Source organism: Triticum aestivum, chromosome 3B, assembly GCF_018294505.1.
Source record: "Triticum aestivum cultivar Chinese Spring chromosome 3B, IWGSC CS RefSeq v2.1, whole genome shotgun sequence".
Classification (NCBI taxonomy): Eukaryota; Viridiplantae; Streptophyta; class Magnoliopsida; order Poales; family Poaceae; genus Triticum; species Triticum aestivum.
In genome coordinates, this window is record NC_057801.1 from 832,800,274 (window position 1) to 832,872,362 (window position 72,089).

Here is a 72,089-nt window from a genome sequence, read left to right on the forward strand (position 1 = left end):
GTTGATTTAGACAGAGCTAGGGAAATGTTGCTGCCAATGAAAGCATGGATCAATTTGAATTTAACACCTTCTCACAACTTTGTCTTCAGTTGTGACGTAAATATTAGCACTGATCTGCTAATCATTGAGATGCATCAACAAGGAAGTTAGTTTTTTATTTTTTCCGAAAGAGCATGGAAGGCAAGACAGACGAAACAAAAGCTGAAAGCTCAGAGCATTGTACAATTTCATGTCGCTGGAAAATTATTTGTATAGTATGTCAATTATGTTGTTGGAAGCTTGATAGCATTACCAAACACCTCTTCAGCAATCGGGTCCATGTGCCATGCACAAAACTACAGTCCCTCCGTTCCTAAAAATCTATCTTTTTAGAAATTTCAAATGGACATATTTTAGAGTGTAGATTCACTCATTTGCTTCGTATGTAGTCACTCGTTGAAATCTCTACAAAGACAAATATTTAAGAACGGAGGGAGTAGTGCACAACCACATGGGAGACTCAGCCTAGTCGTTGTGCCGCACCTAATAGTGAGTAATGAGCAGTCAAATCATAAGCCCCACCTTTCCCACTGTAAGTTTGCTCGGAAGAAGCAGCCATCAATACGCTCTTCTTTAAATCCGCTCATACTACTTCCTCCATCACTGTTACTAGAGGAAATATGCGTACACACATGCATGCAGTGCTTCCACCCTGTGTACACATATGCATGCACTTACTCCACTATGCGTACAGACCTACATCAAGAGAAAATTATGGACTTGATTGTGATTATCACGCCCTTACTAATTGAGCATTAAACCAAACGCGTCTAAAATCTCTCCGGTGGTGGAAATGCATGGAGAGAAATGCATGAGAATGAAGCGCGCCCTGCAAACTGTGACGGAGGGAGGAGTAGTATGAAGGTCCAAAACCAAGTACGCTTATGGCCAGTCGGTCAACGCACTTCCTCTTGGCATATCACTGACATGTGGGACCGGAGTATGACAAACCGATCTCAATTGACGGCTAAATAGCCAACCCGCCATTCCTTGAGAGAGACGAGGAGCGAGAACACACATACGGGCTCACGTGGAGGCCAAGATATATTCGAGCATGGTTGATCGATATCATCATTGCATGTTCGATGTTTTTTAATAGTACTATTGGGCTGCCGTTTTCCGCACTTCTCCTGAATAAAAAATGTGCACTTTATCAGAGATTAAAATAAAATAACACTACAGACGCTCCACCACGCGGTTCGTAGTACTTGTATAGTAGTAGTAGTACTACTCGTATTACTAAACCTTGCGCTTGGCTCTTCGCCTCTTCGTGAAGTCGAACAATGATGTTACTACAGTGTATACCTCTGGCAATCTGACACCGAATGAACTGATGCACGTCCTGTTGGGGAACGTTGCATAAAAGAAAAAATTTCATACGTTCACCAAGATCCATCTATGAGTTCATCTAGCAACGAGTGATAGGAGTGCATCTACATACCTTTGTAGATCGCGAGCGGAAGCGTTCATGTGAACGGGGTTGAGGGAGTCGTACTCGTCGTGATCCAAATCACCGATGACCAAGTGCCGAACAGACAGCACCTCCGCGTTCAACACACGTACGGAGCGGATGACGTCTCCCGCACCTTGATCCAGCAAGGAGGAGGGAGAGGTTGATGAAGATCCAGCAGCACGACGGCGTGGTGGTGGATGCAGCAGGATTCCGGCAGAGCTTCGCCGAGCTTCTGCGAGAGGGAGAGGTGTAGCAGGGAGGGGAGGGAGGCGCCAGGTGTTGGGTGCGGCTGCCCTCCCACCCTCCCTCTTTATATAGGGAGCCCAGGGGGGGCGCCGGCCCTAGGAGATGGGATCTCCTAGGGGGGCGGCCGCCAAGGGGTGGAGTGCCCCCCAAGGCAAGTGGGGCGCCCCCTCCCCTAGGGTTCCCAACCCTAGGCGCATGAGGGGGGCCCAGGGCGGGCGCACCAGCCCACCAGGGGCTAGTTCCCTCCCCACTTCAGCCCATGGGCATCTCCGGGATAGGTGGCCCCACCCGGTGGACCCCCGGGACCCTTCCGGTGGTCCCGGTACAATACCGGTGACCCCCGAGACTCTCCCGATGGCCGAAACAGCACTTTCTATATATAATTCTTTACCTCCGGACCATTCCGGAACTCCTCGTGACGTCCGGGATCTCATCCGGGACTCCGAAAAACTTTCGGTTTGCTGCATACTCATATTCATACAACCCTAGCGTCACCGAACCTTAAGTGTGTAGACCCTACGGGTTCGGGAGACATGCAGACATGACCGGGACGGCTCTAGGTCAATAACCAACAGCGGGATTTGGATACCGATGTTGGCTCCCACATGCTCCTTGATGATCTCATCTGATGAACCACGATGTCGAGGATTTAAGCAACCCCGTATACAATTCCCTTTGTCAATCGGTATGTTACTTGCCCGAGATTCGATCGTTGGTATCCCAATACCTCGTTTAATCTCGTTACCGGCAAGTCACTTTACTCGTACCGTAATGCATGATCCCGTGACCAGACACTTGGTCACTTTGAGCTCATTATGATGATGCATTACCGAGTGGGCCCAGAGATACCTCTTCGTAATGCGGAGTGACAAATCCCAGTCTTGATCCGTGTCAACCCAACAGACACTTTTGGAGATACCTGCAATGCACCTTTATAGTCACCCAGTTACGTTGTGACGTTTGGTACACCCACTAGTAGAAAACAGGGCTTTCGTCCAGGCCAGTTTAGCCCATTAGTCCCGGTTCAATTCAGAACCGGGACTAATGTGAGCATTTATCCCGGTTCGTGCGGCTAAGGCATTAGTCCCGGTTCACCTGTGCCCTTTAGTCCCGGTTTGTGCCTCAAACCGGGACTAAAGGGTGCGATGCCCATTAATCCCGGTTCGTGCCTCAAACCGGGACTAAAGAGTAGACCTTTAGTCCCGGTTTGAGGCACGAACCAGGACTAATGGGGTTGAGACCTTTAGTCCCGGTTCGTGCCACGAACCGGTACTAAAGGTCCCATTTTCAAACTCTACCCCCCCCCCCCGTGGATCGCCTTTTCAAATTTAAAATAAAATAAAAGAAAATGATGGAAATGTCAAAAAAATAAAAGAAAATAAGTTTCCCATGTGATATGTGGTCTAGTTGTTGGGAAAATTTGCAAATGTGAATTTCGACTTTATTTGCAAAATCTCTTGAGAATTTGTGAAAATGGGCATAACTTTTGCATACTAACTCGGATGAAAAAGTTTTTTATATGAAAAATCATCTACTCGAAAAGTTACATCCAAATTTAACCGGGGGAACCCCGTTAAACATTTTCAAAATCCTCAAAAACCTAATAGAAAAAAGTTACGGGGCTTTTAATATCTAGAGTGGAAAAAATCAAAAAAAATTCAAACTGTGGTCAAAAAATGGTCAAACCATGGTCAAACTAATTATTCTAGAATATTAGTGTTACTAAATAATTTGTTCAGTTATTTTGAATTTTGGTCAAATCTGGTCAACCTGTGGTCAAACAATGGTCAAACAATGGTCAAACTATGGTCAAAACATGGTCAAACCATGGTCAAACTAATTATTCTAGAATATTAGTGTTACTAAATAATTTGTTCAGTTATTTTGAATTTTGGTCAAATGTGGTCAAACTGTGGTCAAACTGTGGTCAAACTATGGTCAAACCATGGTCAAACTAATTATTCAAAATAACTATTGTTTTCTAAATAATTCTTGTTTTTGAAAACAATAGTTTGAAATTCAAACAGTGAAATGTGTCAATTCATGCTCAAGCAAAATTCCTGAGGGTTAATAGGATTGACATCTTACTATTATCAGGAAAACAATAAGTGCAGACTTGGAAACGAGGGAGAATAGAACCCGGAAGTTAAGCGTGATCAGGCTGGGGGAGTGGGAGGATGGGTGACCATTCGGGAAGTTAGGTGATTTGGAATGATGAGGGTGATTAGAGAAGAGGATAAATTGAGCAGTGATGAGGGGTGCTGATTAGAGATTAGGGGTTAAAATAATTCAGAAATTTGAAAATAAAAAATTATTCAAAAAAAATTTCAAAAAAAAATCATAAAATTTCCATTAGTCCCGGTTGGTGTTACCAACCGGGACTAAAGGTGGAGCCCCACGTGGCCGCGGCCCTTAGTCCCGGTTCTGGATTGAACCGGGACTAAAGGGGGGAGGCATTAGTACCGACCCTTTAGTCCCGGTTCACCAACCGGGACTAAAGGCCCTTACCAACCGGGACAATAGGCCCTTATTCTACTAGTGACCCAAAGCACTCCTACGTTATCCAGGAGTTACACGATCTCATGGTCTAAGGAAAAGATACTTGACATTGAAAAAAGCTCTAGCAAACGAACTACACGATCTTGTGCTATGCTTAGAATTGGGTCTTGTCCATCACATCATTCTCATAATGATGTGATCCCGTTATCAAGTGTATTACGATTTCCGGATAATACAATTATAGCATGAATAAAAGACAATTATCATGAACAAGGAAATATAATAATAATCCCTTTTATTATTGCCTCTAGGGCATATTTCCAACAGTCTCCCACTTGCACTAGAGTCAATAATCTAGTTACATTGTGATGAATCGAACACCCATAGAGTTCTGGGGTTGATCATGTTTTGCTCGCGGAAGAGGTTTAGTCAACGGATCTGCGACATTTAGATCCGTATGCACTTTGCAAATTTCTATGTCTCCATCTTGAACATTTTCACGAATGGAGTTGAAGCGACGCTTGATGTGCCTGGTCTTCTTGTGAAACCTGGGCTCCTTGGCAAGTGCAATAGCTCCAGTGTTGTCACAGAAGAGTTTGATCGGCCCCGACGCATTGGGTATGACTCCTAGGTCAGTGATGAACTCCTTCACCCAAATTGCTTCATGCGCTACCTCCGAGGCTGCCATGTACTCCGCTTCACATGTAGACCCCGCCATGATGCTCTGCTTGCAGCTGCACCAGCTCACTGCTCCACCATTCAACATATACACGTATCCGGTTTGTGACTTAGAGTCATCCAGATCTGTGTCGAAGCTAGCGTTGACGTAACCCTTTACGACGAGCTCCTCGTCACCTCCATAAACAAGAAACATGTCCTTAGTCCTTTTTCAGGTACTTCAGGATATTCTTGACCGCTGTCCAGTGTTCCTTGCCGAGATTACTTTGGTACCTTCCTACGAAACTTATGGCAAGGTTTACATCAGGTCTGGTACACAGCATGACATACATAATAGACCCTATGGCTGAGGCATAGGGGATGACACTCATCTCTTCTATATCTTCTGCCGTGGTCGGACATTGAGCCGAGCTCAATTTCACACCTTGTAATACAGGCAAGAACCCTTTCTTGGACTGATCCATTTTGAACTTCTTCAATATCTTATCAAGGTATGTGCTTTGTGAAAGACCTATGAGGCGTCTCGATCTATCTCTATAGATCTTGATGCCTAATATATAAGCAGCTTCTCCAAGGTCCTTCATTGAAAAAACTCTTATTCAAGTAGGCCTTAATGCTGTCCAAAAGTTCTATATCATTTCCCATCAAAAGTATGTCATCTACATATAATATGAGAAATGCTACAGAGCTCCCACTCACTTTCTTGTAAATGCAGGCTTCTCCATAAGTCTGCATAAACCCAAACGCTTTGATCATCTCATCAAAGCGAATGTTCCAACTCCGAGATGCTTGCACCAGCCCATAAATGGATCGCTGGAGCTTGCATACTTTGTTAGCATTCTTAGGGTCGACAAAACCTTCTGGCTGCATCGTATACAGTTCTTCCTTAAGATAGCCGTTAAGGAATGCCGTTTTGACGTCCATTTGCCATATCTCATAATCATAGTATGCGGCAATTGCTAACATGATTCGGACGGACTTCAGCTTCGCTACGGGAGAGAAAGTCTCATCATAGTCAACCCCTTGAACTTGCCGATAACCCTTAGCGACAAGTCGAGCCTTATAGATGGTAACATTACCATCCGCGTCCGTCTTCTTCTTAAAGATCCATTTGTTTTCTATCGCTCGTCGATCATCGGGCAAGTCTGTCAAAGTCCATACTTTGTTTTCATACATGGATCCTATCTCGGATTGCATGGCTTCAAGCCATTTGTTGGAATCTGGGCCCACCATCACTTCTTCATAGTTCGAAGGTTCACCGTTGTCCAACAACATGATTTCCAGGACAGGGTTGCCATACCACTCTGGTGTGGAACGTGTCCTTGTGGACCTACGAAGTTCAGTAGCAACTTGATCCGAAGTACCTTGATCATCATCATTAATTTCCTCTCCAGTCGGTGTAGGCACCACAGGAACATTTTCCTGAGCTGCACTACTTTCCGGTTCAAGAGGTATTACTTCATCGAGTTCTACTTTCCTCCCACTTACTCCTTTCGAGAGAAACTCTTTTTCCAGAAAGGATCCGTTCTTGGCAACAAAGATCTTGCCTTCAGATCTAAGGTAGAAGGTATACCCAATGGTTTCCTTAGGGTATCCTATGAAGACGCATTTTTCCGACTTGGTTTCGAGCTTTTCAGGTTGAAGTTTCTTGACATAAGCATCACATCCCCAAACTTTTAGAAACAACAGCTTAGGTTTCTTCCCAAACCATAATTCGTACGGTGTCGTCTCAATGGATTTAGACGGTGCCCTATTTAAAGTGAATGTAGCTGTCTCTAGAGCGTATCCCCAAAATGATAGCGGTAAATCAGTAAGAGACATCATAGATCGCACCATATCCAATAGAGTGCGATTACGATGTTCGGACACACCATTACGCTGAGGTGTTCCAGGCGGCGTGAGTTGTGAAACGATTCCACATTTCCTTAAGTGTGTACCAAATTCGTGACTTAAATATTCTCCTCCACGAACTGATCGTAAGAACTTTATTTTTCGGTCACGTTGATTCTCTACCTCATTCTGAAATTCCTTGAACTTTTCAAAGGTCTCAGACTTGTGTTTCATCAAGTAGACATACCCATATCTACTTAAGTCGTCTGTGAGAGTGAGAACATAACGATATCCTCCGCGAGCCTCAACGCTCATTGGACCGCACACATCGGTATGTATGATTTCCAATAAGTTGGTTGCTCGCTCCATTGTTCCGGAGAACGGAGTCTTGGTCATTTTGCCCATGAGGCATGGTTCGCAAGTGTCAAATGATTCATAATCGAGAGACTCTAAAAGTCCATCAGCATGGAGCTTCTTCATGCGCTTGACACCAATGTGACCAAGGCGGCAGTGCCACAAGTATGTGGGACTATCGTTATCAACTTTACATCTTTTGGTATTCACACTATGAATATGTGTAACATCACGTTCGAGATTCATTAAGAATAAACCATTCACCATCGGAGCATGACCATAAAACATATCTCTCATATAAATAGAATAACCATTATTCTCGGATTTAAATGAGTAGCCATCTCGTATTAAACGAGATCCTGATACAATGTTCATGCTCAAACTTGGCACTAAATAACAATTATTGAGGTTTAAAACTAATCCCGTAGGTAAATGTAGAGGTAGCATGCCGACGGTGATCACATCGACCTTGGAACCATTCCCGACGCGCATCGTCACCTCGTCCTTCGCCAGTCTCCGCTTATTCCGCAGCTCCTGCTGTGAGTTACATATATGAGCAACGGCACCGGTATCAAATACCCAGGAGTTACTACAAGTACTGGTAAGGTACACATCAATTACATGTATATCAAACATACCTTTAGTGTTGCCGGCCTTCTTGTCCGCTAAGTATTTGGGGCAGTTCCGCTTCCAGTGACATTTCCCTTTGCAATAAAAGCACTCAGTCTCAGGCTTGGGTCCATTCTTTGACTTCTTCCCGGCAACTGGCTTACCGGGTGCGGCAACATCCTTGCAGTCCTTCTTGAAGTTCTTCTTACCCTTGCCCTTCTTGAACTGAGTGGTTTTATTGACCATCAACACTTAATGCTCCTTCTTGATTTCTACCTCTGCTGACTTCAGCATTGAAAATACTTCAGGAATAGTTTTCACCATCCCCTGCATATTGTAGTTCATCACAAAGCTCTTGTAGCTCGGTGGGAGCGACTGAAGGATTCTGTCAATTACCGTCTCGTCCGGGAGGTTGATGTCCAGCTGGGACAGGCGGTTGTGCAACCCAGACATTTTGAGTATGTGCTCATTGACAGAACTATTTTCCTCCATCTTACAACTGTAGAACTTGTCGGAGACTTCATATCTCTCGACCCGGGCATGAGCTTGGAAAACTAGTTTTAGCTCTTCGAACATCTCATATGCTCCGTGTTGCTCAAAACGCTTTTGGAGCCCCGGTTCTAAGCTGTAAAGCATGCCGCACTGAACGAGGGAGTAATCATCAGCACGAGACTGCCAAGCGTTCATAACGTCTTGGTTCTCTGGGATTGGTGCATCACCTAGCGGTGCTTCTAGGACATATTGTTTCTTGACAGCTATGAGGATGATCCTCAGGTTCCGGACCAAGTCCGAATAGTTGCTGCCATCATCTTTCAGCTTGGTTTTCTCTAGGAACGCGTTGAAGTTCATGGTGACATGAGCGTTGGCCATTTGATCTAAAAGACATTTTTGCAATGATTTTAGACTATTGTTCATGATAATAAAGTTCATCTAATCAAATTATTTAATGAACTCCCACTCAGATTTGACATCCCTCTAGTCATCTAAGTGTTACATGATCCGAGTCGACTAGGCCGTGTCCGATCATCACGTGAGACGGACTAGTCATCGTCGGTGAACATCTCCATGTTGATCGTATCTTTCATACGACTCATGTTCGACCTTTCGGTCTCTTGTGTTCCGAGGCCATGTCTGTACATGCTAGGCTCGTCAAGTTAACCTAAGTGTTTTGCATGTGTAAAACTGTGTTACACCCGTTGTATGTGAACGTAAGGATCTATCACACCCGATCATCACGTGGTGCTTCGAAACGACGAACTTTAGCAACGGTGCACAGTTAGGGAGAACACTTTCTTGAAATTATTATAAGGGATCATCTTATCTACTACCGTCGTTCTAAGTAAACAAGATGCATAAACATAATAAACATCACATGCAATTATATATAGTAGTGACATGATATGGCCAATATCATATAGCTCCTTTGATCTCCATTTTCGGGGCTCCATGATCATCTTGTCACCGGCATGACACCATGATCTCCATCATCGTGTCTCCATGAAGTTGCTCGCCAACTATTACTTCTACTACTATGGCTAACACGTTTAGCAATAAAGTAAAGTAATTTACATGGCGTTTCTCAATGACACGCAGGTCATACAAAAAAATAAAGACAACTCCTATCGCTCCTGCCGGTTGTCATACTCATCGACATGCAAGTCGGGATTCCTATTACAAGAACATGATCTCATACATCACATATATATCATTCATCATTCATCACAACTTTGGCCATATCACATCACAAAACACTTGCTGCAAAAACAAGTTAGACGTCCTCTAATTGTTGTTGCAAATTTTACGTGGCTGCAATAGGGTTCTAGCAAGAACGTTTTCTTACCTACGTGAAAGCCACAACGTGATTTGTCAACTTCTATTTACCCTTCATAAGGACCCTTTTCATTGAATCCGCTCCAACTAAAGTGGGAGAGACAGACACCCGCTAGCCACCTTATGCAACTAGTGCATGTCAGTCGGTGGAACCTGTCTCACGTAAGCACTACGTGTAAGGTCGGTCCAGGCCGCTTCATCCCACAATACCGCTGAAGCAAAATAAGACTAGTAGCGGCAAGAGAGTTGACAACATCTACGCCCACAACAAATTGTGTTCTACTCGTGCAATAGAGAACTACGCATAGACCTGGCTCATGATGCCAATGTTGGGGAATGTTGCATAAAATAAAAAATTTCCTACGTTCACCAAGATCCATCTATGAGTTCATCTAGCAACGAGTGATAGGAGTGCATCTACATACCTTTATAGATCGCGAGCGGAAGCGTTCAAGTGAACGGGGTTGAGGGAGTCGTACTCGTCGTGATCGAAATCACCGATGACCAAGTGCCGAACAGATAGAACCTCCGCGTTCAACACACGTACGGAGCGGATGACGTCTCCTGCGCCTTGATCCAGCAAGGAGGAGGGAGAGGTTGATGAAGATCCAGCAGCACGACAGCGTGGTGGTGGATGCAGCAGGATTCCGGCAGAGCTTCGCCAAGCTTCTGCGAGAGGGAGAGGTGTGGCAGGGAGGGGAGGGAGGCGCCAGGTGTTGGGTGCGGCTGCCCTCCCACCCTCCCTCTTTATATAGGGAGCCCAGGGGGGGCGCCGGCCCTAGGAGATGGGATCTCCTAGGGGGGGGCAGCGGCCAAGGGGTGGAGTGCCCCCCAAGGCGAGTGGGGCGCCCCCTCCCCTAGGGTTCCCAACCCTAGGCGCATGAGGGGGGCCCAGGGGGCGCACAAGCCCACCAGGGGCTGGTTCCCTGCCCACTTCAGCCCATGGGGCCCTCCGGGATAGGTGGCCCCACCCGGTGGACCCCCGGGACCCTTCCGGTGGTCCCGGTACAACACCGGTGACCCCCGAAACTCTCCCGATGGCCGAAACAGCACTTCCTATATATAATTCTTTACCTCCGGACCATTCCGGAACTCCTTGTGACGTCCGGGATCTCATACGGGACTCCGAACAACTTTCTGTTTGCTGCATACTCATATTCATACAACCCTAGCGTCAATGAACCTTAAGTGTGTAGACCCTACGGGTTCGGGAGACATGCAGACATGACCGGGACGGCTCTCGGTCAATAACCAACAGCGGGATCGGGATAACCATGTTGGCTCCCACATGCTCCTCGATGATCTCATCGGATGAACAATGATGTCGAGGATTTAAGCAACCCCGTATACAATTCCCTTTGTCAATCGGTATGTTACTTGCCCGAGATTCGATCGGTTGTATCCCAATACCTCGTTTAATCTCGTTACCGGCAAGTCACTTTACTCGTACCGTAATGCATGATCCCGTGACCAGACACTTGGTCACTTTGAGCTCATTATGATGATGCATTACCGAGTGGGCCCAGAGATACCTCTCCATAATGCGGAGTGACAAATCCCAGTCTCGATCCGTGTCAACCCAACAGACACTTTCGGAGATACCTGTAGTGCACCTTTATAGTCACTCAGTTACGTTGTGACGTTTGGTACACCCAAAGCACTCCTACGGTATCCGGGAGTTACACGATCTCATGGTCTAAGGAAAAGATACTTGACATTGAAAAAAGCTCTAGCAAACGAACTACACGATCTTGTGCTATGCTTAGGATTGGGTCTTGTCCATCACATCATTCTTCTAATGATGTGATCCCGTTATCAATGACATCCAATGTCCATAGTCAGGAAACCATGACTATCTGTTGATCAACGAGCTAGTCAACTAGAGGCTTACTAGGGACATGTTGTGGTCTATGTATTCACACGTGTATTACGATTTCCGGATAATACAATTATAGCATGAATAAAAGACAATTATCATGAACAAGGAAATATAATAATAATCCCTTTTATTATTGCCTCTAGGGCATATTTCCAACACGTCCACCGCATAGGCGGGGTAGGTTGCATTACTCAAAAGTTTCTCGTCGTCCTGCGAGCCACCAGGCTTGAGGTAGACCGAGAGGGCGTAAGCAAGCTTCACCTTGTCCTGTAGGCTTCTCCTCATTCTACGAGTTGACGAGACACACCAAAAAGTAGTGCTAGTCCATACTCCCTCCTTTCCGGTTAACATGGCTTAATCTTTTTTGCGGGTAAATGAGAGAGCTTTATTCATATATAAGCATTCTTAGGACAATCGGCCAAGAGACTGGCCACTAGGCATCAGGTGCCCCCGCAAAAAAAGAAGGAAGCAAGGTGTTTCATCAACCCAGCTCTCGGTCGCATTCAAAGTGCAGCAAGCACGGTTCGCACAAAGATGCGCCGCAAGGTTTGCTCGCCTCTTTAAATGCTGAATAACAAAAAAAATTACCAAGCGCTCCTATTTCTAACAGGATATAGCAGCCAGAATTAAGCGAGAATTGTGGCGAGTGTTCCATGCCATCAACTTCCGTTATCACATGCGAGAACCCTCGAAGAGAACCAAATGTGTTGAAGATTGTTTTATCACAAATTAAAATAAAATAAGAGTGCAGACGCTCTACCATCCAGTTCCTAGTAGTACATACCTGTATAGCCCTCCATTCCGAAATATAAGTCTTTGTGGAGATTACAACAAGTGACTACATACGAAGCAAAATGAGTGAATCTTCACTCTAAAATATGTCTACATACATCCATACGTGGTAGTCCATTTGAAATGTTTAAAAATACTTATATCTAGGAACGGAGAGAGTAGTAGTACTAGTAGTAAACTTTGCGCTTGGTTGATCGCCTCTTCGGGAAGTCGAACAATAATGGCACTAGTACAGTGTATGCTTCTGGCAATCTGACACCGAATTAACTTTTGCACGTCAACCGCATGAGCGAGGGAGCGCTTACATTAGGCTGGTTGTAATGGAGAGTATCATATACTAGTATCATTCATATGATACTAGTGTATGATACTACATCTGTAATGCATGGTATCATATGTTGGTATCATATAGGACTACATTTATTGCCATGCATGACACCAAGTAGCACATCATTTAATATTATACGGTATCATGATATGATACTCAAGCTTCTCTTTCCTAATTTAATTCTATGACACCTCATCAAAATTACTTAGTTGGCATGCAGGATACTACGTATGATACTCCCATTACGACCAGCCTTAGTCAAAAGTTTCTCCTTGTCCCGCGAGCCACCGCGCGCAAGCTCCTCCCGTCCTGCAAGCTACTCCTCCTTCGTCAAGTTGACGGGACACAACAAAGTAATGATAGTCCATACTGCCTCCTTTTCGGTTAATATGGCTTAATTTGGAACGAGATAAATACTGTCTGTAACTGTATATTTGTAAAAATACGGTCAATGGACATAATATGCTCATTGCGCTCAATGTATACATTTTCCAGTGTTTATACCGTCACTAGCTCACCCTGGCTGAGTATGTGTGTGCATGCACGTGTAGGTTGAGCACTTGAGCGTGACCGTATGTGCTTCGTCGTGTGCTCGGAGATGCATGCATTAGGGCGTCACATGTGTGTTTTGCATCCATGTATACGTGTGACTGTTGCATGCATGCACGAGGTTGTAGTCCCTCACATTCACATGTTCATAAGTCAATGCTTTGTCAAAATGTTGCACGCAAGGTTTAATCATCCGTTGTTCACGCATGCTTTACCAATATTAATACCTTGATAAAGACAATTTCTTGAGGAAAACGAGCCCATGAATTGAGTACAAAGGGGACCAATAAGCCAGGACGGAGGGAGTACTAGTAGTGAACCAGAAGAGGGAGTAGGTACCAGTAGTACTACGTAACAACGGACAATAACAAAATTCCTCTATGCGCATCATGTAGTCATGCAAGAAAATAGAGATAAGTACAAGTGGGACTCAGGAACGGTCATACACGTAGGGGGAGTATGTGTAGGGGCCATTCAGGAGCAGCCAGATCACACAGTAAGTTAGTCGGAAGAAGCAACCATCATTTCACTCTTCAATGACACATACACAATATAGAATGGTTGATATAGAGGGAAAAAGAAAACCGCTTCACTATACATACACTAGCAGGAGCCTAAGCTACAAGTCTGCTTGCTTGGGGTGGTCTCTTCACAAGCATAGAACGACGGTGGCTACACCACTGGTCATAGATTCGGCCTGATCCCGCCACTGGGGGAAGGGGACAATGTTCTGCGTAGATGCGATCGACCGCGGCGAGGGAGAAAACCCAGTGTCTGTGTGTCCAAATCGAGGGTCCTCGCGGTATAGGCTGATGCCGCCTCCCAACCGCCCTTCTGGCTACACCCCGACGTCTCATGTACACCTTCCTTTTGGAGTCGGCTTGCTCCACTGCCGCAGCTCCCCACGTAGCTCCATCTCCATGTGGTGAGTTTATGTCACATGAACTAGTGCCAGTACTATTATTCTAATCACACTTCTCCAATATCTTTGCCAACAGGGATACTCAGCTAGATTTTAGTGGAACTGCACAAAAGCATCGTATGATTCGAGGGTGCCAGCCATCTTTACTTTGACAGGTTCTACCTAGCCACGAAATTAAATCCTGTTTAGGGTTTAGGGTTTACATCGTACTGACCCTATCAGTAGTTTTTGTTTGTACACACTCTCACAACTTTTGCCTTTAGTTGTGAAGTAAATATTGGCTCTGATATATGAATCATTGAGATGCATCAGCATGCGTGTTAGTTTTTCTTTGTATTTGATCGAATGTTGTAACGGGGCAACCTTGGAGTAGGAATGAAAATGGAGCGAAAAGTTTCAGTTTTTCCGGAGAAAAATTGAAACGGAGAGAAACCAACGTTTCATTTCGTTGGATCGTGCCATCGAGAAAAACCAACGTTTAAATCACGCCTGTCGCGTTCGTGTCTCACCCTCCTCCACGGCTCCACCACACACGGTCGCTCGGCATGCCACTCACCGCAAACCGACTATACGATAACTTTCCCGCCTGCTTGTCAACGGATCGCGCCATGGATTACTAGCACTACTGGAAGTGATTGACAAGGAGCGGGAGGACTTCATGGCACCTTGATCTAATCTGATCGATCTAGACCATGGAGATTTTTGATCTGATCGATCTAGACGGTCATGGAAGGTCTTCTGCATTGGTATTTTCCCCCCGGCCTTGCCGTGGCAGCTCAGGTGCGTCGACGTTTTGGTTCTACCGTTCATTTCTCTCCTTCCGGTTCGAACAAAGAGTTCTTCTTGGTGGTGCACTTCTCTTCGGCAAGTTTCCCTCTCAATGATGATTCGGTTGCTATTGCACTCCAATGCTGTATTGGGGGCCTCCCTTCTGGACTCAACGTGTCACATATTGATGGACGAAGATTTCGTTTTTCTGTGGCTTCCAATAAAGTTGGGCATTACATCTATGGTCTCAAGGATAGAGTATGGCCGAATTTTGTTTGCCACTTCAGTCTTTTTCGACAGAGAAAAAATGGCATTTTGGCAATGGATTCTTCATGGCACCTTGATTCTCACATTCCAGAGGTGGCTGCTCGTTCTCCTATTGCTATCAAGTCTAAATACAAGTTCTCTACTCAGCAATACATGGTTATGAACACATCAAGTCCGATTTTATCTAAATTTGGTTTCTCTCCTATGGAGGGATTGGTTTCCAGCCTCGATCCGTCGCCAGACGGCTCACCGCCGGCAGTTCAGTCGCCGGAGCAGGTTTTTCCGGGGCCGACAGATAGACAGACAGTTACGCAGAACATTCCTTGTCTTCGGCCATCATCTTTGGGGCATTCAAGTCACCCATTAATACAAGGAATAATGAGGTTAATGGGGTAAGGCCTATTAATTACAAATTTGCAGGTTGTCGGTTTAAGGAGAATGCATGGAGCAGTATTCCGAATTTTATGCTCTTCCATATTTTGGACCAACGTCTCTTTGGTTATTCTGATACACATATTGCCAATACTGGTCTCTATCTTCGGTCCCTACCTCGGTTTACATTTATGGGAGGCTCAATTTGTGCCCCACTTGTAATTCCCTGGGTCACCTGGCTTCTGCATGTCCAGGAGAGATTTGCTCTATCTGTCTTAATGACAGTTGCTGCTATCCCACATCCGCTAGTACAGTGAATTCTGTCCAGCCCACCATCGACAAGGCTGTGGGCTCTGGGCCACAACTGATCTCGCGGGCTTGTACTATTTGTGGATCACAATCTCACCATTTTGTCCAATGCCCGGCCTATCTAAAATGTGAGGTTTGTTCCTTCTTGGGCCACACCAAGCGCAACTGCTATGATCCTAAGGCCATGCACTATTTTCGGAAGCCCAAGAATGCTAAGAAATCTGATCTTCATTTATCTGGAGCAGCAAATCATTTTGACAAGTCATTCAAAGGCAAGAATCCTATTTCTCCTTTTTTTGAGATGGAATCATTACCCTGCTTACCCTCTACTAGCAGCTCTGCCACGGCCAACTTGGGAAACGGGAGGCTAATTGATTTTGGTCCAGTCAAATCGGGGGCTGCACGGATTCCTTCCTCTAGCAAGCATTTACCTCAATTACCTACTCTGCGCCCCACAGCTCAACCCAAGCAATCCTGGGCCGTTCATTGCGATATCTACGGCTGCCTTGGACACGTGCCATCATCCTGTCTCCAGGGGTGGCGCTCCAACAAAGAAAATTGGCTACACAATCAATCCATACCCCCTGCCGATACGCATTCCACCTCGCCGCGCGTGCTCTCCTCTGCGCATGCTCTGCTCCTCCCTTCTCCACCAACAATGGCGAATTTCCCCCATCAACGTCGTCCCCTACCTGCCGCAAGGAATGACGGTGGAGCTTGGCCCGGCTGATCGGAAGGTGAGAGCGGACATGGTGGTCAGTGCGGTGCCTCCCCTGCACCACAACTTCTTGGCCATTGCTGAGGCCAATAGGTTCATCCCGCAGCATCAGAAAGAAGCCCTCAGAGATACCATCCAAGGTTTGCTCCATGAGTTTCATTTCTTCCCCACTGAAGTTGAAGATCACGCTCTAGGGCTTGGTATTTTTGGATTTGATGACTCCCTAGTTAGAGATACTGTCGTCAGAACCACCTTTGAACTAGATGAGATGCAAGCTGATGAGCACACGGTGATTTCTTTTGTTCCACATGACGCTGCGCTTAACATGAGGCTTACCACTTTTGGCCCGGAGATTTGGATCTTGTATGTTGGATTTCCCTATGACTATCAAACCCAGCATTACATACATAAGTCTGTGGATACTTTCGGTACTCTACTTGAATGGCATAATCCCAGGAGTGACAGGCGTTTTGTGCTCCTGAAGGCCAGGGTCATTCATCTTAGATTGGTCCCTAAGAGCACTGTGATGAGGCAGATTGGGGGTGCTAGGCAGTGCTGTGCAGTTGCTGTAACTATGTTACGTAGTAGTGATTGGAATGCACACTTACCTGAAGTTCCACCTGCTGGTGAAGATCCACCTCCTGATGATGGTGTTCCACATCCTCTGTTTGGTGAAGGGCTGACTGCTGAGCAAATTTACCAAGCCTAGCTGCACAACTAGATGGCTCAGAATGTAGCTGCTGATCATGCTATGCATCAGGCTAATCAGGCCAATGACAATGTGCAGGTGGACCAGCAGGTTCAGTTTCAGGCGCAATGGGGTGCCTGGCCAGCTCCTCCACCTCCTGCTGTGTACAATTTTCAGGCATGGTTGGCTGCTGAAGGTCTTCAGGTCTCTGATGGTATTTTACCTGAAAACAATTTGCTAGACAGCCCTGCAATGGCTTGGAATGACTCCATATCTTGGCACAGCAGCTCTGAGTCCTCTGCTAGTTCTGATGGGTTTGTTCTTGTGCCTGTCAATGTTATGAATAATCTCTGGAGAAGTAACTTTGATAGCCCTGCCAGTACCTCCTTGGTTCCTATAATACAGCAGCAAGATTCTCTCACAATTGATATCTCTCTGAATAACTCTGGTCTGCACTTCACCATGTCACACCATGGGAACTTGATGGCTTCTATGCTCTTCCACTCAGCCAGACCGGTGAGACAGATCAATGACTTTCTGTGGACTGCCATTAAGCCCGTTATGGCCACTTTTGGCCTATGGAGCTCGGGGCTGGGTTTTAGGGATTGCTTGAAAGTTCATGTTCAAGTTAGCAGCAACAATGATTCCATCTTGATTTCTGCTGGGCATCAGATCACTAGGGATAATGTGGACTGTATATCTGTGGTGCATTCCTGGTCTATCCCTGCCGTGGCTCCGACTGATCCCTCCATGGCTCTGCTCCAGGGAAACCCTAGCTCTTTGCTGATGCCTCCTTCTGATGCTGTTCTGCCTGATGGAGGCACTTCCTCTCATCGTGGAAAAGTGCAGGCACCTGAATGTGAAGTCTTTCTTCGTCGCAGCGCTAGATGCAATAAATATGATGGATTTTGGGTCCATGCTCTAACTGATACCAAGAAGAAGCAATCAAAGGTCAAACCACGCCACACTCCTACTGCTCCCTCCTCGGTGATCATCAGGGAGCTGGACGCTGAAGCAGCCCAGGAAATACCACCTCCTACTCCCATTTAGGTAATTCAGCAGGTGGGTGTCCAAAGGTGCGCCATCCCGCCAAAAGAACTTACTGAAGCGGCTCTCTTGGAGTCCAAGGAGGCAGGGTCTTCGTCATCGGCTTAATTTGCTGGTTTCATAGCTTTATGGGTCTTTTGGTCAATTGGAATGTGTTATGTTGGAACATTCATGGGTTAAACTCTGGTGATAAACAATTAGCACTTTCTAATGCTATCAATGCTAGTGGTTGCTCGGATATATGTTTGCAAGAAACTAAGAAGCCTATGATCGATAATGCTTTTATCAAATCTTGTTGTCCCCGTCGGTTTGACCAATTTGCTTTTGTCCCTTCACATGGGGCTTCGGGTGGAACTGTTACTATTTGGAACAGTTCGGTTTTCTCTGGTACGGTTATTGCCTCGGAAGATTTTGCTCTGGTCATTAAATTTCAATCAACACAGTCCTCCCAAGCTTGGACGCTTGTGAATATCTACGGCCCGTGTCAAGGCAATCCACGTATTAATTACACTAATTGGTTATTCTCATTAAACATACCTGCTAATGATGATTGGCTCCTACTCGGTGACTTTAACTACATCCGCAGCCCTAACATCCGTAGCATTAGTGACATGATTACGTTCAATGATTTCATACGTACACAATCTCTCGTTGAATTGCCAATCAAAGGCCGCACTCATACTTGGAGTAATATGCAACAGGATCCACTCTTGGAGCAACTTGATTGGTTTTTTACATCGTGTAGCTGGACTGATTCATAACCCAGCACTGTTGTTAAACCTCTAGGCAAGCCTGTGTCTGATCATATACCGTGCGTGGTCTCCATTGAAACTTCTATTCCTAGAAGTAAGCTTTTTCGATTTGAGCCTTTCTGGATTCAACACCCTGGTTTTATGGAGGTTGTATAGTCTGCTTGCATAAGCCCGTCCGATCGACCAATAGTGCAACCATTCTTTGTAGAAAATTCAAGCACTTGCGATACTGCCTCAAAAATTGGAGGAAGCACATTTCCCGATTGTCTATAGCCATTACTAACTCCAACAAGGCTCTTGCTGACCTGGACACGCTGGAGAACAGAAGGCCTTTGACAATTCCTGGGGCTAATTTTAGGATTATCCTAAAAGCCCACATCCTATGATTATTGTCATATCAACAACAATATTGGAAGAAACGGTGCACAATTCGATGGGTTCGTTTTGGGGATGAAAATTCCAAATTCGTCAAAGCTATGGCCTCCGAACGCTACAGGAGGAACAATATCGCCTCATTAACTCTTCATGATGGAACAATAATTGATGATCACGCAAGCAAAGAATCTGTCATTTATCACTCTTTTAAAGAAAGACTTGGAACCTCCTCTAAGCATGAGATGAAATTTGATCTTCCCTCCATTATCAAGAGAATTGAGGGGCTGGATGACCTAACTGTGCCATTTACTAGGCAGGAGATTGATCTAGTCATCAAAGAAATGCCTGTGGATCAGGCTCCGGGCCCTGATAGATTTAATGGGGCATTTCCCAAATCTTGTTGGCACATAGTTAAGGAAGATTTCTATGCACCATGTGATCAATTTTTTGAGGGCGGTCTCAACTTGGAAAGTATCAACGATGGATTCATCACCCTCATCCCAAAAACTTCGGCGCCACAAGGAGTTAATGACTTTGGACCAATCACTCTGCTAAATTGTTGTCTTAAGGTCATCACAAAGCTTCTAGCTAACAGGTTACACAAAATCATTCTCAAGATTATTCACCGCAACCAATACGGTTTCCTGAAAAAGAGGTCTATCTAGGACTGCCTTGCTTGGGCTTTTGAGTACATATACCAATGCCAATCTTCTAAAAAGCCAATAGTACTGCTCAAGCTGGATTTTGCAAAAGCGTTTGACACCATCGATCATGAGGCTATGCTGGAAATTATGAAACACATGGGTTTCAATGATAAATGGCTGGGATGGATCAAAACAATTTTCTCATCTGCGAAGTCTTCTATGCTCCTTAATGGCATCCCGGGCAGACAGTTTAATTGTGTTTGTGGGGTGCGCCAAGGTGATCCCCTGTCCCCCCTAATCTTTGTCCTGGCGGCAGATTTATTGCAGGCTGCAATCAACGACTCCTTCCGAAGAAATGATCTTAAACTGCCCTTTCACCGCCCCAACCAATCGGACTACCCGGTGATTCAATACGCCGATGACACTATCATGTTACTTCCTGCGTGTCCGGGCCAAGCTTCGCTTGTCAAAACAATTCTTACTGATTATGCCACTTCGATTGGTCTAAAGATTAACTTCCACAAGTCCACTCTCGTGCCCATGAACTGTGATGCCTCCATCGCTCAGAATATTGCGCAAATTTTTGGTTGCGTGGTGGGAAAGTTACCTTTTACATACCTTGGGCTGCCAATGGGTACTTGTAAACCTACAGTACAAGATCTCATGCCATTGGTTTGTGGAGTTCAACGGAGACTTTCGGCGACGCTGTCAATGATTTCCTATGGAGGGAAATTATCTCTACTCAATTGGGTAATCACGTCCCTTATAATTTTTTCCCTTTGCACCCTCAAACTGCCACAAAAAATTATTGATCTGTTGGATAAAATTAGAAGACAATGTCTCTGGACCAAGAAAACCGATGATGGGGGAAAATGTAACTCTTTAGCTTCATGGCAAATGGTTTGCAGACCAAAAGAGTGTGGGGTCTCGGGGGTCTTGATTTACAAACCCAAAGTGATGCTTTACTCATGAAATACCTGCACAAATTCTATAATCACTGGGATCTGCCGTGGGTTGACTTGATTTGGTCCACATACTACAATGACAAAAGCCCACACGCTTCAGATCCATGCGGATCGTTCTGGTGGAAAGATGTGCTCAAACTCACATCCATCTATAGAGGAATATCAAAAGTGATCGTTAGCAAAGGAGATACTGTGCCTATGTGGAAAGATCTATGGTTGGATGATGTCCTTGCTAATTCACACCCACGTGCTTTTTCTTATGCCAAACTTGAGGACATCTCTGTTCGAGACTTTCTTGGGTGCACCAATCTCAATGAAACCTTTCATCTACCACTGTCCATGCAAGCACACAATGAGCTACGTCATCTCCAGGAGATCACAACGCATGTTGGCATTGGTGAGGGTGATGACATGGACTCCTGGATCTACGAGTGGGGCTCTGAGATATACACTGCCAAAAGATACTACAATTTCTATTTTCGTGAGGCCACAGCCCATATTAGCTACAAATGGCTCTGGAAATCTTCGGCCACAATGAAAATCAAAGTCTTCGGTTGGCTCCTTCTCTCTGATCGCCTTAACACCAGAAACATGTTGAAGAGAAGGCACTACAACATCGGAAACAATTATGGTTGCATTCTATGTGGCAGCAATGAGGAAGAAACTATTGAACATATGATCTTTACTTGCCACTTCAGTTCAGCCTATTGGGACACTTTGAATATCCACTGGACAGCTAATGGTGATCGCCTCAACTGGATCAAGGAAGCCAAGTCCGTATGGAACAACCAAATGTTTATGGAGATTTTCCTATATTCCTCCTGGAGTTTGTGGAAGGAAAGAAACAACAAGCACTTTAGGAGAATTGACCCCACGGTTGGGTCATGGGCAAGAAGATTTAAAGAGGACTTCTCTTTACTCATACAAAGAGCTAAAGAGAAACACCAACATTTTCTCTCCACTTTTATTCAGTCCTTTGTTGCCCCTTAGTCTAGTACTTACTTAGGCTACCTACATATACCATTAATTTTAACATGGCCATGGATGTAAGGATATGACTTTTTACATGCATGTTGTGGCTGGCCGTGGCAACCTTTGAACGCGGAGCAGTCGCATGCGCCGGAAAGAAGCGTGGGCGGCGCTCTCTCGGCCGGCGCGCGGTCGGAGCAGTCACGTCCGCTCTGGCTGGGTATGAATGCGGCACTGACCGTTCCGGGCGGGAAACACGCGCGGGTGATGAAGAGGATTCGGGTTGGTCAGGAGTGGGCGCGGCAGCCATCCAGACGCCCACAAACAAGAGATGTTGTATGTAAATATTGCTGCGTACATAATTAATAACGTAAATAATGTGCCAGTTGGACAACTATGATTGGTTTTTTACCTCATGTAGCTGGACTGGTTCATACCCCAGCACTGTTGTTAAACCTCTAGGCAAGCCTGTGTCTGATCATATACCGTGCGTAGTCTCCATTGAAACTTCTATTCCTAGAAGTAAGCTTTTTCGATTTGAGCCTTTGTGGATTCAACACCCTGGTTTTATGGAGGTTGTACAGTCTGCTTGGGATAATCCCGTCCGATCGACCAATAGTGCAACCATTCTTTGTAGAAAATTCAAGCACTTGCGATACTGCCTCAAAAATTGGAGGAAGCACATTTCCCGATTGTCTATAGCCATTACTAACTCCAACAAGGCTCTTGCTGACCTGGACACGCTGGAGAACAGAAGGCCTTTGACAATTCCTGAGGCTAATTTTAGGATTATCCTAAAAGCCCACATCCTACGATTATTGTCATATCAACAACAATATTGGAAGAAACGGTGCACAATTCGATGGGTTCGTTTTGGGGATGAAAATTCCAAATTCGTCCAAGCTATGGCCTCCGAACGCTACAGGAGGAACAATATTGCCTCATTAACTCTTCATGATGGAACAATAATTGATGATCACGCAAGCAAAGAATCTGTCATTTGTCACTCTTTTAAAGAAAGACTTGGAACCTCCTCTAAGCATGAGATGAAATTTGATCTTCCCTCCATTATCAAGAGAATTGAGGGGCTGGATGACCTAACTGTGCCATTTACTAGGCAGGAGATTGATCTAGTCATCAAAGAAATGCCTGTGGATCAGGCTCCGGGCCCTGATGGATTTAATGGGGCATTTCTCAAATCTTGTTGGCACATAGTTAAGGAAGATTTCTACGCACTATGTGATCAATTTTTTGAGGGTGGTCTCAACCTGGAGAGTATCAACGATGGATTCATCACCCTCATCCCAAAAACTTTGGCGCCACAAGGAGTTAATGACTTTAGACCGATCACTCTGCTAAATTGTTGTCTTAAGATCATCACAAAGCTTCTAGCTAACAGGTTACAAAAAATCATTCTCAAGATTATTCACCGCAACCAATACGGTTTCCTGAAAAAGAGGTCTATCCAGGACTGCCTTGCTTGGGCTTTTGAGTACATATACCAATGCCAATCTTCTAAAAAGCCAATAGTACTGCTCAAGCTAGATTTTGCAAAAGCGTTTGACACCATCGATCATGAGGCTATGCTGGAAATTATGAAACACATGGGTTTCAATGATAAATGGCTGGGATGGATCAAAACAATTTTCTCATCTGCGAAGTCTTCTGTGCTCCTTAATGGCGTCCCGGGCAGACAGTTTAATTGTGTTTGTGGGGTGCGCCAAGGTGATCCCCTGTCCCCCCTAATCTTTGTCCTGGCGGCAGATTTATTGCAGGCTGCAATCAACGACTCCTTCCGAAGAAATGATCTTAAACTGCCCTTTCACCGCCCCAACCAATCGGACTACCCGGTGATTCAATACGCCGATGACACTATCATGTTACTTCCTGCGTGTCCGGGCCAAGCTTCGCTTGTCAAAACAATTCTTACTGATTATGCCACTTCGATTGGTCTAAAGATTAACTTCCACAAGTCCACTCTCGTGCCCATGAACTGTGATGCCTCCATCGCTCAGAATATTGCGCAAATTTTTGGTTGCGTGGTGGGAAAGTTACCTTTTACATACCTTGGGCTGCCAATGGGTACTTCTAAACCTACAGTACAAGATCTCATGCCATTGGTTTGTGGAGTTCAACGGAGACTTTCGGCGACGCTGTCAATGATTTCCTATGGAGGGAAATTATCTCTACTCAATTGGGTAATCACGTCCCTTATAATTTTTTCCCTTTGCACCCTCAAACTGCCACCAAAAATTATTGATCTGTTGGATAAAATCAGAAGACAATGTCTCTGGACCAAGAAAACCGATGATGGGGGAAAATGTAACTCTTTAGCTTCATGGCAAATGGTTTGCAGACCAAAAGAGTGTGGGGTCTCGGGGTTCTTGATTTACAAACCAAAAGTGATGCTTTACTCATGAAATACCTGCACAAATTCTATAATCACTGAGATCTGCCGTAGGTTGACTTGATTTGGTCCACATACTACAATGACAAAATCCCACACGCTTCAGATCCATGCGGATCGTTCTGGTGGAAAGATGTGCTCAAACTCACACCCATCTATAGAGGAATATCAAAAGTGATCGTTAGCAAGGGAGATACTGTGCTTATGTGGAAAGATCTATGGTTGGATGATGTCCTTGCTAATTCACACCCACATGCTTTTTCTTATGCCAAACTTGAGGACATCTCTGTTCGAGACTTTCTTGGGTGCACCAATCTCAATGAAACCTTTCATCTACCACTGTCCATGCAAGCACACAATGAGCTACGTCATCTCCAGGAGATCACAACGCATGTTGGCATTGGTGAGGGTGATGACATGGACTCCTGGATCTACGAGTGGGGCTCTGAGATATACACTGCCAAAAGATACTACAATTTCTATTTTCGTGAGGCCACAGCCCATATTAGCTACAAATGGCTCTGGAAATCTTCGGCCACAATGAAAATCAAAGTCTTCGGTTGGCTCCTTCTCGCTGATCACCTTAACACCAGAAACATGTTGAAGAGAAGGCACTACAACATCGGAGACAATTATGGTTGCATTCTATGTGGCAGCAATGAGGAAGAAACTATTGAACATATGATCTTTACTTACCACTTCAGTTCAGCCTGTTGGGACACTTTGAATATCCACTGGACAGCTAATGGTGATCGCCTCAACTGGATCAAGGAAGCCAAGTCCGTATGGAACAACCAAATGTTTATGGAGATTTTCCTATATGCCTCCTGGAGTTTGTGGAAGGAAAGAAACAACAAGCACTTTAGGAGAATTGACCCCACGGTTGGGTCATGGGCAAGAAGATTCAAAGAGGACTTCTCTTTACTCATACATAGAGCTAAAGAATAACACCAACATTTTCTCTCCACTTTTATTCAGTCCTTTGTTGCCCCTTAGTCTAGTACTTACTTAGGATACCTACATATACCATTAATTTTAACATGGCCATGGATGTAAGAATATGACTTTGTACTAAACTTTTTGATACTTTAATTCAATATATACAGTAGGAGCCTCTCCTACGGTTTCAGGTGTCAAAAAGGAGCGGGAGGACAGCTAGCTGTAGCACGGACTCCCAAGAACTTTTTACATGCATGTTGTGGCCGGCCGTGACAACCTTTGAACGCGGAGCAGTCGCGTGCGCCGGAAAGCAGCGCGGGCGGCGCTCTTTCGGCCGGCGTGTGGTCGGAGCAGTCACGTCCCCTCTGGCTGGGTATGAATGCGGCACTGACCGTTTCGGGCGGGAAACACGCGCGGGTGATGAAGAGGATTCGGGTTGGTCAGGAGTGGGCGTGGCAGCCGTTCAGACGCCCACAAACAAGAGATGTTGTATGTAAATATTGCTGCGTACATAATTAATAACGTAAATAATGTGCCAGTTGGACAACTATGATTGGAGATGGAGATAGAATTTTACGTAAACACGGATATGCATGTCTATGTCTATGTGTGTGCGCGCGACGACTCTAGCGACTACCCGTACACACCATCAATGTCTCGTTCTCCCAACACACACACAAACTTAGCACCGCTTCATTTTGTTCCTAGGATAGGAATATCTTACGAGTGGGAAACAACTGTATTACAATTACAGAATTGATATACCACAAGATTGAATGAACTAAATCCTAGGTGGCTATGGCGATAATGGTTCTCCCACCTACGGGCTAAACCATATGGTTTACATGGATACTAGGGGTACCTAGGGATACACATGGTTGATCTCCATCAAGGGATAAACATGATGGTTTCGCTACCAGACGTGGAGGATACGCCAAGACTTCGGAAGTTTCCTTCTAGCACCGGGTTGCCTGTAGTCCGGCCTTCCTTTAATGATCCAAGAGCGGCCCACCAGTCCGGCCCATGAGAGATAGGCCAGCAGCCCAATGACCCCTTAGTCCATGACACACTCACCGGTCCACCCACATATCAAATTATTAAAGTAGCGAACACGAATATACTAAACATCATGAAATTGACTTGACCGTAATTCACATGTGTCTTCGAGAACACTTTGCTTCTTATTAGAGAACTTCCCAATTTGTCCTTTATTACAAAAAGGATTGGGTCACCTTACTGCACCTTTGTTACTGGCGCTAATTGTTACTTGTTAAGAATTTTCTTGCTACTAAACTATCTGTGACCTCTATTTCAGTACTTGCAAAGGATGAGCATGATGAAAACATCTTGGATCAAGAGTTTGATTTTCATGGTGAAAATGTTCAGTTGAGTTGAGCATGTCCATTAACGTTTGCAAAGTTCACCCCATTTCATACTGAAATGTGTGATTAAGCAGCTCACTTTCAACTTCAAAATAATTTGATTTAGCATATGTGGACTCATTGTGAACCAACAGATATACCGGCTCTTTTTCCTTCAATGTACTTGCGACAATTAAAATTTATCTATTTGTAAGCAATGAGTTTTTATTTGGTTGTAAACTATTTATTATTACGATGTAAAAAATATGTGATTTATTTTGTTTCAACTATCTGCAATATTCTCTTTTTAATTGGATTTATATGCATGAAAGTCTAAATGGGTTGACCAGTTGGGCGCATTGGCTAGATTTGGGCAGATGCGGCCTGACGGCGTATCTCCAACCATTCCAAACGGATAAATAGCGGGCCAAATCTTTGTCCGTTTAGATCGGCGCATTAGAGTTGGCCTTTGGCACGAATGACAAGATTTACTATGATTTAATGAGCCATGCAAAGCGAGCCGACATTTCTCATCGACTGCGATTTAAAATCCGGCAAAATACCAAAGTAGTGTATTACAACTTCGTAATCTCACTTTATTAAAACAATTCATATATATAGAAAATAAGTACATGTAGTATTCATCGTAGTGTCAAACTCTGTATGCCCGCAATAAAGAAAAGACTCTTTATGCCGGCCGTGGTTTCTTATTTGGCCAGGTCGTGCTTGTTGTCGTCCTCCTTTCCGTAGGCGGAGACGGGGAAGGTCCTTCCCAGTCCGGTGGGCGTCTTGAACGTGATCTTTGAGTGGTCGTTCTTGTCGATGTACATGTCGCAGACGGTGACCCAGATGAGGAGCTCCTTGCTCTTGACCCCCGTGATGCACTTCATCTTGCGGTCCTCGACAAAGGCCGTCACCTCGGTGGCGTACGAGACCAGCCTCCCGATCTGCTTGAAGGTGTGCGTGAGCGCCTTCTTTTGGCGCAGCCACACGAAGCCCGTGGAGCGGTTGTAGCCGACCTCCTCAATGTCCGCCAGCGGCAGCAGGCCCAGCGGCATGTTCGTCTCGGCCAGCAGCTCCACCGCCTTCTCTGCGCACTGCGCCGCGCCGTGGTACACCTCCGCCCCCTCCCTGTTCACCCCGATCACCTGCGACGCCATCTCGATGGATTAAATTTAATCTCTCGAAGCAAACTCTGGCTCTACTCGACGCTCGGGAGATGCAGGGGACTTATTGGTCTTGGGGGCTTGTTGATTGATGCAGGTTGGGAGGGGCGGATTTATAGGCATCGACGCGAACTATATGAGAAATTGTACTACTGTTCATTGGAATGCTTACCTCAGGAGCAAAGAGGGTGAGAAAGCAAATGTCTGAAGTTGATGCATGACACTCCAGCGACCTGTGTCAACGTCGTGTCGAGTATTGGGAGCGATCCGGCGGATGGAATGGCGTTGCTGGTAGTTGAATTAATACTCCTGCCAGTGATGCTAGCTAGCACGCGTCTGATGGGACACTTCTTGGTCCAGTGCAACCGCCCGAGTTATTCTGCGTATTTTAGGGGTGTTTGGTTTAGAGACTTTTTAGTCCTAGAGACTAGAAAAAGTCCCTAAAATGTCTCTAGGAACCAGACGGGAGGGATTTTTTGTACAGGGACTAGAAAAAGACTCTACTGGAGACTTTTTTTTGATTAGTTCTCGGACTAGAAAAAGTCCAAGGACTTCTGAACCAAACACCCCCTTACTCAACCAGCGTGATGCATGATGCGTTGCCTCTTAAAAAACTACTAGAAATACACAAACTCAATTAATTTGACTAAAAAATGACCGAACATCTAACTGCAATTTGACTTAGGATGCCGGCGGCCAGCGTGCTGGCCCAAGATGGATGCATGGACAATTTTACGTGTTGTAACTGTAAACCACCGCGACTGCTTCCTCCCTTGCACCTTCAGCGTTTGATGGATTCGATGATAGGGCTTCGGTCTCTCTCCGTAGCCAGGTTGAGTCTTTCACATTGCTCGTATAGGAAAACACATCGCTTATTTGTTTCACGCCAATATTTCATAGCAGTCGGTTTATAGTAGACAGCTAATAATGGATGAATAATGATTTTCATAGAAGTAATAACTAATTACTATGGGAAAATGCATACTCTCACTGGTCGACGACTATGTACAAGCTTCCGTCTAAAGCTACAGATGTTAAGGAAGGAATGACACTATCGCTTTGCTTTGGGGGACTATATATATGGAACGTGCATGGCTAAATCATGCAAGAGCCATGTATGTAGTCATGAGTATAACATGTGTGACCCAAACAAATGGATGGGCTGCTGCAGTTGGGCCTGATTAAACGTATAGTTCACAAAGTTTGGAGAGACAAGCTTGGCATGCAAAATGCATGCCTCTACGTACCTAAGCTAGTACCAATACTGGTCTATTTGGAGATGCAAAAAAGACGTTATTTTCAGAAAAAGAAAAAAATTCATAATCCCACGATTCTAGTGTGAGTATTTTGTAACTAGATCATGGATTGGTCTATTTTGTTGAAGAAAAAAACCGAGAGGGAAACCTACTGCAGCTTGGAGCAAGATTGGTAGAACAGGTTGGCAAATGAAATATATCGGGCGGCGCACGAATGGAGACCAGGAGTGCTACGACTTGGTGGCTGACAAAGATGGCAGAATCGTGAAGGTTGTTGCGTTTGGCCATAGGCCCTGGCTCTATCTGGTTCTAGTTCTTGAATAACTGCTGTCCTTAGACCTGTTATATAATGGCCGCTTTTGTTGGCAGGTTTTTTTGTTTGCTCTGTAATAGATAACAGAACCTAGGTTATGTGGGATGTTAGTTGTCTCTTCAGTAGCGCTGTTTGATGTAATTCCTTAAGAATTTATGGTTTATAAAATCGGAGGGGGAGCCTCTCTTTTGCTCAAAAGAATGATGTTACTATTATTCTACAATAAAGTACACCAGAATATACTATGTTTGTATGTTTATTATGGTTAGAGACAAAGATATTTCAGTATTAACCACGCCTCTGATAAGTGAATCTCTATCTCTATGTGCACGTCAGGGCGCATGTGCAGAATTGGCACTACGTAGCAGCTGCATCGAATCTCTAGGCGCGTCCGTCCTAAATGCAATCTCAACATCATCTTTTAAGATCAAATTGCTAGAAGGGAGAGAGAGGAGGTGGTGTAATAGTTTGTTGTATTGTTTGAGCCTTATGGGCATATATATAGGAGTACATGATCATCTTGGAGTACAAGGCAAAGTAGAATAATATCCTACGCTATCCTAGCTTTCCTAACAATCATGATACTCAACATCCCCCACAGTCACAACGGTAGCGACGCAGACGATGAGACTGAAGTAGAATCTGAAGGCAAGCCGACGGACACTCCCCAGAGTCGTAACGGTCAGACGCATCGCAGAAGCCGTGGCTAGAGTGGAAACCAATGAGGTTGCTCAAGGAAGGCGATAGCCCTTTGTGCCGTTTGTCGAGGTAGCCGAGAGTGAGGTTGGTGTAGCCGTGGTTGAGGTAGCAGTGTGAAGAATATCGTGCTCGATGTTGAGTCAGGATAGCCGGTATCGAGGAACTCACCGTCGAGCCGCGGGTGCAAGGAGGCGCCGAGTTAGCATAGGCGCAGTGATGTCGAAGTATCGGTGTGCCGGGAGGTAGAGGGTGTTGACGAGGCGTCGCGCCGGGTATGCCAGGTCCGGTGACACGTCGTGGACGAAGGCACACATCGGTGTTGCCAGCATCGGGCATGCGTAGACGGACGAAGACGAAGTTGATTAAGCGCCGACCAGGCTTGCCAGGCCCGGGGACACGTCGTGGATGAAGGTACACATCGGTGTTGCCAGCACCGGGCATGCGTAGACTGTGACCTGCAAGAGCTGTACGCCATATCGGAGTAGTCAGAGAGGCCAGCAGAGAAGGACTCGACGACGGGCCGATGTCACCAACGATGGTCGGAGTAGACGAAGTGGTCGGGGTAGATGACAGCGATGCTAGCAACGGGCTGCTGGTGGACAGAGACGAAGGGGGTGGACGTGAAGCAGCGACAGCTACGGAGGTAGCGGCGGCGGCGGCTAGGTTAGTACCGCAATGGCGGTGCTTGAAGTAGGTGACGAAACCCGACAGCATGACGAAGAACGGCGCGGACGATGGCGTTTCCGCACCAAGGGAGGCGGCGCGGTGCATACCACAAGAGGTCAACACGCAGGGATAGCGGTGGACTGCGGACCGCGGCGCTACGGTCCGAAGGGGTAACGCAGCGGCAACGGGCAAGTCGGGGCGAGGACGGAAGACCTCGGGGCAGTTGCATGGACCGCGGGCCGCGGCGCTACAACCCGAGGGGGCGGTGCAGCGGTGGAGTGTGGGCCGGTGCAACCATGGGGACGGCCTCGGGGCGGCGGCGGGGACTGCTTATCGCGGCACTACGGCCCTAAGGGGCGACGCAGCGGCGGCGCGCGAGTCGATGCAACCGCGAGGAGAACCACGGGGTGATGGCGCTGCAGCCCAACGAAGTGGCGCAGCGGCAGCCCGTTGCTCGATCGGTGGAGTGGCACGCTAGACTCGTGTACGGTCTTCACGGGACCTACGAAGGCGCGCGCAACCAACGGGCCAGGTCTGTCGCGCGGCGTAGATGAGGTGGAGTGCCATGGCGAGCGGGTGATCAAGCCGATCGCACGCGAGGTCGGGGACGCCGCTCGGTGGAGGCGGGTGGTGGCGGAGTCCGAGATGAGGCCGGCGATGACGGGCTACGGGACAATATTCGGACGAGCGCGTCAGCGTCGGCACCCGGGCTGCCAAAACAGCGCCGGTGCCCAGGCAGCAAAACCCGAGCGACAAACATAGTAGGGGCGCCCGAGCTGAGGCAGTCGACGAGCCTAACGCAGCCGGCCTGACGTAGCCCTGGATGAGGCCGGCGAGGCAGACCGCAGGACTGCCGTGCAGACGCGGCGAAGGCGGGTGGCGTGAATCGATGGGCGGGTCGGCGTACAGTGCAGCGCAGGAATCTGCTGCTGCTCGTGTGAGGTAGAACGTCCAGTCCCGTCAGTAACGGGTTGATTCCACGACAAGCATCTGCAGTCGGTGTGCAACATGCTTGTAACCTCTGCCAGTTTTGTCCGGTGAGTAGGTACTAGGTATGTGAAGTAGCCAGTAGCACACTCACTCGCCACATCCACATGAACTCTGGTCTGAAACGTCCAACTGGATGCACACGTGGACCCCTACTTATTCCACTTACGTTTGTCACCTCACCACATATCCCCGCAGAGTATCCACCGTAGCAGTAAAGGCTTTCTCTGGCTTTGGCGTTGTTGGAGCAGAGGATCCTTCCTTGCTCGTATTTGGCACACACACATAGTACTAGCCGAGAAGAGAATAGTCTGCAAAAAGGGAAAATTTGAGTGATCAAAATTAGCCCTTCTCTTTGGTTTCTTATTTAGTCCCGAAACAAAGCTACCAATAAGAGATCTTGCTCCGTAGTAGACCGAACGAGAAACGGAGATCTTGCTCTGGTTCCAATATACGTACTCCGTAGTAGATTCGGCCAACGAACCCCTCAAAGAAGTAGAATCTCTGCTTGAGTTCCAGGTTCCAACATAAAACGGAGACCAGCTCAAAAAATACTGACCCCAACATAAAACGAACCCCTCATGAAACGCAGCCACCCAAGTGGAGACCGAGTCGACAACCTCAAAATATCTGTATATAGTTAGACGACTGGGCCGAACGAAGTATACGACGTTACGAAGCCAAATTAATAACACCCCGGGATCCAATCATGGAAGTAGATCCGGCGGCAATAGCAGCCTCTCTCCCAGACGACCTCTTGCTCGAGATCCTCGTCCGCGTCAAGGACGAGGCTGCTCTCTTCCGCTCAGCCACGGTGTGCAAGAGGTGGCTCCGTCTCATCACCGATCGCTGGTTCCTCCGGCGCCGCTGGCCACACTACTCCCCGTCGTCTTTCGTTGGCTTCTTCACACATGGAAAACGCCATGGGGAACCAGACGCAGGGTCTTTGCCTGGCCCGGAGCCATGCTTCATCCCGGCACGGCGATCTGCTCTGGGCCCTTGCCGCCGCTCCTTGGGATCCTTTGTGACCCCTGCCCATGCCGGCCTCTTCAACGGCGCGTTGCCGCTCATCTCACGCCACGGCCTTGTTGTTGTGCGTCTTGAAGCACACGACAGCACTGGCTATCCAGACAGGACCATCTTTCAATTGGGTGTATGCAACCTGCACGCCGCCACGTGTGTCATGCTGCCTCCGCTAAAAGTTAGCCCAAACTTGTACTGCTATGACTGTAATGGCTATGCCATTCTGACCGGTGTAGATTGTTGCTCCAAAGATGCGTTAACACCCACGATGCAGCCAAGCAACCCTTTGTCTTTCTTCAAAGTGGTCATCATTGGATACACCAGTGATGACTTGAAGTACAATCTCCATACGTTCTCGTCTGACAAATCAAGTTGGGACGAACGTACCAATTGCTTCGACGGTGATGCGCAGTCATACAACTATGGGTCGTTAACGTTTAGCGATGCCATTGTGCACAATGGCCTGGCACACTGGATATTTCATAATTATGGTGAAGAGTCCCTTCAACTCATTAATCTGAATGCTCAGACCAGCCATATCTCCTTGACGAAGCCTCCTTTTAAACCAAACTAATAACCCACTAGTCCCTCATGCCTTACTGTAGGCATCAACGGGGTGTTACCACTGCTATTGATGCAAAAGGAAGGTCCCCAACTAGAGATCTGGGAGCAACGCGACGACCGAGGAAACATTAGCAGTACTTCAGAATGGTTGTGTACTCGAACGGTCGAGTTAAAACAACCCGTAAAGGAGAATGAAATAAGAGAATTCTTTGTCTTGAGAGAGATGTGTGGTGCATTACTCATCAGCGACAACTATGGGCTTGTTTACACTGCCGATATGGAGACTGGAACGATGATGGAGCTAGTAGATTGGCCTTGCAAGCGCTCCCTGTGCCACTGTGATTCCATGCCCTTGCAGATTGATTGGCCGACGATCTTCGTTTCTGGGCTTACCAAATAAAGTTAAACATTTTGGTATATGTAAGCTGGATAACTACCGATCATTTTTCTGGATTGTTGAACTCCGGTGTTCTTCCTTAACTTGTACTCCCTCCGTCCAAAAATACTTGTCATCAAAATGGACAAAAAATGATGTATCTAGAACTAAAATACATCTAGATACATTCCCTTTTATTCATTTTGATGACAAGTATTTCCAGACGGAGGGAGTAACATTTAACGACCGAGTAGTAATCACGTTTTTTTACTGGTTAGAGGCTCCATGCTTCCCCTGTCAACTCCTAGTGGTGAGACATCTCGGATAACTGAAGAATCGGCATGGCCAGCATGAAGTCTAAGGCTAACCGCGGCATATAGAAGTAGGAGAAACATGTTGTTTTGGCATAAGGACCTCGATTTGCTGAATGAAAAGCATATGGAACCACCCTGCAAGAAAAAAGGCAAATGGAACACAAGACTCTCATTGCTTGTCGTATTTTCTAATTTTAATAATTTGCCAGAAATTTTCAGAAATCTCGGTCATCCAGAAGTGCATCTTGGTTAGCCTTAACCTTAGTACAAGTGTCCATAGTGTTCGGTGACACGTAAATCATAGCAGATACATATATATTTTAGGCAACGAAGAAACATATAGTGCCATCGACAACCGAAGATATTATGTATGCACTAGTTTGTAAGCTTTGTAATACGGGTGACCTGGAGATGAGGATTGCTAAACCGTTTGGAAGGGTGTAGTTGAGACCCATATCCGCCCACATTTCCTGCCTCTCATCAGCAGGAACCTAGACTGTCCTGGACACAATGAATACAATAAGTCCTGGTCGCTGCCTCTTAGTCTATGCCAGGCTACTTCCAGACCCATATGGTCGTATCTATAGACTTTGTCTGCAATTCATACCAGACCACCGGTTAGTAATAAAATAGAGTACATGCATTCTATACATACCCATATCACCGAATGCATGGAAGAATGTGTACTGAGAAAACGTTGTACCCTGCTCAGGGCAACAAGTTAGTGTTATAGACAGGGGTGCAACTCCCTGGATAGCGTACATCATTAAAATTCAGACTTGGGGTAGAAGGGATAGACTAGAGAGAGAGAGATTGTTACAAAGATAAGAGCAAATGATAACAACCTAGCCTATCTACCGTTGAAGCTTCTGACTCCTTGCCGCACCCTTGTTATCACGTTTTTTAATCACAACTTGGTTAAGTTGAGATTACACTTGAACTCTTCAAAGCTTCTTGTGGGCAATGCTTTTGTGAAGCCAACTGCAACCTGATCTTCTGAATGCACAAAATGAATTTCCAACTGTTTGTTAGCAACTCTTTCTCTGGCAAAATGGAAACCCATTTCAATGTGTTTTGTTCTTGCATCAAACTCTGGGGTTAGGAGGTTGATAAGTCGCACCAAGATAATCACACCATAAAAATGGGACTTGCGTGTGCTTCACACCAAGTTCTCTCAATATATACTGAACCCAGATTATCTCTGCTGTAGCATTGGCTAGTGCTCTGTATTCAGCTTCAGTACTTGACTGTGATGCAGCAGCTTGTTTCTTTGCATACCAGGATATCAATCTGGGTCCAAAGAATACTGCAAATCCACCAATAGGGCGCCTAGCATCTAAACACACCACTCAATCAGAGCTAGAATAAAACACTAACAAGAGTAGATGAAGATCTGTTGAGGGTAAGACCAAGATTCATGGTACTTTCACATTTCTCACTGTGCGTTCGGTAGCAGTCCAATGAACTATGGTGGATGCATGAAGAAACTTGCATACTTTATTGACAGCAAAAGATATATCATGTCTTCTTAGGGTTAAGTACTTAATTGATCCTACTAGATTTCTCTAACTAGTATTGTCCTCTTGGATGAAGAGGTCTCCTTTTTCAAGTTACAATTTTCCAATGCTAGACAATGCAGTGGGTGAGGGTGGATGCATGTCCTAATGGATCATCCAACAATATTCATGAGAGTTTGGTGGCACTAAACACTCACTTTTTAATCTTCTAATCTACGGAAAATCAGTGGGTAAAGCCCACGTACACATCTACCTTCATACAACACCTTCTTTGTTGCCTAGTCGTTGATTAAAACGAAGAACATGTGAAAATCAAGAAAGGCGTGATTATTGATGGCAGTGCGATGAATGGAAATAAGACTCTCCAAGGCGCTAGGGACATGCAAAAAAGTTCTTAGGTGGAATTTTTTATGATGGGTTTTACAATTGAGTGACCAGTCTTCATACCATCTCCATTGGCCGTATCGATGTGATCTTTGCCATGGTACTTCTCCCACATGGTCACTTTTTTCAGATCGCCAGTTATGTGATTTGTGGCGCTGATGTCGACGTACCAGTCTGTGTTGATGCCATATGAATTTACAGTTGTTCTGGCCAGCTCTTCATCTTGAGATGAACCATCATCATCTTCAAAACGATAGCAACAGTCCTTTGCCGAGTATCTCGGCTTGCCATAGATCGGGCACTGGATGGCATCAAGGTGTGATATCTTATTAGAGGAGCTATTGGTGTGCTGATCCTTGTTGTTGGTGTAGGACGGACGACGGCCGCTACACGCGTTGCTAGTGTTGCCAATGTTCACGCCACTACCGCCTTGCCCTTGTTGTTGCGGGGAGGTCGGCGATGACATCAATCACCACTGCGGCCGCGAGTGGCAGTGTTCCCGAGGATTTGAATCCACCGCATATGCCTTCTCGTTGGATGAGGGCCACCCGTGGATTGAAGTTACTTATCTAAGAAAACAATTCGTCAAGGGCAGTGACTAGTGGTTGTCACTCCATGTCATGGGGTGTTATTGATGTAGGAGATCAGCTTGTCATCGGGTTGTGGCTTACCTGTCACGACAAAGCTCGTTAGTGAGGGAGAACATGTGCACGCATCACCATGTGCATCCCTTTATGTGTGTTCGTGAAAGCCATGTGGATGTTTTTGTAGCCATACATCGAGGTCAATGAGAACATTCTCAAAAAACGCGGTCGAGAGCTCGTGTGCGTGGGCGATCGAGGTCACCTGCATGAGCACTTCCTTGCAGAGATTGTTAAGAGTATAACCAAGTACACCTGCTGATCTTCTCTGATCCAGATTGGATGAAGGGAATTTGGGATGGTTTCCTCCTTTCCATCCTTGTCCTTGCGGACGTCGATCTTGGCCAGCTCCGGCATGCTCCCATCCACGTAGCCGAAGAAGCCTGCACCTCTGATTTGTAGCGTGATCAGACTGTACCGTTGGATGTAGTTGCTACAGGTGATTGGGCCTGAGAGGGGAGAGTGGGATGCACTTATACAAGGCGATACATCGGGTCAGGCCAAACAATGCCTGATGCAGAAAACCTAGGCCCAGGCCCGGCCGTCGGGCTTAGATTTTAGGCCCAAGCCCAGCCCATCAGAGGAACAGCCCGCAGGGCTTCGTGACATGCCACTTCCCTAAAATGCAAAAATGTCAAGCCCGGCCCAGCCTGGACTTCGTGCTCATTTTTCAGGCCCAGGCCCGACCTGTGGGCAAGACCGGGACGGGTCGGGTCAAGGTTTTTCGTCTCGGGCCGGCCGCGCCGGGTAACCCGTGGCCATGTATAGATGTACTTGAGGTGGCCTGGTAGGAGCTTGCGGTGGTGGAGGAAATGCTAGATGAAATGGAAGAGTTAGGCTCTGATTACCATGTGAGGAAACGTCGTACCCAGCTCCGGGCGACGGGGTGGTGTTATATTGACAGGGGCGCAATTTGTTGGATAGCGTACATTGTTGAGATTAAGACTTGGGGTACAAGGGGTAAACTAGAGTGAGATAGGTTGTTACAATGATTATAGAAAATGATACCAACCTAGCTAGCCTATCGAAGGTTGGAGCTTTGGATTCCGTGCCGCACCCTTGTTGTGACTTGTGACATTGTGTAACAGAATGATCTGCGATAACTAACTGAAATATGGTTGTATTGCCATCATCATCGTCGCTTCAGCACGATGAAAACCGAAGCTGGAAGGATATCTCCTTATTTTTATTATTGTTGTTGCTGCTCAGGACAGGGGCAACAACCTGGTGGGATGCGAATATGTGTCTAAGTGATGTCTGAGGACAGAGATCTCAGATCCCGATGTTACATCATCAGCAACGACCAGTCAATACATATTTACAGCAGCAACTGCTGGCCCGATTCAGCACGGAGCAAGCGAAATACTCCCTCCGTCCCATAATGTAAGACGTTTTTTGATACTATACTAGAGTCAAAAAACGTCTTACATTATGGAATGGAGGGAGTATTATTTTCTTCTTGTCAGGGATTTGATAGGTGCAGCAACATGCTGAGCTTGAAATATGTATGTGCTTCGATTAGGACAAGGAATACTGTCAGTCACAGTCTAAATTTCCTCAAGTTTCCCAAAAGTATAGACTTGGTCACTCAAGTCTGAAAACCGGATACGTTCGGTCCAAACCCAGATTCTGATGCGTTGACCAGGGTTTAACCATGTTTGACCGGGTTTGAACACGTTGACCAGATTTGACTGATAAACAACAAATTCAAAAAAAGAGCAAACAAATTCAAAAAAATAAATCAGGCACCCAAGCATCTTGGTTACCACAAAATTTCCGAGTTTTTTTTTCATTTTTTTGCTACTTTTTAATTTAAGGTTCATCAGTCAAACCCGGTCAACGTGCTTAATAACTGATTTTAGACCAAACTTTTCCGGTTTTGAGACTTTAAGGACCAAATGTATGTCAAAAAATCTTGAAGGATCAAGTCTATACTTTTGGGAAACTTGAGGGACCAAAAACATACTTTTCACATTTCTTTATTCAGGTGAAACTTTCTCCCTACTGAATTATGTTTTTATATTTTGTGCGTATAGAAAAATATACAAAGAGTTTCCTGTCTGAATTTCCGACTCCATATGGTTCGTGGGAAAAATTAGGGCAAAGATCACATTTGGTCCGAAGTTCAAAATTTGTCCATTCCATGAATTTCAGATCCCAGAATGGTAGTAAGAGTGATGACCTCCAGGGCAAGATCACAATCCTAATGTCCTTGATCTGAGATTTTTTGCCATGCCCAGGCAAAATTGTGTAGTCACAGGACGTTTCATTACTTACTTGATGGGACCAGCCTAGTCTCTTTACATGGTTCAATAAAAACCTACTATATATACCTAGCTAACAAAGTTCGTTAGGTTCAACCGCACCGAACACTACAATGGTCGGTCCGCCCTGTAATCAGGATGTAAAAAATGGTTCCATACAAGAGATCTCTCCATGCGATGTCATGTGATTTAATTGCCCTCCTTTTCTTATTGAATTAAGTGTGACAAGTAAATTTATTCTCAGCATGATAATAATTTGCCATAATTAATAGTTCTGGTACGTAGCACTGCACAAAAAAGCAAATGTAAGATTGGCACAAAGACAAAAGTCCCAGCATGATGAGTAGTGGATATGTTCTGCTACCATACATCACATCAGGCCATCAAAATAAGAGTACAAAAGATTCGACGCATAATTAACCATCGTATTATGTTTGCTCGATTCCACAGCAGATTCATTTGAGTTATTGTTTCCCAGATTATCTCCACTTGCAGGCATGATGCTGTGCATGAACTATTCCCCCAGATCATATGGTATGTTCATATCAATCACCCTGGAGTTCAGACAATGACAGCTACTCAAACAGCAGTCGCTGGCACAGCATAGTTGGAGTCACTGGCGACAACACTTGTAGCATGGATGCCTATGTCCTTACCTTACAACAGCATCTGATGGCATCAGCTGCTACTTCTTTCCTCCATCCCACTAAAACTCTCTGGTGAGCCCCCTTTTATTAAAAACTCTGGCAGTATGAATGAAATGCCTAGGGGATAATATCATGATCGGCATGAACATCATCATCATCAACTTTTCCATCGAAAAATGGTTGTGCCAGAGACACCACCACTGGTGGAAACTCAAGAAGCACCGGTGGTCATAATGGAGGGGTAGTTTTCTGCAGTGCCGGAGAAGACCGCAGGAGGACAACCCAACAGTTGTGCAACAGCTGTAGCACACCCTTTCATTACCTTCTTCCCCAAACAAACCATGATGATGACTATCTCTCCTCCATTCGGCCATCTTCCGGTCAATATTACTGGAACTGTATCCCTTAGCACCGGCGACAACAACCTCCCCGACAGCCACAACGTAGCATGCAAAGAACTTGAGAAGCCAGAACTGGAAGCAGTTGAGCTCTTCTATGTCGAACTGCAAAACCACTCTCCTGAACGAACTCAACAAGCAATCCAACCCACGTCAACAATTAAATTCAGGAAGGAAGTCTAAACCATGGCAGAAGTTTTCATCGTTCTGAGGATAGATGGATCTGCAGGGCCTGATATCCGATATGGCAGCAATCTGAATAACCGGGTCTTTAACTGTTTGACGGAGTTAGTGGTGCCAGCTGAACTTGAGCCGGAGCTCGTGGACCGAGGAGCAGCAGCATATGAAGTTCGCAATGGTGGCGGCTACAACGATGTGATTGCTAGGGCACCCACATGTCAGTTCTTCAATCTCGAGGCACTCCATGTTGGGAAATAACATTGGTGAATAGTCATTGTTGTCGGCAGCTATGTCTGCGATAGAGTAGGTGGTGAGTTTTAGAAACCTTATGATGCGGAGCATCCCTCGCTCATCCCCATGGACGTACCTACATCTCCCTCGACACCACTTGTACCCATGACAAGAGCTCGAGCAAAGACTATCGAAGATAAGGTGAACTCGCTCCTCTCCGAACTCCCTCTCCCTAGTCACGAGACATGGCTACTACCTCATACGGAAACTCTGTGTGTGATCAGGTGCTTGGAGGAGAGCCACGGAACAGCTACATGCAATGGCAAGACGGCGAGGACACCAAGCGTGAAGGACAAGAACAAGAGATGCTTTGGAAGCTACAGGCCCCGGACGACCAGCCCAGCCCGGACGTCCGACCCCTGGAGGTCGCTAAAGCGAAGAGAAGAGAGGCAGGCCAGAGCTACGGGCCCCGGACGATAGGACCAGCCCGGACGTCCGACCACTCCCAGGCCCCGGACAACCGAGCCAACCCAGACGTCCGGCCCTTCCCCAACAGAACCAAAATCATGGAAATCCGAGGAAGTCCGGACGTCCGTGCCAGCGATCACAGAATGGAATCTACGGACATCCGAAGACCCACGGACATCCGGGACCCGCGAGCCTCCGGACGACCGGCGCTCCACGGACGTCCGGACCCTAGCTGCGTCCAGCTGCGGGCTGATGCCCTTGTACCCCCTTCACTTCGCCCCTCATTTGCACTATGACTATAAATAGACCTCTCCCACCTCCTAGCTAGGGTTAGCATTGATTTAGCTCACTTCTGCGATAGAGCCTCGCTCATCCATCCAGATCTACTCCTCGTGAGGGACCGACACCTCCATCCGGAGAAGATCCACCTGGATTCAAGACCTCCATCCGGAGAAGACCATCAAGACCTCCCCACGGAGAAGAAAGGTTACCCTTGTATCGTCCCTTGTTGAATTAGGATCTCGTGTTACTTTGTGCCTCGATGATCTAGCACATGTGTGATCATATTCGTGTTGGTTGAGTGTCTTCTCTTGCATTTTCCCGTGATTTCCCTCGTTCCCCTCCGCGCGTTCTTCGTGTTCCTCGTAGGGATCCTCCAAACGTGAAAGATCGCCCCTAGGGTTCCGCCCTACATCATCTTGGTATCATGAGCCACGTTGATCACATTTTTGGAGCCCCTACACCATGTTTTCTAGCTTGATTTTGTTGTTTTTGTCCTAAATCCGAAAATCCCCACCAAAAATAGCCCCAAATTCTTTTGTGATTTGTTGGTGAGTTGAAATTTTGTTGGATTTGATCCATGGATTTGTATTGCCATGTGTGGAACTAGCTTTCCCCGCCCTCCCCACCCTTTTCCATCCACAAATCCGCTCGAATTTGATATCACCACTTCCATCCACCCCGAAATCGTGCAGTTCATCCCGTGCCCGATTTTCGCCCAGGACCCGCACGACCGGACCCAGCCTGACGTCCGACGACCAGACGACCGTGACCACCCGGATGTCCGAGAAAACCCTGACAAAACTGAATTTTTAATGTTCGGCCACCACCACTTCCCCATTTTCCACCACATCTTCCAAACCATCATACCACCACAGCTGCCCACATACACCACCATCATCCTCCAATACCTCCTACGACGACTTTGACACGTTTTGGTCTTTGAGATTTTGGGTTGTGGTTCCCGTGTCATATTGTGTTTCGGCTATATAGGTACGGTTCGACATCATCATCACCACCACTCATCTTCGCAAGGGACTCATCATCGCCAAGGACGGTAACCTCGACGACATGTTTGTCATACCTTGCAATTGCATTGATAATCACATGGCCTAACATTTGCGTGGGTTACCCATCGAGACTAGCCATTGAGTATTGCCGGCAACGTGACTTGTGCACATTAGTGATCATATTCCATAGCATACATACCATACCATAGTGGTGCGTATATTGGCATCATCTTTTGTGTCACAAAGTTTTCATCGCATACACAATTGCTATCTTGGTTCGTGAAGTTTTGCATGAGAAAAGAGCTCAACAGTGAAAGAGCCAACCAAGCTTTTAAGCAAAGAGGAAAGATAAGCAAAGAGCTTATAAGCAAGAACCATAGCATCATACTACATTAAGATTGTCATATCCGATTTGGATCATATCACCCAAATACCATACATATAGCATACTTGGGATAGAGGTCGTTGCATTTTTGCCTAGTAGGTCGTGCACAAGTTACGTATCCGCCTATTGTGCAATCGTGCTAGCGTATCTCTTGTATTGTGCAACAAGAGCATTTTCGTGGACTCCACATTTTGGCTCATTTTTGGTTTGCACAATCCCACTTATCTATTTGCGTGTGTGTTTCCGTGTACCATTATTTGCTTGGTCTACTTGTTGCATTTGCAAATTGTGAATCTTTTCCAACATTATTGAAGCTCACTTACAATTGCATCAAATTTGGTGCCACCATCCTAACCAAGCTCCACCTTAAGATTTTACTTGTGTAGTTGTGAGAACCGACAAGAATTGCTACCAATTGTGCTATTTCATTGTCCGCATTTGAGTGATCTTGATTCATCGTCAACATCGGTCAAGGTACATTTGGTATAAGTTCGTCTCCTTCTACCACTCACATTTTTTCTTGGAATGATGGATAGGCCAAGTACCTCTACCAACTCACTCTTCATCGAGCAAGACGACGACATGTCATCATTCGTCACCAAGAGCCACCTCTTTGGTGCACAACGAGCGTTGTATCAAGAGCAACAAGCAATGACCGACCGAATCGACAACCTCGCCACCGACTTGCGACTCTCCGAGCAAACGTACAAGGGACTACTTCGACAACAAGCTCGACGCTCACAAGCAAGAAAACGATGCAAGAATGGACGAGATCCATGCCTTGTTGGTGAACCGTCCTCCTTCTACTTCTTCATACTCAAGACGAAGCCGCTGAAGTCGACACTCCGACAACACCTTCTCCGGCTCAAGTACACCGACATCGAACACTCTTCGACGAGCTGCGCGTCAAGACCGTCATCCATCTCACAATCCTCTACACGACAAGCATTCACAAGAGCAAGTTGACGAACAAGTACTTCGTCCTCAACCACACCAAGTTGCCTTTGCACAAGCTCAGGAACAACAACGTCAACGGCGGAAAGAGGAAGAACGAGCGCGTCTACATCAAGAGGAACAAGACGCCGAGGCTCAACGTCTTCAACAACAACAACGTGAAGCACAAGCTCTTCAGGCGCAACGTGCCCTTCAAGAATCAAGTCGAGCCATCGCCAACCGCAACCGAGATCGGCGCAACCAAGAGGAAGCACTTCGAGAAGAAATCCAAGAGCAGAACTACCAACCAAGAGTGCAACGTCAAGTTCCTCAAGCTCCTCCACAAGCACGACGAGTTCCTCCTCAACCTCAAGTTCAACATGAGCAAGAAGATGATCATGGACTTCCCCCACGCCATGGGCAACATGAGGTTGATTATCCTCCACGTCAAGGGCGTCATCATCATCCTCGACCTCAACTCAATGAAGAGAAACGCTATGGCAAGCTAAAATTCACAATGCCCAAGGTAAATGGAAGCAATGATCCCGAAGAGTACCTATCATGGGCATTGAAGGTCGGCAAAATATTTCGTTTGCACAACTATGAGGAAGAGAAGAAGATCGCTATGGCATCACTTGAGTTCCAAGACCATGTGCTCATATTGTGGGAACAAGTCCTTGAGTGCCGAGAAGCAAGAGGTGAACCTCTAATCACCACTTGGGCTCAATTGAAAGATGTCATGCGGGCACGTTTTGTGCCCACCTACTACAACCGCGATCTCTTCAAGAAGCTCCAACTCCTCAAGCAAGGAACAAAGAGTGTTGAAGAATACTACAAGGAAATGGAGATAGCCATGATTCGAGCCAATGTCACGGAAGATGATGAGCAAACTATGGCACGCTTCTTGAATGGTCTTAATCATCCAATCAAGAAGACTGCCGACTTTCAACCCTACTCCAACCTCATTGAGCTCGTGCATCAAGCTACCAAGGCGGAACGTCAAGTGCAAGATGACTTCAAGTACGCTAAGTACTCCTCCAAGACTTACAGTTTCTCAAATAACCAAACTTCAATGACTCCTCCAACTTCTACCTCCACCAAGCCATCTACAAGAAACGACGACAAGTCAAGTTACAAGAAAACTTCGACAAGATCAAGTCGTCTTCCTCCTACTACAAGCAACTTCAAGCCGCGCGCTTCATCATCTACTTCGACCGATGAGACCGTCAAGACAGGCTCCTTCAAGTGTTTCACTTGTGGCGGCCGAGGCCACAAGTCCTTCCAATGCACAAACAAGCGCACCATGATCCTCAACGATGATGGAACCTATGACTCCATGAGTGAAGAGGAGATGGAAGCCCTTGAGCAAGTGGCCATGCACCAGTGCGTGAACGAGGACGAAGATGATCAAGTCTTTTGTGATGAGGATTCGAGCCCCGCTCTCATTGTCTCCAAAGTCTTGACTCTTCAACATCAACAAGAAGAAGACCAACAATGCCACATCTTCCACACAAAGGCCAGCATCAATGGAAGGTCTATCAAGGTCATCATTGATGGAGGTAGTTGTCACAACTTGGCAAGTGAAGAACTATGCTCCAAGCTACAATTGGTCAAGATGAAGCACCAGCACCCATACAAAATCCAATGGCTAAGCGATTCTGGCACTATACGAGTTGAGCATACGATCCAAGTCTCCTTCAAAATTGGCGCATATGAGGACACTTTGGAGTGCGATGTCGTCCCGATGTCCGTTTGCCACCTCCTTCTTGGTCGACCATGGCAATTCGACCGCGGCGTCATCCACAATGGGCGTACCAATCACTATAGCTTCAAGATGAAAGGGAAGGAATATGTGCAACGACCTATGTCTCCTAGTCAAGTGATAGCCGACAAGCAAGCCACCCATCGCGGAGAGACGAGTGAGCAAGTGATCCACCCAAAATAGAGTGAGAGCCACAAGCCTAAACCGAGTGCCACGATCATGACTGGGTCCATGATCTGAGGATTATCCTCATTGCTGCATAGAAGAATTATGTCTTTGATGCACCGCTTGGTGACAGACCTATTGCAGGAGCAGATGCAGACGTTATGAACGTTTGGCAAGATCGATATGATGACTACTTGATAGTTTAGTGCACCATGCTTTACGGCTTAGAACCGGGACTTCAAAAGCATTTTGAACGCCACGGAGCATATGAGATGTTGCAAGAGCTGAAATTGGTATTTCAGACTCATGTCGAGAGGTAGGAGACCTCTGACAAATACTTTTCCTATAAGATGGAGGAGAATAGCTCAGCTAGTGAGCATGTGCTCAGAATGTCTAGGTACTACAATTGCTTGAATCAAGTGGGAGTTAATCTTCCAGATAAGATAGTGATGGACAGAGTTCTCTAGTCACTCTCACCAAGCTACTAGAACTTTGTGATGAACTATAATGTGCAAGGGATAACGAAAAAGATTCCCGAGCTCTTCGCGATGCTGAAATCAGCGAAGGTAGAAATCAAGAAAGAGCATCAAGTGTTGATGGTTAACAAGATAACTAGTTTCAAGAAAAAGGGTAAAGGAAAAGAAAGGGAACTTCAAGAAGAATGGCAAGCAAGTTGTCACTCCCAGGAAGAATCCCAAAGCTCGACCCAAGCTTGAAACTGAGTGCTTCGACTTCAAAGGAAATGGTCACTGGAAGCGGAACTAACCTAAATATTTGGCGGATAAGAAGGATGGTAAAGTGAACAATGCTATATATGATATACATGTTATTGATGTGTACCTTACTAATGATCGTAGTAGCCCATGTTCGGTTGCTAAGATTAGTAACTCGAAACAGGAGTTGCAGAATAAATGGAGACTAGTTGAGGGTGAAGTGATGATGTGTGTTGGAAGTGGTTTCAAGATTGATATGATCATCATCGGACACTCCCTATACTTTCGGGATTAGTGTTGAACCTAAATAAATGTTATTTGGTGTTTGTGTTGAGCATGAACAAGATATGAGCGTGTTTGTTTCAATATGGTTATTCACTTAATATAGAGAATAATTGTTGTTCTGTTTACATGAATAAAACCTTCTATGGTCATACACCCAATGTGGATGGTTTATTGAATCTCGATCTTTAGTGATACACATATTCATAATATTGATGCCAAAGATGCAAAGTTGATAATGATAGTGCAACATTCTTGTGGCACTGCCGTTTAGGTCATATTGGTGTAAAGCGCATGAAGAAACTCCATGTAGATGGGCTTTTGGAATCACTTGTTATGAATCATTTGATACTTGCGAACCATGCGTCATGGGCAAGATGACTAAATCTCCGTTCTCTGGAACAATAGAGCGAGCCAATGACTTACTGGAAATAGTATATACCGATGTATGCGGTCTGACAAGTGTTGAGGCACGTGGCAGGTAACGTTATTTTCTGACCTTCATAGATGGTTTAAGTGGGTATGGGTATATCCACTTGATGAAACACAAGTGTGAAACATTTGAAAAGTTCAAAGAATTTCAAAGTGAAATGGTGAAACATCATAACAAGAAAATAAAGTTTCTACGATCTGATCATGAAGGTGAATATTTGAGTTACAAGTTTGACCTTAATTTAAAACAATGTGGAATAGTTTCGCAACTCACGCCACCTGGAACACCACAGCGTAATGGTGTGTTCGAACATCATAACCGTACTTTTTAGATATGGTGCGATCAATGGTGTCTCTTACTGATTTACCACTACCGTTTTGGGGTTATGCATTAGTCACAACTGCATTCACGTTAAATAGGGCACCTTCAAAATCCGTTGAGATGACACCATATAAACTTTGGTTTGGCAATAAACCTAAGCTGTCATTTGTTAAAGTTTGGGGATATGATGCTTATGTGAAAAGGCTTTAGCCTGATAAGCTCGAGCCCAAATCGGAGAAGTGCGTCTTCATAGGATACCCTGAGGAAACAATTGGGTACACCTTCTACAACATATCCAAAGGCAAGATCTTTGTTGCCAAGAATGGAACCTTTCTAGAGAAGGAGTGTCTCTCAAAAGAAGTGAGTGGGAGGAAAGTAGAACTTGATGAGGTAATTGTACCTTCTCTCAATTTGGAAAGTAGCTCATCCAAGAAATCCGTTCCCGTGATCCCTACATCAACTAGAGAGGATTCTAATGATGATGATCATAAAACTTCAGATCAAGTTACTACCGAACCTCGTAGGTCAACCAGAACACGATCGACACCAGAGTTGTAAGGTAATCCTGTTCTGGAAGTCATGTTACAAGACCATGGCGAACCTATGAAATATGAAGAAGCTATCATGAGCCCAGATTCCGATAAATGGACTGAGGCCATGAAATCTGAGATATGATCCATGTATGAGAACAAAGTGTGGACTTTGGTGGATTTGCCCGATGATCGGCAACCCATAGAGAATAAATGGATCTTCAAATAGAAGACTGACGCTGATGGTAATGTTACTGTCTATAATGCTCGACTTGTCGCAAAAGGTTTTCGACAAGTTCAAGGAGTTTACTACGATGAGACTTTCTCACCGGTAGTGATCCTTAAGTCTGTTCGAATCATGTTAGCAATTGCCGCATTTTATGATTACGAAATCAAGCAAATGGACGTCAAAACTGTATTCCTTAATGGGTTTCTAAAAGAAGAGTTGTATATGATGCAACCAGAAGGTTTTGTCGATTATAAAGGTGCTAACAAAGTGTGCAAACTCTAGCGATCCATCTATGGACTGGTGCAAGCATCTCGGAGTTGGAATATATGCTTTGATGAGTTGATCAAAGCATATAGTTTTATACAGACTTGCGGTGAAGCTTGTATTTACAAGAAAGTGAGTGGGAGCACTACAACCTTTTTGATAAGTATATGTGAATGAGATATTGTTGATCGAAAATGATATAGAATTTTCTGGAAAGCATAAAGGAGAGTTTGAAAGGAGTTTTTCAATGAAAGACCTCGGTGAAGCTGCTTACATATTGGGCATCAAGATCTATAGAGATAAATCAAGATGCTTGATAAGATTTTTCAATGAGTACATACCTTGACAAGATTTTGATGTAGTTCAGAATGGAACAGTCAAAGAAGGAGTTCTTGCCTGTGTTGCAAGGTGTAAAGTTGAGTAAGACTCAAAACCCAACCACATCAGAAAATAGAAAGAGAATGAAAGTCATTTCCTATGCCTTAGCCATAGGTTCAATAAAGTATGTTATACTGTGTACCAGACCTATTGTGTACCTTATCATGAGTTCGGCAAGGGGGTACCATAGTGATCCAGGAGCGGATCACTGGACAGCGGTCAAAGTTATCCTTAGTTACCTAAGAGGACTAAGGACATATTTCTCGGTTATGGAGGTGGTAAAGAGTTCGTCGTAAAGAGTTACGTCGATGCAAGTTTTTACACCGATCCAGATGACTCTGAGTCTCAATCTGGATATATATTGAAAGTGGGAGCAATTAGCTAGAGTAGCTCCATGCAAAGCATTGTGGACATAGAAAATTTGCAAAATACATACGGCTCTGAACGTTGTAGACCCGTTGACTAAACTTCTCTCACAAGCAAAACATGATCACACCTTAGTACTCTTTGGGTGTTAATCACATAGCGATGTGAACTAGATTATTGACTCTAGTAAACCCTTTGGGTGTTGGTCACATGGCGATGTGAACTATGGGTGTTAATCACATACAGATGTGAACTATTGGTGTTAAATCACACGGTGATGTAAACTAGATTATTGACTCTAGTGCAAGTGGGAGACTGAAGGAAATATGCCCTAGAGGCAATAATAAAGTTGTTATTTTATATTTCCTTATATCATGATAAATGCCTATTATTCTTGCTAGAATTGTATTAACGGGAAACTTGATACATGTGTGGATACGTAGACAAAACATTATGTCCCTAGTATGCCTCTACTTGACTAGCTCGTTAATCGAAGATGGTTAAGTTTCCTAACCATAGACATGTGTTGTCATTTGATGAACGGGATCACATCATTAGGAGAATGATGTGATGGACAGGACCCATTCATTAGCTTAGCATCATGATCGTTCAGCTTTATTGCTACTGTTTTCTTCATGTCAAATACATACTCCTCCGACTATGAGATTATGCAACTCCCGGATACCGGAGGAATGCCTTATGTGCTATCAAACGTCACAATATAAATGGGTGATTATAAAGATGCTCTACAGGTATCTCCGAAGGTTTTTGGTGGATTGAAATAGGTCGAGATTAGGATTTGTCACTCCGAGTATCGGAGAGGTGTCTCTGGGCCCTCTTGGTAATACACATCATAAGAAGCCTTGCAAGCAAAGTGTCTAATGTGTTAGTTGCAGGATGATGTATTACGGAACGATATTGAACTAGGTATGAAGATACCGACGATCGAATCTCGGGCAAGTAACATACTGATGACAAAGGGAATTATGTATGTTATCATAACGGTTCGACCGATAAAGATCTTCGTAAATATTTAGAAGCAATATGAGTATCCAGGTTCTGCTATTGGTTATTGATCGGAGAAGTGTCTCGGTCATTTCTACATAGTTCTCGAACCTGCAGGGTCGCACGCTTAACTTTCGTGGATGCTATAGTACTGTTGGGATATTTGATGAGTGGTAACCAAATGTTATTCAGAGTCCCGGATGAGATCCCAGACGTCGCAAGGAGTCCCGGAATGGTCGAGATGTAAAGATTTATATATAGGAAGTCATATTTTGGGTTCCGAAAAATGAAGCAGTTTTTTCGTTATTGTACCGGGAAGCTTCCAGAAGGTTCCGGAGGATTCCGGAGGGGCCCAAAAGTCCACAAGTGGGTTCACCATGACCCAAGGGCTAGCATGGTCTGCGGGAAGGTGCCCTGGCCTTATTGGGCTAGGCGCACCAAGTCCTCACAAGCCCATGTGGCTAGGGAAGGCAAAAAAGGAAGGAGTCCTATTAGGAATAGGATTGGACTTGGAGTCCAAGTCCTTTCCCCCTTAGCTGCGCCCTAGGGCTTGGAGGGGCTGTTTGCCAGGCCCCTCCGCCTATATATAAAGGGGAGGGAGCTCCCCAAGAGCACACACCAAGCCCTTGGTGCCCCTCTCTCTCCCGTTACTCCGTAGTTCCACCGTCTCATCCGGGCGACGATTAGCGAAGCGCTGTCGGTGCTCCACACCACCATCACCACCACGTCGTCATGTTGGTTGTGATCCCATCTACTTCTCCTCTCCCGCTTGCTGGATCAAGAAGGAGAAGACATCATCGAGCCACATGTGTGCTAAACTCGGAGGTGACATCCGTCCGGCACTAGATCGGTTGGTTCGTGATCGGATCGCAAACAAAGTTCGACAACACCAACCATGTTGTGAAACGCTTTCCCTTTTGGTCTACCAGGGTACGTAGACATACTCTCCCCCTCTCATTGCTATGCATCTCCTAGATAGATCTTGCCTAAGCACGGTAATTTTTTTGAAATTGCCTGCTACTCCCAACAGTAGCTTGCCGACGGTGATCACATCGACCTTGGAACCATTCCCAACGTGCATCGTCACCTCGTCCTTAGCCAATCTTCTTTTAATCCGTAGTCCCTGTTTCGGGTTATATATATGAGCAACCGAACCGGTATCAAATACCAAGGCACTACTACGAGCATTAGTAAGGTACACATCAATAACATGTATATCAAATATACATTTGTTCACTTGTCATCCTTCTTATCCGCCAAATACTTGGGGCAGTTCCGCTTCTAGTGACCAGTCTCTTTGAAGTAGAGGCACTCAGTTTCAAGCTTGGGTCCAATTTTGGGCTTCTTCCCAGGAGTGGCAACTTGCTTGCCATTCTTCTTTAAGTTCCGCTTCTTTCTCTTGCCCTTTTCTTGAAACTAGTGGTCTTGTTAACCATCAACACTTGATGCTCCTTCTTGATTCCTACCTCCGCAGCTCTAAGCATTGTGAAGAGCTCGCGGATAGTCTTCTACATCCCTTGCATATTATAGTTCATCACAAAGCATTTGTAGCTTGGTGCTACTGATTGGATAACTCTGTAAATGACACAATCATCTGGAAGGTTAACTCCCAGCTGAGTCAAGTGATTATGATATCCAGACATTCTGAGTATGAGTTCACTGACATAACTATTCTCCTCTATCTTGTAGTTATAGAACTTGTTGGAGACTTCATATCTCTCAACTCTGGCATTTGCTTGAAATATTAACTTCAACTCCTGGTCCATCTCATATGGTCCATGACATTCAAAACGTCTTCGAAGTTCCGATTCTAAGCCGTAAAGCATGGCACACTGAACTTTCGAGTAGTCATCAGATCGAGCTTGCCAGGCGTTCATAACATCATTACGACACTCTGAACTATCGAGTGGTCATCAGGTCGAGCTTGCTAGACGTTCATAACATCAGCATCTGCTCCTCCAGCAGGCCTTTCACCTAGCGGTGCATAAAAGTCATAATTCTTCTGTGCAGCAATGAGGATAATCCTCAAGTTAAGGACCCAGTCCGTGTAGTGGCTACCATCATCTTTCAACTTAGCTTGCTCTAGGAACGCATTAAAATTAAAGGGAACGGTAGCACGGGCCATTGATCTAGAACATAGATATGAAAAAACTATCAGGACTAAACCATGTCCGATCAATTAATCATATTACTTAAGAACTCCCACTTAAATAGACATCTCGCAAGCCATCCAAATGATACGTGATCCAAATCAACTAAACCATATCCGATCATCACGTGAGATGTACTAGTCATCAATGGTGAACATCTCTATGTTGATCATATCTATGATTCACGTTCGACCTTTCCGTCTCCATTGTTCCGAGGCTATGTTTATACATGCTAGGCTCCTCATGTTTAACCTGAGTATTCTGATGTGCAAAACTGTCTTGCACCCGTTGTATGTGACGGAGAGCCTATCACACCCGATCATCACGTGGTGTCTCCACACGAAGAACTGTCGCAACGGTGCATACTCAGGGGAAACACTTATACCTTCAAATTTTAGTTAAGATATCATCTTATAATGCTACCGCTGTAATAAGTAAAATAAGATGCATAAAAGATAAACATCACATGCAATCAAAATATGTGACATGATATGGCCATCATGATCTTGTGCTTTTGATCTCCATCTCCAAAGCATCGTCATGATATCCATCGTCATCGGCTCGACACCTTGATCTCCGTCGTAGCGTTGTGGTCGTTTCGCTAACTATTTCTTCGACAACTATCGCTACTACTTAGTGATAATGTAAAGCAATTGCACGGCATTTGCATTTCATACAATAAAGCGACAACCATAATGCTCCTGCCAGTTGCCGATAACTTTTTACAAAACATGATCATTTCATACAACAACGTATATCACATCATGTCTCGACCATATCACATGACAACATAGCCTGCAAAAACAAGTTAGACGTCATCTACTTTGTTGTCGCAAGTTTTACGTGACTGCTACGGGCTTCTAGCAAGAACCGTTCTTACCTATGGCACAAAACCACAACGGTGATTTATCAAGTTTGTTGTTTTAACCTTTAACAAGGACCGGCCGCAGTCAAAATCAATTCAACTAAAGTTGGAGAAACAGACACCCGCCAGCCACCTTTATGCAAAACTAGTTGCATGCAGTGGCCGAGCTACGTTGAAACAAAACAAGGCTATGGCCCGCCCAAGTTTGTACCAAAACAGTAAGCCTAATGCTAAAAGTGGCCCATGCGGATAGAAAACTTAGGCTTGACCTTCAGTTTAGCCCGCCCAATTTACTCGCTGTAGCTCCGCCACTGGTTGCATGTCTGTCGGTGGAACCGGTTTCATGAACGTGGTCATGTAAGGTTGGTCCGGGTCGCTTCGTCCAACAATACCGCCAAATCAAAATAAGACATGGGTGGTAAGACGTATGATGATCATCACCCACAAAATACAAATGTGTAGTCAAAATCACTAGATAGGTTATCAAAGACATGTGCACGGAAGTCCCATTTATCAGCCTGGAAAATCGCCACAAAATACAAATCATGTTCACGCACAAAGTCACCAACGTGGTTATGTTTAACCAAGTCTGAGAGACCTCTGCTATACCATAACATGCCTCTCATGTGGAAACTCTATTTGGGATGGCTACCTTGGCCTTCTTGGTTGGTTTTTTTTTTTGAGGAACGAGATTTAGATTTACGTGAAGACGGTATGAACTCACAAAACATAGACCCTAGTCTTGCATCATTTAATCCGACCTCAGTTAACGCACCAACCAAGTGGGAGGGAAGCGGTCCGTCATAAGTGGCCGCCGGTTCCTCCTCCTCGGTTTCGGGATAAGGCAGTGGGCTTGAGCACTTAGGAGAAACCATTACTCGGTCAATCTCCACTGGTACGTCTGCAACCGGTGCTGCAGATAGCTCCTTGCTGCGCCCCGCGGTCGGACCAAGCGCAACCACCACAGTCGGAGCACGACGATGTGCATATTGCTGTAGCATGCAGGACTCGGCGAAGTCTTGACTTGGACAGGAACCTGCAGTCCCAGGCGCGCATTGCCTGTAGCAGAGGGCGGACAACCCCGTCTAGCCCCACCGGCACGGGCTGGGTGTGTAGCTCTACCCGTGCTTGCATGCACGATATGTGTGTGCTGGTACATCCATGCATGCATGTAAGTGGGAGTCTTGTCCATGCAAGAATGCAGGTCCAAGCCGTCAGTAGAATCCATGGCCCGCTTGCCTTTAGAATCCATGGCCATGCTGCCGAAGTTGTCGCTGCTGTGCATGAACCGCCAAAGCCGCCGAAGATCCCGACGGAGGCAGTGGTGGCAACCCCACAGAATGTGGCAGCTCGGACAGAGGCGCGGCAGGTGATGTAGTTTGCATAGGAACCGGAGCTGTAGAACATGAGTTTGGACAAGGATTCACAACCACCGAGCTTCCATTCTATGTATTTTTTATTAGCATTATCATCCTTTTCTTCGGCATCATGGTCATGACCTCTGTCCGGGCTACCATCATGGTGTTTCCACACAAGAGGAATAAAATCCTCATCCGGCATGTAGTCTTCTTTTTCAACCTGATAGCTTAAGCAATATCCGTCCAGCTTGACAAACGCCTCAGCTAATGTGGATTCCCCTCCCATTATATCATCAGAGGAGAAATTATCCATGGAGCGCACCGCAACCTGAATGCAACGCAAGACATAAAGATCGACGTCTTGAGTGGCTCCGATGACCGACCTAACAACCCAAAGTCCAAGAAAATGCCGCAGCGAGTGGGGAACTCCAAACACATTAACCAAAACAGTTTCGAGAGAAACATAAGATGGACATCTTCCACGAAGGAAATCTCAACATTGTGCGACTTGACCCGAACCTCTAGGTCCGCCATTCGATGCAGATGGAGGTTGAGATCGATCTGGTGATATTTTGTCTCGTGGTGATATATTGTGTCCTGTCCATGAACTTCTGCTACTTTCTTTCCGTCTTGTGGTTTATTTCCTCGTCAGTCACAATAACATTGTTGTTTTTCTAGTGCTCCCTCTTTCCTCCAACAATCAATGTTGACATTAAAAATCGTATCAAAATCCTCAAAACGATTAGCAGAAATTATACTTATACTTGGCGATGGAGGGAAATGCATATAGTCAGATGAATTCAAAAAGGTACTCCCTCCGTCTCAGTTTACAAGTCCTACGCGTATACCTAGGTTGCCAATTTGATCACCCTAACATAAACTATATAACACAAAAATTATATCTTTTGAAAATAGAATATATAAAGTTTATATTGGTATATTTTTTATAATATATTACTTATATTAGGTTGGTCAAATTGATGACCTAGAGGTACGCGCACGCCTTGTAAACTGAGAGAGAGGAAGTAGCAGAAACATCAATGGCCTCGATTAATGTTTGCTGACACATCCATCGTTTAATTTATTGAAACTGATGCTTTACGAGCATCAACGTTTGCTGCTCACGCAACCAAATTTATTGAAACGTCAAAACAAAAATAATAATTTACAAGAAGATTAAGCAATAGTTTTCAAACAGGAAATTGTATTGAATGAGTAAATAATCACAGAAAAGCAATGCATGTTGACCGAGCTAGGTACTGCACAAAAGACATCAACGAGACCAAGCCTACACGCTGGGTTGTCTGCTGTTTGTTGCACCACATGTTACCCAAGCCAGAACTTCAACTAGATTGAGACGAAGCTTGGCACATAGGGAAGTGCGCTAAAGTATATGGTAGATTGGCTTGGATATTCATTAACTGTGCCCTCACTGACATCAACATGTGTGTTCTCGTCGACATCGGAATATATCACCTCAATCATACGAATTGTATGGTTGACAGAAACACTTTTTCCAGGTTGATAAGTGCACCCCATCACTTAACATGGCAATCGGACAAAGAGGCTGGGTCCAACCACTAAGGATATTGTACTGCTTCTCCCATCGTGACTTGTCCAAGTCGGTGCATACCCACGTTTCAAGGGCTCCGTTCATGAGCCCTCTGGTAGTCGTCAAGCACAGCTCCTCCCGCAACTCAGAGAAGGTAGATGTCTCCTGGTTCTCCCACGACCAGCAACAGCAAGGAGGTGGTGGAATAAGGCTGAACGTTTCATCATCCAATCTCATCCAGATGTCTCCTGGTTCTCCCACGACCAGCAACAGCAAGCAGGTGGTGGAATAAGGCTGAACGTTTCATCATCCAATCTCATCCAGATGTCTCCTGGTTCTCCCACGACCAGCAACAGCAAGGAGGTGGTGGAATAAGGCTGAACGTTTCATCATCCAATCTCATCCGGAGAAAACCCAAGGTCGACGAGTAGTAGCGATGCTTGCGATAACCAATGATCCAAATCAAGGAACCGTTAAAGAAGGTCGCCGTCTCTCGCGCCATGAACATGCACGGGGTTGTGCCGTCTCGTGCCAACACTGACCAGTGCTTCGGATTGTATACACCTCCACACACGGTGTGTAGATGTAGCCGGCCACAGGGTCATGCTTTCTTTGATAGTAGAAGCGGGCGACCTTGTAGGTGTTCGAGCGAGGATCGCGCCCAAGGCCGAAAGCCATCAAGATGCCGAAGGGGCGGCGTAGTGCCCGGATGCGGCGTGTAGTTGTGTTGAGCACCCACGCTGCAGAGTCGTTGCCCACCAGCGCTAGCCCATCACGGTGCGCGAATTCAGGCAGTTCCCGCACTGGCATCATCATGAGGGCCGTAGCGGCGCCATACGGCTGTTCCTGATTCCAATGGTATAGGCCGGCGGTGACGCCACCGATGTCAGTCCTGTAGGTATCATGGATCCACGGGGCGATGAGCAGGCTCGGATCAGTCCAGTGCTGGTGGAGGTGGGTATGCTGGAAAGAAGGGTCGTCGGAGATGGTCTGGCGCCAAGCCCTGCAGACGCGCCTTAATCTTACAAGCGTGCTGACGGGCAGCCGGAGCAGGATGTCCGTGACATATAGCATCGGGCTTATCGTCCTCCGGATGTTGGCTGCCGTGTCGTCATCCATGGCATGATAGATCTTGGATGGATCGATCTCCAAGGGATGTTGTAGTACGCCGTTTCTCGAAGATTTATCTTTTTTCTTTGGGAAAAGTTTCTCAAGGATTTTTTTTTTGAGACAAGTTTTTTTTTGGAGCAGAAAATGTATCCTTTATTCAACGTTCAAAAACATAGGGATACAAATGATGTCGGGCAAATCAGTAAGCCACACATGGCGCCCGGGTGGGAGAGAAGCAGCCGCCTTAGCTAAGGCATGGGCTTCCTCATGTTTCCTATTCTCATGCACAAACTGAATGTCTTGGATAGAGCGTCTTCTATGCTTGATCTCCTCTAAGAGAGCGAAATAACGGCAAGGGGCACCATTATGGATATTTGAAATCATCTCGAGGCAGTCCGATGCAACACATACGGAGTGAACATGAAGATCCGCAGCAAGGGCAAGAGCTTCGTTACACGCCTGGGCTTCTAGTATCGTTGGATCAAGCAACCCTTCGAAGATAACTGCGGAGGCACCAAGGAACATGCCCTGCCTATCCCTGCATATCACCGCCGGAGCGCCACGATCTCCAATTTTGGAGAGGCTACCATCAACGTTCATCTTGACGTCGTGCTCCCGTGGCGGAAGCCAGGCCGACTGCACTTCCTGATCTCGCATCAATTCTTCCCGGTACCTTACATGCACGTCCCCGGCCCTTACATGCAGGTCCCTTGGTTTTGCAAGACGGTCCCTGGGCCGCTCCTGCACGTTGGGGATCATCTCCAGATCCGACAGGAATTTCTCAATGAAGGAATGCGTACTTAGCGGGCTTTGGAACTGGTCATCATGGATTGCTCGGCGTCTTGCCCACCAAATGGCCCACATTGTGACTAGAACACGCGCAAGTTCCATCGGGGGAAGGGTGTCAACAAGCCACAACATCCACAGTTTTGCATCGTCAGTCCGGTTCGAGACAATGGTTTCCGTGAGATCCTCATCAGCTAGTGCCCAAACGCACCTGGCTATCTTGCAATCAAAGAGCGAGTGACGCCACGTATCCACTGCCACCTTGCACAAGGTGCATTCAGATGTTTCAGCCATGCTTCTATTCTTGCGGACTTCTCCCGTTGGGATGGAAGTTTTTGCCAATCTCCATGCGAAGATTCTAACTTTGGACGGGACCGATGCTCCCCACAACTTTGTCCAGGATCGGCTATCAGAATCACATCGCGAGTGACCGTCATTGTGCTCTAGCCAGTCCGTCCGTTTTTGTTTCGTAGCGGTCAAGAGTCTGTATGCAGACCGTACTGTAAAAACACCCCTCTTCTCATAATGCCAAGACCAGAAATCCTTGCGGACTCTTGAGCTTAAAGGGATGTTAAGAATTGCTTCGACATCCATGGGGTATAGGTGCTGCTCAAGAACAGAACGAATCCGCCAATGAGGTCCGCCACCTTGTGAGGGGGATCTGAAGACTTAGGGCAAACCGGCCGGAGCTTGTAGTCACGTGGGATCCAATTTTCATTCCATATATTTGTGCCCTCTCCTGAACCAATCCGTTTCACAAGCCCCAGTTTGAGTGTATCCCTTCCTTCAATTATAGAGCGCCAAACTTGTGAGGGGTATTTGCCCACTTCTGCATCAAGAATGGTGGTAGAAGGGTAATAGACATCCTTTAGTATGCGCGCACTCAAAGGTGTGGGTTCCTGCAGGAGGCACCAGGCCTGCCTGGCCAGTAAAGCCAGGTTAAAAAGCTCGATGTCATGGAAACCCATTCCTCCCATAAACTTTGGCTGTGACATGACTTCCCATGAGACCCAGGCAGTCTTTCTTTCTCCCTTTTTTGAGCCCCACCAAAACTTGCGTAACAAACCATTGATATGTTGACATAATCCTCGCGGCAGTTTAAAGCACGCCATGGAGTAGGTAGGTATAGCCTGAGCAACTAATTTAATGAGTACCTCTTTGCCCCCAACAGACAATGTTTTCTCCATCCAACCATGAATCTGTTTCCAGATTCTGTCCTTCAAATACTTGAAAGCGCCTTCTTTGGCCCGCCCCACATCCGAAGGAAGGCCAAGATATTTTTCAGATATCTGTTCGTTCTGAACATCCAACACTTGCTTTATTTCCTGTCTCAAAGATTCAGGACAGCCCTTGCTAAAGAAAACAAAGGATTTATCTTTGTTTATACGTTAACCCGAGGCAGAACAATACCTTTGCAGAAGATCATCAACACGCTTTGCCATCTCCGGTGTTGCATTAAAGAATAGAAGGCTGTCATCTGCAAAAAGAAGATGATTTACCTCTGGCGCACCTGCTGCCACCGTGATACCATGTATCCTTTCTATCGGAAGCATAGATTTCAGTAAACATGAAAGGCCCTCGGCCGCCAGTAGGAAGAGGTATGGAGATATGGGATCTCCCCGTCTCAAACCCCGCGATGGCGTAAAATCTTCCTGTTTCCCTCCATTGAAGATAACTGAAAAGGATACTGAAGAAACACACCGCATCACAATCTCTGTAAACCTAGGGCTGATTCCCATTTTCAACATAACCTTCTCCAGATAATTCCACTCCAAACGATCATATGCTTTCATCATGTCGAGTTTCAGAGCACAAAACCTATTTCGTTTGAGCTTCCTTGTTTTCATGTAGTGTAAACACTCATAGGCTGTGATAAAGTTGTCGTTAATTAGACGACCAGGTACAAATGCCGACTGTTCTTCTGAGATGATATCGGGGAGAATAAGTTTAAGCCGATTGGCCAGGACCTTTGATGCAATCTTGAAGATCACGTTACAAAGGCTGATAGGTCGGAACTGTCCTAAATTTTTTGGACTTGCAATCTTGGGTATTAAGACGATGAACATTTTGTTTATCTCCTCCGGGGAATCCTCTCCACTAAGAACACGTAGCACCATATCAGTTACCTCCTCACCGCATAGGTCCCAATGCCTTTGGAAAAAATGTGCAGGGAAGCCGTCGGGTCCCGGGGCCTTCGTGGGGAACATCCGAAAGAGAGCCTCCTTGACCTCGGTGTTGGTGTATCGAGCTGTCAGGATGTTGTTCATAGCATCATCAACTTTGCTTGGTATATGAGACAGAACTTCCTCTATACCCACCGTGTCCTCGGAAGCATACAGGTTGCTATAGAAGCTCGTGGCCATACTAGCCATCTCCTGTTCATCCTTGCATGCAGAACCATCAGCCCTCTGAAGCTCCGTGATACGGTTTCGGACTTTCCTTGCACTTGCTTTACGGTGCAAAAACTTGGTATTACTATCACCTTCAGCTAGCCATTGAATACGAGCGCGTTAACGCCAGATGATTTCCTCCCGCAAGCATAGCTCCGTCATACGTGGTTCGACCCTTTTTTCTTCATCCGACGGGCCGATTCGGCCAGGCACAGCTCATAGCTCCTGCAGCTGCGCACGGAGAGCCCGCAGCTCAGCCCGGACAGCACCAAAAGTGGTGCGGCCCCAGCGCTGCAAAGACCCAGCCACTGAGGCCACTTTGTGCGACAGATCGGCCACTGTAGATGCTCGGGCAGTGGCGTTCCAAGCTTCAGTCACCACATCTCCAAAACGTTGATCCCGTTCCCACATGCATTCATACCGGAAGCGTTTTTGTCGCGCTCTTACAATTGACTCCACCAGATCAGTTTCCAAAAGTATAGGGCAGTGATCAGACTTGGCTGCCGTGAGATGCTCAACAGTAGCGAAGGGAAATAAGCCCGACCAACAAGCAGTTGCCAAAGCTCGATCAAGACGGACTCTGCAGTAATGACCTCCAGCGACTTTTTCCTCCCAGGTCCAGTCTAGACCACGATAACCAAGATCAGCAAGGCCACAGACATCTACCGCTTCTCTGAAAGCTTCAATCTGGGCACTGTCACGTTCATTAGGGCCATGTTGTTCATCAGCTCCCAGAATCTCGTTGAAATCACCTATGCACATCCATGGGAGGGTACTCTCCCCCCTGAGTCTCGTCATTGTGTTCCATGTTTTATATCTCAAACTTCTTGTTGCTTCTCCATAAAAACACGTCATCCTCCATATATCCCTACCTGGTACAGTAACCCAGGCATCCACATGATACTCCGAAAAATTCTTTATTGCAACATCAAGAGAGTTTTTCCAAAAGATACAAATGCCACCACTCCGACCACTACTACCAACACCAAAACTGAAATCAAAACCTAAAGAAGAACGAAGACCCTCCACACGACTTTTCTGCAACTGAGTTTCTACTAGACAAAGGATAGACGGCGAACTTAGCTCCACGATGCATGCGCGTGGTACTCCTGCTGGGCTGGACGGAGGAGGCGGCCCAAGAGACAAGGTAGCGAGGATAAAAAGAAACGAGGGAAGCGGCCTAGGTATTGATATTTCTTTTATTTTTCTGGTCGAAAAGTGAAATTTCATTCTTGATGGTGACTTGCTTTTCTGTAAAAAGTTCCTTCACGAGATTTCATTTGTTTTAGTCTTGGATATGCTTGTACATTCTAAACAAAAAGAGCAAAAGCAGACTGATGCTTTGGACAATAATTACCGTCTGCATTTGCAACAATCCTTGGATGACTTCTTTTTTCAAACCGCGCATAGCCGATTTCCATTACTGCGACATAACGGAAATACACAATCCAGAGAATGGGACTGGAGAGGGGAAAGCGAGTTCGAGCATCGCCGGGAAACCCACTGTGAGCACTCTCCATCGAGATTACCCACTGGAGGGTGAAAGCCAGAACATGCCTCGGCGACAACATCAAATTTTCTACACTACGGAATCAGATCACCGACTATAATCGCAGCAACGATTGGAACTGTTGGACCAGAAAACATGTACCATGAGCACCTCCATCATCCCCCAAAAAATGCATAGACACATTTGAAATGGCAGGAGTGCACAAATTTTGCCGACCAATTCTAAATTTATGGAACAAATGATGATATGTATTCAACATTTGAGTAAGACCCGAAACAATCTCAGGGTCAGGCCCAAGAGAACCACTTTCTTCTTTGCCATATACATTAATTCTAGTCCTGACCTCATCAGCAGAATCCACCATATATAAGTGCGCAAGTTTTGGAGTACTATCTTCAGATGGTAAAAGCGAACCAATACGATGGTACACCACTCCATTCATCTTGAACATGTAGGGAGCACCACCGGTATTGATACAGTGATCAATTTGAGCACCCAACAACGTAAAACATAACATAGAATTATACAAAGTAATAAAACATAGAATTTGAACAAGTTATAATTTCAAGCTATTTTGCTTGTAGAAAAACGCTTTAAATTAGGGTTAGTTCGTGTGCTTAGAATAGTGGAATCTAACACAACTATTTTAATACTTATTATTCCTTTTTATGATTCCTGTTGTCACCGTCATGGTCCAACACACAACCTACTCATTTTCTATCTCTTACTTATGTCCAAAAAAACACGCCACAGAGCGAGCAATGAGCTTCAGGGGTGAGATGGCGGTGATGTTAGGGTAACCTAGGCACCGGAAGACGCGGAGATGATTGATAGCCGGAATGTGGTCGTGGAGCAACTCTTACGGTGTAGTGAGGAACCGTGGTTTGCAGGGGCGACAATTTAGAAGATAGCTGGAGGTGGAGAGACCTTCTTCCCAACAGCGCGATGGCATGGAGGCTTGAAGGAGTAGGGATCAGACGACGTCATTGAGCGTGCGGAGAATCCGCTCGTCCTTGCCATTTTGCTGAGACGTGTATGAACAAGTGGGAAGAAAACGTGTGCTGTTGGACTCAAGAAGAGAGCAATTTGCAACGTTGTCAAACTTGCCGTCATTGTCTATTTGAAAGGCAAGGATGGGGCAAGAAAATTGGGTGCGTACGTAGGCGTTGAAGCGAGTGAGTAGGAGGTGAACTTCGTGTTGGGGAACGCATTAATTTCAAAAAAAATCTTACGATCATGCAAGATCTATGTAGGTGATGCATTGCAACGAGAGGGGAGAGTGTCTCCAGGTACCCTCGTAGACCGAAAGCGCAAGCGTTTCAATAACGCGGTTGATGTAGTCAAACTTTTTTGCGATCCAACCGATCAAGTACCGAACGTACGGCACCTCCGCGTTCAGCACACGTTCAGTTCGATGACGTCCCTCGTGCTCTTGATCCAGTTCAGGACGAGAGTGAGTTCCGTCAGCACAAGGCATGGCGACGGTGATGATGATGTTACCGGCGCAGCGCTTTGCCTAAGAACCACGATGGTATGATCGAGGTGTGTAACTGTGGAGGGTGGCACGACACACGGTTGGGAGAGAAACTTGTGTGTTCCTGGGTGCCCCCTTGCCCCCGTATATAAAGGAGCAAGGGGAGGCCGGCCGGCCCTCCTAGGGCGCGCCAGGAGAGAGGAATCCTACTAGGACTCCATGTCCTAGTAGGTTTCCACCAAAGGAAGACGGGGAAGAAGGAAGGAAGAGGGGGAAGGGAAGGAAAGGGGGGGCGCCGCCCCCTTCCCCTAGTCCTATTCAGACACAAGGGGAGGGGGGTGCGTCCATCCCCTCTCGGCCCTTCCTCTTTTCCCATTAAGGCCCATCAAGGACCATTAGTTCCCCCGGAGGGTTCCGGTAACCCTCCGGCACTCCGGTTTTATCCGAAACTTTCCCGAAACACTTCCGGTGTCCGAATATAGCCGTCCAATATATCAATCTTTATGTCTTGACCATTTCAAGACTCCTCGTCATGTTCATGATCTCATCTGGGACTCTGAACAAAATTCGGTCATAAAAAATACATAAGTCATAATACATATCGTCATCGAATGTTAAGCCTGCGGACCCTACGGGTTTGATAACTATGTAGACATGACCGAGACATGTCTCCGGTCAATAACCAATAGCGGAACCTGGATGCTCATATTGGCTCCTACATATTCTACCAAGATCTTTATCGGTCAAACCACATAACAACATACGTTATTCCCTTTGTCATCGGTATATTACTTGCCTGAAATTCGATCATCGGTATCATGCCTAGTTCAATCTCGTTACCGGCAAGTCTCTTTTACTCGTTCCGTAATACTTCATCCTGCAACTAACTCATTAGTCGCATTTCTTGCAAGGCTTATAGTGATGGGCATTACCGAGAGGGTCCAGAGATACCTCTCCGAAATACGGAGTGAAAATCCTAATCTCGATCTATGCCAACCCAACAAACACCTTCGGAGACACCTGTAGAGCACCTTTATAATCACCCTTTTACGTTGTGATGTTTTGTAGCACACAAAGTGTTCCTGCGGTATTCGGGAGTTGCATAATCTCATAGTCTGAGGAACATGTATAAGTCATGAAGAAAGCAGTAGCAATGAAACTGTAACGATCATAATGCTAAGCTAACGGATTGGTCATGTCCATCACATCATTCCCGTTCATCAAATGACAACACATGTCCATGGTTAGGAAACTTAACCATATTTGATTAACGAGCTAGTCAAGTAGAGGCATACTAGGGACATTATGTTTTGTCTATGTCTTCACACATGTACTAAGTTTCCAGTTAATACAATTCTAGCATGAATAATAAACATTTATCATGAAATAAGGAAATAAATAATAACTTTATTATTGTCTCTAGGGCATATTTCCTTCACTTCGGACTTGCGACGAATAGGGAAAGCCCAGGAATAGTGTGTGAAATCATTAACACCAAGTAATATAAGTAATCGGATATAGTGGGTATGGGAGCATGTGCATAAATTACAATGACATAGCTCAAAGGAAAAGTAGTCTGAGTTGTGGAAGAAGAAAAAGGAAATGTAGTGTGTTTGCCTATTTGACAAGCATCGCAGTGGGTTGAAGGTCTTTTATTGAAACTAAACTGATAATAAGAAGAGGCCTCAGCGAGGGTGTACACTTCGGGGTGTGTAACGCCCCGGATCCGATGCGCCAGATGTCTTCCAGTTATTCGCCGTCGTTGCCATGTCATGTGCTTGCGTGTTGCACTTTGCCATGTCATCATATGCATTTCATATCATGTCATCATGTGCATTTCATTTTGCATACATGTTCCTCTCATGCATCCGAGCATTTTCCCCGTTGTCCGTTTTGCAATCCAGCACTCCTATGTCTCCCGGCGCCCTCTTTTACCTCTTTTCGTGTGCGGGTGTTAAACTTTCTCGGAATGGCCCGAGGTTTGCCAAGCGGCCTTGGTATAGCACCGGTAGACCGCCTGTCAAGTTTCGTGCCATTTGGAGGTCGTTTGGTACTCCAACGGTTAACCGGGTAACCGCAAAGCCCTCTTTTGTTTGCAGCCCAATACCCCTTTCAAAGTGGCCCAAAGCCCAGCAAACCCCCCCATGCTCTCGGTCGTTCAATCACGATCGCGTGGCTGAAAACCGCACCTCATTTGGACTCTCCTAGCTCCCTCTACCTATAAATAAGTGACTCCCTCCGAAATTCGCGGATCAATTCCCCCCGAAACCCTAGCTTCGTCCTCATCCCGTCGCCGGACACGTCCGGATCTCACCGGACGAATCCCGCCGCCGCTCCGCCCCAATCCCCACGCGCCACGTGTCCCTCCGCCGCCATCTCGCCCGCGCCCCGCCGCCGCGGCCCGCGAGCCCAAGGCAGGCCCGCCCGGGCCCGCGCGCGACGCCCCGCGCCCCGCGCCCCGCGCGCCCCCGCCGCCTCAGCTCCTCCCGCCGGCGACCAGGGCCCGTGCCCCAGCGCCGCCACGGCGCCTCGCCCTCGCTCCTCCGGCGCCCGAGCGCCACCGCCCGGCCCCGCTAGCCGCCGCCGCCTCCGGTCGCCGCCCCGCCGCCGCGCCTCCGCGCCCGCCGTCCGCCTCGCCGCCCCGGCGCACCGGCGCCGCCGCCCGCCTCCGGCCGGATCCGGCCCTCCTCGAGCTCCTCTCCGTCCTCTCCGGCGAGTCTCCGGCCCGCCTCGGCATCCGTGCCCAGTTCCAGATCGGATCTGAGACGGTTGACTTCTTCTCCCCCCCGAATTTTCGTCTAAGTCATTCATGTGTGATATATTTTGTAGCTTTTTCATCGCATCATAACTCTGCACCCGTAGCTCCGTTTCGTTCGTGTAACATGTCAAATTGTTCGTCTCGAAGAGTAGATCATTTCATCTCATTGCATCATTTTCATTTGAGCTCATCTTGATGCCCGAAATGCTGTTAGAAGAGGGCTATGTGATGTTAGTTTCAGATTCTTATCAGTACATGCACTTTTGTCATTTTTGCCATGATTGACATGTGCACCCTATGAACTTGAGTCCTACATGTGTTTTGATCTATGTCATGCCATCTTTACAGGGGTGCTTGCCATGTATTTTTGTGATCTATTTGGTGACTAGCACAAGCATGCAAAGTAGCCTCCGTGATGTTGCTGATTTCTGTGACTTAGTGATTTCTGCTAAGTCTGAGTCTGTTATATTTTGTTGCCATGTAAACTTGCTGCTACCATGAGTTCTATGCATAATCTGGAGATGTTCACTAAGGATGTTTTGTTATACATGTCATGCTCTATCCATTCATGCCTTGTGTTTCATTTATAGCCTGCTGTAGCTTGTTGTTATCTTGCTCCAAAGTTGCTAAATAATGTTGCTGTCAGCCTATTAACATTATGTTCAATTTTGCCATGTGTTTTGCTAGTGATCCATGCATCCTATGACTATGATATTGCCATGCTTAGCTTCATATTGATGCCATCTTGCTGTTTGTTACCTTATCATGCCATGTATTGCTCTGTGGTGAGTGATTCAAGCTCACTAACATGCCTACTTGTTATCTGTTTATGCCATGCTCTAGTTTTTCACTAAGTCTGGATCTGTTTATGTTTTTGCTATGTTCACATGCTTGCAATTGTATTTTCCGATCCCTGTTGGCTCATGGTCAGTAAGGGACTTTTGTTCTATAAGATTAGTAGATTCATGCTATGCCTTTGTTTGCCATGATAAGTTCCTGTAGCATGTTGTTTGATAGCTCTAAACATTGCAACCTGATGTTATTTCTGCCATGTCCTGTGAATTCTGCTAAGTCTGTGAACCTGTTATTATTTGCAATCTTGCCATGTCTTTTTGAGCATGTTCTAGTTGTTTTTGGAGATAGCTCAGTGTTCATGTTTTGTAATGCTTTACCTGTACTTCATGTCCATGCCTTTTGTTTTCACATTAAGATGCTGTAGCATATTGTTTTGATGCTTGCAATATGCCTAGTTGCTGTTTTGGACAGATTGTTGTCATGACTTGTATAGAGTGTATGTGTTGAACCGTTGCTCCGTTTTGAGTGTGCTCTATATGAAACTTGCTTGATTTTGCATGTAGTTTCATATTATCATGTTGCATCCTTGTTTTGAGGTGTTTGCTTGATGTTTGTATGCATTTGCATCAATGCCATGTCTAACTTGTTTTGCTCATATCTTCTAGGCCGTAGCTCCGAATTAAATGAACTTTATATGTAACTTGACTAGAATTTCATGTAGATCCTCTTGGTGCTCTTTAACTTGCTGTTTAACAACTTGAACATAAGGTTTATTCAGTTCTGGACCAATTTCAAAATTTGCATATGAGGACTTACCGGATTTGTTATATGTTGTTCCCGGCCTCATTTAAACTTGCCTTGTTGTGTTGCTCTTGTTTGCATCATCTGTTGCCATGAGTAGCTTCATGTAGCCTTGTCATGCATCATACTTGGTTGAGCATCATGTCTTGTTCATGTGTGGTGTGTTTACCTTGTTGTGTGCTTCTTCTTGTTAGTTCCTGTTTCGTTGCGATCGTGAGGAGTCGTTCGTCTACGCTTGGTTCATCTTCGTGGCTTCATCTTCTTCATGGACTCGTTCTTCTTCCTTGCGGGATCTCAGGCAAGATGACCGCTACCCTGGATCTCACTACTATCATTGCTATGCTAGTTGCTTCGTTCTATCGCTATGCTGCGCTACCTATCACTTGCTGCTCAAGCCTCCCAAATTGCCATGAACCTCTAACCTTTTGTCACCCTTCCTAGCAAACCGTTGTTTGGCTATGTTACTGCTTTGTTCAGCCCCTCTTATAGCGTTGTTAGTTGCAGGTGAAGATGAAGTTTGTTCCTTGTTGGAACATGGAGATGGTGTTCCCTGTTGGAACATGTTTACTTGTTGGGATATCACAATATATCTTATTTAATTAATGCATCTATATACTTGGTAAAGGGTGGAAGGCTCGGCCTTATGCCTGGTGTTTTGTTCCACTCTTGCCGCCCTAGTTTCCGTCATATCGATATTATGTTCCCGGATTTTGCGTCCCTAACGCGGTCGGATGATTTATGGGACCCCCTTGACAGTTCGCTTTGAATAAGACTCCTCCAGCAAGGCCCAACCTTGGTTTTACCATTTGCCTCACCACCATCTACTTTTCCCTTGGGAGTCGCTCTCTCGAGGGTCATCTTTATTTAGCCCCCCCCGGGCCAGTGCTTCTCTAAGTGCTGGTCCGAACCGAGCTGCCTGCGGGGCCACCTTGGGGCAACTTGAGGGTTGGGTTTACTCGTAGCTAGTCTCATCCGGTGTTGCCCTGAGAACGAGATATGTGCAGCTCCTATCGGGATTGTCGGCGCATCGGGCGACTTTGCTGGTCTTGTTTTATTGCTGTCGAAATGTCTTGTAGCCGGGATTCCGAGACTGATCGGGTCTTCCCGGGGAGAAGGAATATCCTGTTGATCGCGAGAGCTTATCATGGGCTAAGTTGGGACACCCCTGCAGGGTATAAACTTTCGAGAGCCGTGCCCGCGGTTATGTGGCAGATGGGAATTTGTTAATATCCGGTTGTAGTAAACTTGAAGTAAACTCTTCTAAAATACACCAACCGTGTGCGTAACCGTGAGTGTCTCTTTTCGGGGTTGATCGAGAGGAGAACACGGTTTCTGGGTTATGTCTGACGTAAGTAGGAGTTCAGGATCACTTCTTGATCATTACTAGTTGACGTCCGTTCCTTTGTTTCTCTTCTCGCTCTCATTTGCGTATGTTAGCCACCATATATGCTTAGTCGCTGCTGCAACCTCACCATTTACCCCTTCCTTACCTTTTAAGCTTTGCTAGTCTTGATACCCATGGTAATGGGATTGCTGAGTCCTCGTGGCTCACAGTTCACTACACCAACAGTTGCAGGTACAGGTTATGCGATGCTCATGACGCGAGAGCGATGTTTGCTGTTTTGGAGTTGTTCTTCTGCTTCTTCTTCGATCAGGGGATAGGTTCCAGGTCGGCAGCCTGGGCTAGCAGGGTGGTTGTCGTTTGAGTTTCTGTTTATGTTTCATAAGTAGTCGGATGTTGATCTTGTATATGATGTTGATGTATTCTTGTGGCATTTGTGCCTTATGTATGTATCCCCATCTATCATGTAATGTTGATGTAATGATATCCACCTTGCAAAAGCGTTTCAATATGCGGGTCTATCCTTAGTGGGACCTTCGAGTTCCTTTTGGATAGGGTCGCATATTGGGCATGACAAGTTGGTATCAGATCCTCGACCGACCTTAGGAGCCCCCTTGATTGATCGTGTAGTTTGGCCGTTGTTGAGTCTAGAAGAAAACTGTTTTCACAGTCTAGTTTTATCGGAGAGTAGGAATTCTTTTTACTCCTCTGCCCCTTCGTCGCTCTGGTGAGAAATCTTGACGTAGGTGTTTTGAACTACTCCTCTTCCCGTTCAAATTTTTCTTTAGGATCACGTGGTTAGTTTTCGATCGTTGTTCCTCAACTCTTTTCATCCGGTGCATTTCTCGACAAGCTAATTTGACCCTCTTTGGCTTTGGGAGATCAATCTTCAGTTCTTTTTAATCGATGTTGTTTTCCTGTCCGAAGTTGTCTTTGTTTTTCCCACCCGCCCACCCTTTTTCTTCTCGGAACCGGAGTTCGTAATCGAGTATCCATCCTACTCGTGCGAAGTCTTTGTTCTTTTTCCTCAGTGATTTCAACCGGTGTTTTCTCTTCAAGATATTCGTCGGTTCCCCCTTCCAAGTTGTCTTTGTTTTCCCGCCCTCCCACCCTCTTCTTCCGGAGCCTCAGTCTCTTTCAAGCATCAATTCCATTCGTGTGGAGCCTCTTCAGTCTTCCCTCAATCATTTCAACCGGTGGTTTCTCGTCTAGTTCGTCATTCTTCATCCCTTTCTTTTTCCGGTGCACTCAAATCAAGTTTTTCGGGTTAATCATATTCTTTTTCTTCGAAGTGTTCTCCTTGCTCATTTGCCTCTCGCCATTCAATCATTCCGGAGTGCTCAAGACATCTCAGGAGATTCGTCTGTGTTCCATTTAATTCGAGGTTGTCACCTCATTCAAATATTTCAATTGTTCCGGTGCATCATCTATCTGTTCAATAATCCTTTCCAACGGTTTTTCTATTTAGTGGGCCCTAACCCACAGGTCTTTTCCCAGGATCTTACCTGACTCTTCTAATTTCCGAAGCTATTCTCAAATCCTTTTGAAGTTTGACGTAAGTATGATTCTCATCAGTCGGATCTTTTCGAAGATCGTTTTCAAATTATTTTCATTATTGGCTCAACCTCTTCACTTTTCATCCTCCCGGAGTATCTCAGAGATTTTGGTGGTGTTTCTCGTCGTCATTCTCAACATTTGAAGACCGAAGTAGAGTTTCTCTTCAATCTTGTCCGTTCCCCCGGAGATTCATGGTGCTAGCTCGATGTTATCATATCTAGTTGTTTCCAGTTGTGCAATTCTTCTCACCCATCCGGAGTATTTCAGGAGTTGTTTTCTATTTCTTTTGACCGGAGGACATCATTCCAGTTATCGTTCTCTAATTATCCCGGTGCTTCATTCAAGTGTACTTTAATCAGCTCGTTATCTCTTCGTTCTTATGCATCTAAATCCCCTCTTGCTTTGGTTCTTCTAATTCTTCCAGGCGATTCTTTCTCTTTTCTTCATTCATTTTCAATTCTTACGGTGGTTCGTTCAAGATTATTTTTCTTTGTTTATCATATATTCATTCGTTCTTTTCAATCCTACCAGTGGTTCATGAAGTCCTTCTTAAGTTTGCGATATGTCACTTCTCAATCCTTTTCAAGAAGAATAAGTAGTATGCAAAATCCATTGTTTGTCATCAATTTAATTTGATGAAGGATAAGCATACAATAAATCTTATTCTTATTTCATTCAAGTGATTAATCCCTTCCTTCGGAGTTTGTTCTTGAGGAATAAATTATAGTTCCAAGCGTCTTCATCTTTTCTTTTCCGGAGTTGAAATTTACTCGGCCATCTCGTCGGAACCTCCATCTTAATCATCGCAAGGCTCATCTTATCCGTTCATCCTTCATTCTATCTCATCATCCTTTTGTTACCGGAGTTCTTCATGGTGGTTCTTCATGATTTAATTCTTTCTTCAAGAGTTCATCAAGATTTTGTTGGCGGAGTTCAAGTATCTTTTCTTCTCGCGTCTCGACGTGCAATTAATTCTCCGTATTCTTCTGAAGTGGAGTTTTGCATCTCTTCGTTCTTCTCAGCTATTCAATCTTTTCCGCTTGTGGTCGGTTATCACCTCATAGTTTTGAGATGTTTTCCATAAGTCCACATCAAGCTTATTCTTTCGTTGTTGATTTTTTCAACAACTTCAGACTCAACCCTTCCGTCTAAGTTCTTTTCATTCTATTTAAATTCTTTCCAGAGGCATTGCGTTGTTTATCTCGTCAAGTGTCATTCCATCTTCTGAAGCTCATGTTCTATTCTTTCCTTGTTCAACCGTTGTGCTGCCTAAATCCTTTCAGTCTTAGTCTTTTCTTATCTCGTTCTAACCGGAGTGATTTTAGAGTCTATCTTGTTCCTTCAGTTTTTGATTCTCGTCATCCTCTTCGTCCTCACTTACTTATTCTCGAGTGCCCTCGACATTTTGCTTCTTCTCTTCAGTTCTTGTTTCACCTCATCCCTTTTCTCTCCCGTCTCGGTCCTAAGATCTCGGGAGGAGATCTCTTGTTAGTGGAGGAGTGTTGTAACGCCCCGGATCCGATGCGCCAGGTGTCTTCCAGTTATTCGCCGTCGTTGCCATGTCATGTGCTTGCGTGTTGCACTTTGCCATGTCATCATATGAATTTCATATCATGTCATCATGTGCATTTCATTTTGCATACATGTTCGTCTCATGCATCCGAGCATTTTCCCCGTTGTCCGTTTTGCAATCCGGCACTCCTATGTCTCCCGGCGCCCCCTTTTACCTCTTTTCGTGTGCGGGTGTTAAACTTTCTCGGAATGGCCCGAGGTTTGCCAAGCGGCCTTAGTATAGCACCGGTAGACCGCCTGTCAAGTTTCGTGCCATTTGGAGGTCGTTTGGTACTCCAACGGTTAACCGGGTAACCGCAAAGCCCTCTTTTGTTTGCAGCCCAACACCCCT

At 45.8% G+C, this 72,089-nt stretch overlaps 1 protein-coding gene across 1 annotated transcript; it reads right to left on the bottom strand.

Moving 5' to 3' along the window:
- Positions 1–27,057: 27,057 nt before the first annotated feature.
- Positions 27,058–27,863, bottom strand: LOC123066936 (uncharacterized). The gene has a single exon (XM_044489915.1). It carries the CDS (start codon positions 27,747–27,749, stop codon positions 27,297–27,299), a length of 453 nt encoding a protein of 150 aa, XP_044345850.1. The 5' UTR covers positions 27,750–27,863; the 3' UTR covers positions 27,058–27,296.
- Between the last annotated feature and the right edge of the window lie 44,226 nt (positions 27,864–72,089).

Bases quoted from the DNA above. Each gene is read 5' to 3' on its own strand.
- LOC123066936 (XM_044489915.1), bottom strand. From the start codon at position 27,749: ATGGCGTCGCAGGTGATCGGGGTGAACAGGGAGGGGGCGGAGGTGTAC.